The sequence below is a fragment of the Aedes aegypti genome, chromosome 2, assembly GCF_002204515.2.
Source record: "Aedes aegypti strain LVP_AGWG chromosome 2, AaegL5.0 Primary Assembly, whole genome shotgun sequence".
In the NCBI taxonomy this organism is placed as follows: domain Eukaryota; kingdom Metazoa; phylum Arthropoda; class Insecta; order Diptera; family Culicidae; genus Aedes; species Aedes aegypti.
Genome location: NC_035108.1, coordinates 458,046,043 through 458,118,131, shown reverse-complemented (window position 1 = coordinate 458,118,131; position 72,089 = coordinate 458,046,043). Strand labels below are relative to the sequence as shown.

The 72,089-nt window shown below is 36.4% G+C and overlaps 1 protein-coding gene across 1 annotated transcript; it reads left to right on the top strand.

Annotated features, from left to right (window-relative positions):
* Positions 1-20,791: 20,791 nt before the first annotated feature.
* LOC5565898 (zinc finger protein 235) lies at positions 20,792-61,091 on the top strand. Its single transcript, XM_021848121.1, has 5 exons — positions 20,792-21,547; positions 52,694-52,976; positions 53,044-53,510; positions 58,887-59,052; positions 60,239-61,091. Exons 1-5 carry the CDS (start codon positions 21,356-21,358, stop codon positions 60,505-60,507), a joined length of 1,377 nt encoding a protein of 458 aa, XP_021703813.1. The 5' UTR covers positions 20,792-21,355; the 3' UTR covers positions 60,508-61,091.
* The last annotated feature ends 10,998 nt before the right edge of the window (positions 61,092-72,089 follow it).

The window sequence follows — 72,089 nt, the reverse complement described above, 5'->3', positions numbered from 1 at the left end:
CGAGAAAACGTTGCCTGAAGACGTTTTGCTTGCTGAGGCACCACTTGAGAATTTTTCTGAAGGAGAAGAACGAGGAGCATCATAGACATCATAGAGAGATGTGAAAGCAACAGTCTGTTCCAAGATTTCATGCTGTGAATTGAACTATAAAAGTATATGCTTCCATTTTTTGACGGAGGCGAGGTGATTGAAAGGTGGAAATAGCACTACGATGAGCATTTGAATGGTGCTGAGAGCACAGTAACTGGTTTTCAAGGCAGTGGAGAAAATGAATACGTTGGAATTTTGGACGATAGCAACCAGCCAGCTCCCACTTTGAGGGAAGTTGAAGAAGCCGTTCAACAGCTAAAGAATTACTAGGCAGTGGTAAGGGTGGTAGATATATGAGTGGAACTAATCAAGATGGCCATGGAAAAGCTGGTCCCTTGGCTGCATCGGCTGATAGTCTCAGAATCTGGGAGACATAACAGCTGCCGGAGACGTGGAGCCAAGGGGTTATATGCCTTAGGACGAGTGTGTTTCTATATATCTATTCCTCTATCTGTAATGCTTGCATAAAGGATCTCAAGGGTTCTCAAGGAGATAATATAAGATAGGCACTAATTATAAAACAGTTCCCTTGGGCGCACATCAACTTACAACACGAAAATGATTGACATTTTTTTAACTTATGACCGATTGAATATTGTAGGAACAGATGCGACCCTTAACAACCACGTATGCAGTATACAGAGCGAGCGAGATTTTTTCAGCGATGTTTACACTTGAAACATGTAAACTACGTATTCAAATAACCATTCGCATTTGTACTGATGAGGTTGTTTATAGGTGTACATTCCAGGCCCAGATTTGCCCAATCTCCTTAGTATTGATCTTATTGATTTGTCATTTTGTGTGTTCCAAAAAACTCAAGAGAAATATCCCTTTGTGATGCATCCACGCATTTTTCAGGTATCGAATTATTTCCGTACTTTTCCAGTGCATTCTTCAAGAACTCTTTCACCAGTTTCTCCTGGCATTCCCTCGGAAAATATTTCCCTGGATTAATAGTTATTGTTCAACTGATTTTTCCTGCAGTGTTTTAGGCTTTCTTATCTTACCAGAAAATTTCTCGAAGAGTCTGTATCAAATCGACTTAAATTCCTCTGCGTACTTATTACTCATAAATTACAAATGTTGGTTGAAATATCATCCAGTTGTTCATTACTGATTAATAATAGTATCAATAATAACACTGCGGAATACATTTTTGTCTTAAGCAGCAAGATACAACTAAATACTTATTTATTTAATTTAGGGTAGCTGAGTCCATTGCTACTTTCAGAGATATCATAGTACGACTATTTATTGAGATACTGGTAGTTAAAAATATAGATTTCGACGATTTCAGCAAACTTGCATGCATGTTTATCAGGTTGTATGGCAATTTATTTACTTAATTTACCATAGATTTCAAGCTGCATATGTTCAAAAATTATTTCCAACAAAATTCATATAACTTATGCTGTTTAAAAATTATTTGTTCGATGATTTTCAAAAGTATTGTATTTTGCGATATAAAAGAAACGAAGAATTTTGTGTGGAGAATGCAAGTATGTTGAACAAGTCGATTTAATTTAAATTTAATCCAAATTATACCTTAAACTAAAGTTGAAGTCCTATTTTGCATGCATGGTGGATTATTATTTATTATTATTTATTTCATTTAATCAGTAACATAAGACAAACGTCTTTTTATAATTGTTACAAATGATTTTCATGTAAAATGGGCGTCACGTCAACCAATTCAATGTTAAGTAAACTAATTAAATTATTTTCAAACTAATTAAAGTATTCAATACATTTCCTCCTAAATGCTATATAAGATTTTTCTAGGGTCAAATTATTGGGTAGTAGATTCCAAGTCATCACGCCTCTAACGAAAAACGACCTTCCATATAGAGTTTTCAAATTTCCCGGGATTTGATTTCCCGGGAAACGGGAAATAAATTTGCCATTTCCCGGGAAATCCCGGGATCCCGGGAAATTTTCAAAAACGTGAAAATAAAGCAATTTTGATGATTTTTTTTATTATTCGTATTTTTGATATATTTTTTTATACCAGTAAACCATACAAACCATAGGTACCATACAAACCTACATTCTCTTTTTTGTAAGTAATTTATTTATGTTTCTCAAAAAAACCTATTGTTGTGTACGCTAGGCTTCAGAACAACACAAATTATAATATTGAGTCCATATGGAGATTATTCTTGACAAATCGTATGAAGTTCAAATAATATGTACAGGACGGACTCGATTATATGGGATTCGATTTTCCGGACTTTTAGACTCGATTATCCGGAGTTTGTTCTTTGATATTCTTGTTTTTGAGATTTTATGCATTGAAATAATTTTGTATTGCAATATACAATATGAATGGTTTTGCAACTTTGGATGTAGGTAAAAGAGGGGGTTTGAAAAAGAGGTTTTTTGTATGCCGGTCAAAATAATTTCTTCCCAAGACCCCTAATGTTCCTAAAAATAACTTCTGGCTACGCCTCTGCATTATATAAATAAAACAACAAAAAAAGATAATATTTAAATTCTTTTAATGCAGATTTTAATTTTTCTTTTAGTGATTCGATTATTAGGAAGATTCGATTATCCGGATTAAAAAAAATCGATACAACGGATAATCGAGTCCGACCTGTACCAACATTAAATCAAACCTTTCAAGCACTAGAATAAAAACCAACTAGAGTCTAACGATAGAAAATGTGACGGTTAAATCCATGAAAACTTTATGAGCGTACTCAATTCATGGAGGATCCCTCGAAAAATCCTGTATTTTGTATAGCATATAATCTATTTAGGAAAAAAACAACATATCGCCAAAGAACTATCCATTTTATCAACAACTATTTGATTACAAAAAAAAAAACAACAAATTGGTTAGATGAATATTGGATAGTTAGGTCATTGGATGTGAAAAGTAAATTATACGATAGATTTGGTTTGAAAATGAACGGTCAATCCTTTTTTTAATAGAACTACCCGGGAAATACAGAAATCCCGGGAAATAAGGGAATCCCGGGAAACAGGAAATCATTTCCCGGGAAACGGGAATCCCGGGAAATCTCATTTCCCGGGAAATGTTCACGGGATTGAAAACTCTACTTCCATATCTTGTAGTTTTATATCGTGATATTCTAAACTTTCTCGATCGATTGCTTCTGAAGGGTTCCAATTTATTGAACAAATAGCCAGGTTGCTTTGTGGTTAAAAGATTGAAGAAAAATAGGCAACTTCTCATTTCACCAAATTTCTCGAAAGGACAGCCAATCAGTCGATATTGCAGGTGCGAAACCCTAGAGAATCTGTTCAAATTGAAAACGAATCGTACACATGAATTGAGTGCAATTCGTAATCTAGAAAGAGCAAATGAAGAAACATCGAATAAAAGATAGTCGCACGCCACAAAATAAGGAAAAATTAAACTCTTAAACAATTTTAGTTTAGTTTCTACATTAAAAGAAGAGCTGGATTTATTTAATGTTCTTAAGACTGCAATAATTTTTCCACACTGATTTAAGATGAACTTGTCAAAAGAAAATTTTTCATCAATAATAACCCCCAGACTAGTAGCATGATCTATGAACTCAATGGTTTCGTTGTTCAAAACAATGGTGTGTTTTAAGCATAAATTACTTCTTGCATTGCTAATAAAAATGGCATGAGTCTTTTTGATATTCAGTGATAGCATATTCTTAGACGACCATTCTTCGACCCTAGCTAGATCAGAATTAATTTTCCTAGAGATAGATGAAGCTGAATTGTCATTGCAATCGTAATACAACTGAACATCATCGGCAAAAAGATGTATTTTGCAATGCTTAAGTACACTGGGTAGGTCATTTATGTATAAGGAGAACAAAATGGGCCCAAGAATTGATCCTTGAGGTACCCCTGATGCAATGGGTATCATGGCGGAAAACATTTCATTACTAAAAACGGTTTGTGTTCTATCTTTAAGATATGATTCAATTAAATTAGTTGCATGCATCGAAAAATTAAAATTATGACGAAGTTTTCTACACAGTATCTTATGTGATATGGTGTCAAATGCTTTAGAATAGTCAAGAAGAATCAACACGACAGGCTTGCCATTATCCAAAACAAAACCTACATCGTCAAATATTTTCAACATTGCAGTTTTCGAACTATGTTTTGGGCGATATCCTGACTGAAAACTGCTGATAAGTTTATTTTGTTCGACAAACCGGCATATTTGTGATTTCAACAATCGCTCGAAAACTTTAGATAAAGCACAGAGTATGCTTATGGGTCGCAAATTATTAAGTAAGTCACTGGATGGTTTCTTTTTTATGGGAATAATTTTCGACTGTTTCCATCCTTCGGGAAACCTACTAGAAATTATTATAGAATTAAAAATATGGGTAATTGGTTTAATAATCAATGGACAAATATTTTTTAGGAATTTTAAAGGAAGAAAATCCAAGCCGACAGCGTTTGATTTTACATAATGTAAAGCATTAATAACATCAACTTCATTGACAATATCAAAGTAAAATTCATTGTCTAAAATAGGATTACCATTATGACTATGGTTCACATTGTCGCTCGAATAGGCCGCTTGGATACGATTACTAAAATTACTTGCAAAATATGTATTGATTTCATCAGCGCTGTATCTATGACTAAGGAATGAGTTGGTTCGACCAACCCCAATCGATTTCAGTCTTCTCCATAACTCTTGTGCTGGTAAACTATGGTCAAGGTGAACTGCGTAGTAGCTTTTCTTAGCTTCGTGGATTAATTTATTTACTTTATTTCTTAGACGTTTAAAAATACTGTGATCATTATCCGATTTTGAATTCTTCCACGTTCTGTACGCCAAATCTCTATCAACTATTGCTTTACTAATAGTGTGGTTGAACCACTGATTAATTTTCTTAACAGAAGATGAAGTGCGAATAGGCACAAACTGATCGTGTAAAATGGTAATTTCAGAGTTGAAAAACTCGAGTAAATGGTCTGGATCGATTGTGCTATAAAAGCATGACCAGTTGATATTATTAAAGCTTTCAACCAATCCATTAACTTCTAGAGCGTTGTAGTCACGAAAACAATATTTATTATCATTCTGACCCATGTTGAAATCAAACGATGCAAAAATAAGATCGTGCTTAGAAAACACCGGGGCATCAATTTGATTAAATCGTAAAACTTTTGATTCATCGCTAAAAAGCATTAGATCCAACTGAGAAGAACCATAAGTATGGAAAAACGTTGGTTCATTTCCTAAACTATGCATATTGAATGAAGATAAAACTGACCATATTTTGGACGTTCTATGTGAATTGTGATCAAGCAGATTCGTATTGAAGTCTCCTAAAAATAAAGTATTTTCATACTTTGATCCGAAGTTTTGTTGAATATTGTCAACGCTATCAACACAGTCTATTTCTGGTGGATTATAGAAACAAGCAAGAAGTATTTTTTGATTATCAATGAAAACCTCAATCGCTAAGTATTCAGTGTGTGGAGTGCTTGAATGGTTGTCAGATTTAGCTACATAATCAAATTTAATACCTTTTTTAACATATATAAGGATTCCTCCTCCGATCTTACCAACTCTATCATGTCTAATTAGGTGATATCCATCAATGAGTAGAATACTGTTGTCAGTTTTTTCATTCAGCCAGGATTCTGTCACACATACAATATCGACCCTCGCTATTACAAGCATTTGACGCAGTTCATCGAGCTTAGACATCTTACGAGCACAAATGCTCTGGCTGTTGATACAACAAACTGAAAACTTTCCCTGAAGCAGAGCCGATTTCAGTACAACCCCGGGCAAACAAACATTTGTAGAGACGTGAGAACCAGAGTTACTAGCCATAAGCATAAGAGAACGCGAGAGCAATTAGGAGGAAATAATAATTGAATACTATACTAGAAGTTAAGAAAATCAAATAAACTAAAGCAACCATTTATATAAATTCACTCTAGTGACGCAAAAAACTAAATAAATTCAGCAAACTGCAGCAGCATCAGTTCCAGCCATTCATCCGGTCGTCCATTGTTCACCTCCAACAGCAACAGCAGCAACAACACAGCATTCGACTTTTAGGAGGGGAGTCATGGGATACACAGGAAAGGAAACATGGATGTAAACAATATCGTGTAGGGATAGGTTAAGCTTGCCCAATATCTTCTAGCTCGCGTTCTGACCTTACACATACAGCACGATCATTTCCAACCTTCTTCACATAGACTACACCATCTCTTGTGAACACACCGGATAGTTGTCCACTCTTCTTCATTGTCAAGGCCTTCGTACGTAGTTCCCTGGTTGCGACTCCAAGATTTTCATTGATGAAAATGCGTTGATTAACAGAGAATCCGATTTGTGAGAGCGAGAGATTGCGAGATTTCAGATAATTTGCAAAAAAAATCGTTTCTATGGATCGTGATAGCGAATTGGATCAATAGCAAACTGGTAGATCCAGCCTTAGGGGTTCCTTTTGAAAGCCTTCTGATGTCCACCAACGGCGTGTCGTTGTCTGCATATCCCAAGGATCGACACCAAATTCCAAAATATTCATAGAGATCTTCACCAGGCGTAAAAGGTACTCCACTAACAATCAGGTCATTCATACGCGTATTTCGATCCACAGCCGTCACTGCATCCGATTTGGCTTCCTCCAAGGATTTAGTCAGATTCCGAATTGTGGTACTGTTTTCCTCACGCAGCAGCTTCATATCAGCAGAAATGTCGGTTTTTAGCTTCTCCATTTGAACACAGAGAGAATTGCTCATTCTGTCCAGTTTCTCTTCTGAGCTTTTTTGATTCGAAGCAAACTGAATTAAGGAGTCACTCATTCTCTTGAGTTCATCACTTGTGGATTTCTGATACATAGCGAACTCTGACTTTAGGAGCTTTGCGAGATCGCTCACACTCATGTCGGAGTCAGATCTGGTTTTACCACTTGTTGAGTTACTGCGAGTTTGTTTGGACACTAACGAGTCTTGCGATGACATTTTGGTATTGAAGGTGGGATTTATCACCAATACAGATCACACTGCTCGAATTTCGTTCTTGCTACGAGTGTCAATCAATATGGCTTCGATGGGTTAAACTTTATGTGTTTTTTATTTTCGGAATTTTTCAGCACATCGTTAAAAATTTAAAAATCTTAGTGTAAATTTAATGTGAACATCAATATAAGCAGTGTTTAGGCAATTTTGCGAACAGCACCAGATTCAGCAAATTTTCCAAATTAACTAGAGACACATAATTTGATCCTTGAGACACGCTTAAATGTTGTTTTTGTGACGCAGTGTAAATTAACAGTAACCAAAATCTTCTTCAAGAATACCAAGTAATTTATTCCACAAATTCTTTAGAGAGAGTACCAACAGTTTTAACAATTTTGCCCTTAAGATTCTACCTAAAGTTTCTCTTCAGATTCCTTAAATAAATCTGTGCTGTTACTTCAATAGGGTTTAACTTACATGAGCGATTCCTCTTCATCGATTCTCTCTTTCGCTAATAACTTCGGTAAATAAGCTATATCTATAATATTAAGTGTAAGCGCAGCAAGATATAGTGATTCTTCATCCTACAGCATAAATATATGTTACGAACAGAGAATCAGTTTTCTGCAATAACGCAAAGAGAGCAACGATGAAGAGAAATCGATGAATATAGATAAGCCCTTATGAAAAAACAACACAGAAATTCTTCAAGGATTGCTTGAAAAAAAAATCACAGCAAAAATATCCAGGACTAATTGCAAAACAGCATCAAATGTTTTTTCCAGGTTACTCAAAGGATTCCTCCTTATATTACACAAGATTTTAATGAACAATTTAACAAGATTCAATTCGAAATTGGCGGTATTTTTTGAGAACTTCGCCAAAAATGTCTTATGGTAAAATTCGTTATATAAGATTTTGTCGAATTTAAATCTTGGAGGAAATGTCTGAATTACTATGAATATTTGTTGAGCAATTCCTGATAGATACCATACGTCTAAAAATCATGTAAATTTTCAAAACTTCTTCCTTAAGATTCCTTAAAATGTTGCTTTTTGAAGTATGGAAATGTTTTTGTACGAAGTTGCTCAAGAATGCGTCATGTGACGGAAGAAGAAACAACAAAAAATGTTGAAGCAGGAAGAAACAACAAATGAATTACGGAACATCTTAAAATAAATGATGATTTGTAATCTTTTCTCTGAAAGTGAATTACTAGAGGATAATTTGAATCTCTCTTGAGCGAATTGAAAAAACAATTTCTCAGGAAGCTCCATAACAATCTTCTTTAGAAATTATCCTTGAAATCTAGCAGAATTCCTTCTTAGATTTCTGGATTCCCCATTATACTGTCATGAAGCCTCTTGGATTTCCGTTTTGGAATTTCACAAGAACTTAATAGAGATGCAGAGGTGATCTCGGTCACTAGTAACAATTGATGTCACACTAATACTGATTCCCTTCCCCGATGACCGTGAGGACGTGGCCGGCACCGTTATTGACTTTTTAATGTTTTGAGTAATCTAAACTGTACATTGAAGATGGAAAGCTACTCCCATGCTACATCTCTTGGTTCCATGTGCAATTTGAAGCAGTGTCTGCATATTTCAATATACAGTCAACAACGCCGATCCTCAGTAGGATCCGTCATCGTTGAATTCTTCTTTGTGTGAATGTTTTTTTTTTTTTGACAATACATGAACGAATCTGGTAGAACGTGCATTTAGTTTTTCAATTACTTTTCCTTCACTGATATTCATCCACATACTAACATTCGGTGGCAGCAAATTCAATTTCGCTACTGAGAAAAATCATTTCCCTCAGAATACCCCACAAAACATCCGCAAAATGCATAAGTGGTATTTTCTATTAGAAGACAATCATGATTCATCAACTGGAGACATCATATTGTCATTTTCTTACACCACTAATATAAAATTCATTTGTAATTTTTTATATTCAATTTTCAATTTCAGTGCCTCTAGGTGAAATTGAATTTTGAAATGACACCAACAGTGAGTGAAACTAAATGTGTGCGTGTGTTGCACCCACTCTCTTTCTCGTCGCATTCGCACTCGAAGTCAGATTGGCTTCTTGCTAGCGGAGTTTGTTTTTGTTCGTTTTCGCATTGATCGGGTATCATTCGGCTGAATTTTGACGACACTGATTTGAAGCATTCTGGTCAACCAAGGAGTAGCAACTACGAATTGTACGGTCATCAATGCTTATGCTTTATGTTTTAGCGAAGATATATACAAGTTTATTTACGAATTTCCTTATGAATCCCTTCCCAATTATTTTGATAAAAATTGTTTCACAGATTCCGTTACCGTAAAAGATGCAAAAGTTTGACAGAATCAGTAAATATTTGGAGAAATTGCGAAGGAAAAGTTTAAACTTTGAAAGGTTAAAAAATTAAAGCTAAATCCGGCAATATATTCTGGAATCAACTTGTGGACAAAAAGTAGACATTAGAGGAATGGTTGTCCTGCAGGAGGAATTCACGTAATAAGTATGAATTGTAAAAAGTGTTTCAGTTTATTTTTTCGGACATTACAAGAGTTAATGTATGGATTTATTTAGAGAGCTCTTACATCATTACCGGACACCTTGAGCAGCATGCCCTAAAAACATGTAAATGCAGTAAACGTGCTGCTTTATGCTAAAACCAGGGACGAAAATACTCAATCTACCCTCGCCTACATTGATACTTGCTGGGTAGAACCTTCGTTGATTTTTATTTGTTTTTATCCTCACCTTGACAACACAACAAAGATTGGCAAAGCGCTTGCGCAAGATTGTTTTTAACCTGCTGATACTCAACCGCTTTATGATACTCGGAAACAAAAATGATTTTCATTCGAAACAGCTTGACTTTATTTACATTCCGCTTCGGGAAGTTGTAATTTTTGCACGAAGCACACTAAAAACGCGTTAATATAATCGATTCCGTGCATCGGATCGGTCATTACCCGTATAACAGCATATTAACAATTAATATGAACCTCATTGATAATCAATTTTCTAAAACTGACACTCTTCTGTTTCTGATAATCAAAAACACCAACGACATACCGGCATCGTTGTGTGTTTTGTCCATCTACTTTTGTGCCATCTTCATTGGTACAATCATATTGCTGGTGGTACGGTTACTTTGATGGTGGAATAAATGTCAGTGAATTGAGTATAGTGAGCATGATTTTTTTTTCGTCCCTGGCTAAAACATTTGAATCATACAGAAAATACGAATTTAAGGAAATTAATTTGCAGGATACTGACGCCTTTTACTTTTACTGTATACAACGTATATTCTAGCGGGAGCCAATTGACAGCCGGACAGTTAACGTTTTGGTGTCACACTATCCACCGAAGTTAGAACCGCTAAACTGATGCTGTGTACAAGCGAGGTTTTCCCACTATTGTTGTACTGAAGCTTTAAAAAAAAATGTCAAATAATTTTGAAAATTTTCGTTATTATTGAATCAACCAAATTATTATTTTTAAATTTTTATATATACTATTATCCAAAATTTCTAAGAAAGGCGTCCCCCACCCTGGCTCGCCCAGTTCCTACGCCAATGCCTGGCATGTGACCAATGCACAGTGTTGTGTCCCTTGGACAAAATTGAAAAAAATCAACTATTTGATTGCACCAAATCAAGTATGCTACTTTGTGTATGTATTCGATATGTGTTCAATGAGTAACAAAACATCGTGAACTCAAGTATTTATGAGACCAGACCAACATTGCAATTGTGGTCTTGCAATAAATAACCAGGATTTTTTAACACATGTCCAATGCTGATCTACTGAAACAAAATAATCACCTGCTTAGCTTCCTATGCAGTTTGAACAAGGATGAAGAAAGCACTTTTAATTATAGATTCAGTGAACTTCTTCTTTTTGACGTTACGTCCCAACTAGGACAGAGCCTGCTTTTCAACTTCAACTTTCAACTTCAGCATTTCCACTGTTTTTCATTGAGAGCTCTAGTACCAATTGATCATTTCTGTATTAGAAGCACTTTTTCATTACAAATACATCTGTGCTTCTTCATTCTAGCGTTACGTTCAAACTGGAACAGAGCCTAATTCTCAGCTTAGTGATTTAATAAACATTTCCACTGTTATTAATTGTGAGCTGTTTTGCCAATTGATCGTTTTTTTGCATTTGCGCTCATGCGTTTCTGGAGGAAATTTTCAACTCGGAAAGGTTCCCAACTGGTGAGATTGGAAACCATGGCCCTGAGCATGGTATTGCTAAATAGTTTCGTTAAAATATAGATTTTGTTTTTTGTTTTGCAATATCCAGAATTATTCTGCTTTGAATTTGTGCGGTAAAAATTAACTTTTTTGTCATTAGGGTTCATTCAGATATTTCATAGCGCCGGAAATGGCATTATTGATACTCACGCACTACATTGCTAGATCGACTGATTTTATTGTTTGATTAACATCGCTCACAGGTATGAAGAGTATACATTTTGTTTGATATTGACATAATTATTTGGTTTCATCAGTCACAAGCACGGAGAGAAGTCTTGAATGATTGACGAAACTTTTCCGATAGTTGTTTTAACATGCCTGGATACGATTGTTACATGCATATTATCGGTACTTCCAAACTGACAGTATGGTTTGCTTTTGTTTCTGTCTTCCATCACATGAATAATTCAATAATATTATTGTTGAATCAGCTTTCTGCACATTATAACCTTGAAACGTTATGAGCTGTACTGAAAAAAACCGCAGTTTACCAACAAGCGATGTTGGGGTAGATGTTTTTTTTTTATTTTTTATTTCCAGTGTTGGGGACATATTACCACTGCGTCCATTTATTTGATCTTTTGTGGTGTCATCCTCTTTGTTTTTGCCGCGCTGAGAGGACTCATCACTATAAGAAGTGACTATCCACCCATCAATAGGCGTGTATCCCAATCAGGTACTGCATTCCGTATGAAACTTAGTACCTGTTTGGGATGAGAGTTCCAGATTTCCCAAGGCTCTAATAAGCCTTTTTCAAGATATCTACAACGCTTACGGTAAAGTGCAACACACTCGCACATTAAATGTTCAGAGCTCTCACTCTCCAACTTGCAGAAACGACACTTATCCTCCTGCAACTTTCCAATTATTTTTAAGTGGTATTTAGGACAGTGACCTGTGATTAGTCCAGTATAAGTACTTAACTCATGATTATTCAAGTTTATTAACCTTAGTGTTCTTCTGGCGTCCGGTTCTATGAATCGTTTCGCCTGACGGGAATCGGATGTATTGCTCCAGGTAAGTTTTACCTTTGTCCTTTCTAAATTCTTTAATTCTAGTTTAAGACCACATGGAGCTATTCCAAAATAAGGCTCAGGTCCAATAAATTGAGTGGATGACCCTATTTTAGCTAGCTGATCAGCTTTCTCGTTCCCTTCTATTCCGCAATGACCAGGAACCCAATAAAGATTGACCTTATTGCGACAGGACAACTGCTGCAGTAGCATGGTGGTTGTCTCACTTCCCAGTGCTGACGAGTTATATCAGGAACACAAAAGAGATGATCGAAAAAATTTCGCTTCATCATGCAATCTTCGCTTATTGAAAATATTGGATTTATATTCAATGTTTTTACGATGCTCATATGTCCTTTGAGATTGCTATCATTAATAGTAGAGGACCTTCTGAGTCGTGAAGCATTTTTAACAGCATCCATTTGTATAAAATCTTGCAAAGGAGGTAGATTCAACATTGCGTCCAAAGCTTTAGAAGGAGTGCTACGCATCGCCCCAGTTAATGCAGCTGTAGCCAATCTTTGCAGCTTGTTCAATTGTAATAGTCGGTCTCACAATGGCTGTATAAATCCAAAGTATCATCCTTGGTTTTAGTCCCCATTTTCTACCAAAAGTTCTTTTGCAGTCCCAGAAAGCATTTCTTGCTTTTTCTATCTATTGTTCAACATGTCTGTTCAAACTGAGCTTACTATCTAAGATAACTCTAAGAAATTTTACTTCTGAAGACAGAGACAGTCTAACATCTCCTAGTTTTAGACTCGATATGGAGATTTTGCGTCTTTTAGTAAACGGTACAATTGTGGTTTTGTTAGGGTTAACGTTTAACCCTTCATTTTGGCACCACCTTAAAGTGTAGCTCAACGCAGATTGCATTCGATCAGAAACGATTGCATCATATTTTCCACGAACAATAATGATGATATCATCCGCGAATCCAATTACTTCAAACCCTTGATGCTGTAGTTTTATAAGAAGAACTAGGGACCAGATGAGGGGAGAGATAACTCCTCCTTGGGGACAGCCTTGAACAGCTCTTACCCTTACAACTGAATCACCAAGATATGCTGATATCTCTCTTTTGACAGCATCTCTTCTATCCAATCAATAATACTTTTTGAAAAACCCCGACTTCCCATGGCTCTTCTCATCGATGTGAAGCTAGCGTTGTCAAACGCACCTTCAACATCAAGGAAAGCTGCCAAAAGTAGTTCTTTGTAATCAAAAGTTTTCTCTATTTTTGTAACTAAGGAATGGAGAGCCGTTGTCGTGGATTTGCCAGTCTGATAGGCAAATTGAGCTCTATTTAACGGTTTATGCTTAATTATGTCTGATTTAATATACTCATCAATTTCTCCATTAATTTTAAAAATGTGGACGTAAGACTGATTGGCCTAAATGATTTCAGCAATGTTTTATCCTTTTTATTTACTTTGGGTATAAACACCACTCGGACTTGTCTGCATTTGGTTGGAATATACCTTAATAGAAAGCTGCACTTGAATAGGGTCAACAGGGTAGGAATAATTTTTTCCAGTGTATTGGAAAAATTCCATCTAATCCTGTGGTTTTAAATGGATCAAAAGTGTCCAATGCCCATTCTATTTTAGAATATGTAAATATATGATCCGTTAGATCTGAAGCTTCTTCATTGGACATTTCCGATCCATTTGATAAGCTAAATATACTAGTTTGATCAGATGAACATGGTAGTGACATTGGAAAATGAGTTTCCATCATTAATTCTAGAGTTTCTTGTGTGTTTTCAGTAAAAGACCCGTCGTTCTTTTTTAGTGTTCCGAGACCGTTGGTATGGTCTTTAGAAAGAACCTTTTGAAGCCTTGCAGTCTCAGGAGTACTATCTATGCTTTCACACATGTGTCTCCAATTTTTCCGCTTTGATCTTCTTATCTCTATGTTGTAATTGGTTAAGGCCTCTCTATACTGAGACCAGTTCGATGTACGTTTTGCCCGATTGAATAGTTTGAATAGTGGGGTAGATGTTAGTTGATGGGCTCTCACTCACAAGACAGTGGTTTGTATTCCTGCTCCAATATTTATATACATTTTGTCGCATTTTTGCAATTCGATAAAGAAAATTCGTATCGGTTTTGACAACACAATATAAACAATAATACCATTGTTATGATTGTATACTAATATTGGGTTGATCGTATCTACGGATAGTTCAACTATTTCGTGTAATTGAACCAATCATAACTAATAGCTAAACCAACCATAGCTATTGTTGAATTTTATTGTATGGTTGACTGAATTTCAATGTAAAACATGATTGATCTACTGGCAATCATGATTGACTGGACAATTCTTTTTTCTCCGTGGATTCTATGGCATAATCTATTATATGTTTGAAAACTTCGATTTTAAAATTGCTGAATAACAAAAAATAAACAAAATTTCATCAAATGCAATGTCAATATCCTTGCTTTGATCTATTCGCTAAAGAATACTTCTTGATAAACTTAGTATAAATGATTTTTTTACTGATTTTGTATTTTTATTTTATCTGTGATAATTTGGAAAATGAACTCTGATAGTTTGGCGTTTACGCCACTCATGGGATCAATTAATTGCGAGTATTTTTGCTAAAATTAAATGTTGCCTTCTCCAACAGTTTTTAGAAGAGATCACGTCTTAATGAAACTAAATACACAAATTAGGCGCTTATGTCACTTATGCGGTTTCGTTTATCACATAGGTCATTAATGTCAATTATAGCCCTAATGAAGCCTGACAACTTTCCTGTAAACATCATTGAGCTAAAACGCCTATAACGAAAGTTATGATTTTTGTCCCGAGGTCCCATACATTCGCAGTCAGGGGATTTTTTTTTATTTCCGTACAAAGTGGGCCGAAGGGTCTCTGATTTTCATGAAACGTTTTCCACAGGCAGGGCTCATCAATATATGAATAAAAAAAATTGAGAAAAATTCAGGGTCGCCTATTTTCCCGGAAAACTCAGTTGGAAATTTTTTGTTTTCCCCTGACACTACTTACTTTGAAAAATCATAACTCAAGAACGAAGCATCGTAGAAACAAAGTTTTTTTTATGCAAATGAGAGCAAATTTTCTCAGGAATAAAAAAAAATATTAATTGGAAACAGTTTTCCACAAAATTTTCCACCGTTGAGAAAATTCGTAAAGAAAAGCCGGGAAAACTATGTTCCAACTCGTGTAAGATTTACGAAGAAATATTTTTGAGAACAAAGTTTTATAAATTTTAATCACTGAAATTTTTAAGATGTACTTTTTTATTCCTGTGTTTGGTCATAGTTTTGTGAAAAATGCCCAGATTTCTCGTACAAGACTTTTCGTTCGAAAATCATAAAAGAAGATAAAAGCGTCACAGAAACATTTTTTTGTCAAATTGGAATCAGATAGTATTAAGATGAAAGTGTAATAAATATATAAAATTAAAAAAATAATAATAATCTTATTTGTTCCATAGAAAAGAAAGAATCCCTTTTCAGCGAAGTGAAAAATTGAGGCAGAAACAGTTTTTTTTATGTTTTTCTTAGCGGTGTAATTTTTCATGAAAAATATCATCCATTACGACTTATACTTCATTCAAAGCAATCCCATATAATTTTTTTCAGATGTTTTAGAAAATATGCAATTGCATTTAAAAAAAAAAAATTGTTTTTCCGATGCTTCGATTGAAATATAAACCTTTTCTATATGGTCATTTTCCACAAAATTGGCCATAACTCAAGAACGAAAAAAAAGTACATTTCAAAAATTTCAGCGATTAAAGCTTATGAAATTACCTTCTCAAAAATATATTTTTGAAAGTTTTCCACTATTTGGAACATAGTTTTTCCGGCTTTTCTTTACGAATTTTCTCAACGGTGGAAAATTTTGTGGAAAACATTTTCCAGTTAATATTTTTTTATTATTCCTGAGAAAATTTGCTTTCAGGGGGATTTCGGTTGGAGTAAGTGAAAAAGTGCCGCGATCGGTTAGTTCTGTTTGATCTTTCGACCTTGACGCTTGCTTTTACCGGAGCGAGCGACGAGGGCTGGATCAAACATGTCGCGCGTCGGTCTAGTAAGTGAAAAAGTGGCGTGATAGGGGAGTTCGGTTGGAGTAAGTTAAAAAGTACCGCGATCGGTTCGTTCTTTTCTATCTTTCGACGACCTTGACGCTTGCTCCTGGGCAGTGCGTCAAGAAAGCCCGAGCTGTCGTCCGTGTTTTTTTTTCGGGTCGCGCGCCTATTTTTTTTCTGAGTGCTAGCCGAGCAAACGAGTGAAGCTGAAAGTGGATTATGGCTGCTCAGTCAAGGATAACAGATCAATTGGTGAGCTCGTTTCATGCTACTATTTCTAATCTATAAAATATGTATGACTGCACATTTAATCGTTACAATGGTGGGATGTAAATATGATGTTTCAACAAACTATGGATGGTTCGTCACTGTGAGTGTCGACACAAACTCTGATTCATGATTTATTTATGTTAAACATTTTTTTTTTCAGAACACCCCTTATATACCTTTATTTTTGTAATTAAAAAAACTTTGAATGGTTCGACACTACAAGTGTAGACTTGCGAAAGGTTCACTTTATTCAACAAACTTTGGATGGTTCGCCACTGTAAGTGTCTAAAAAAATGTCGGCATAAGAATAAGAGTGTTCTATGATGTCCCAACCAATTGAGTCTTTTGTTTCTTTTCAAATGAGTAAAATATAATAACACATGCTTTCGTACTGACAGCTGTAGGAATGTTACATTTAGGTATTTGTTCAACAAACTTTGAATGGTTCGTCACCTCAAGTGTCGGCATAATTCTCCTCTACATAGAAATTATATGAACAATTATATTTACGTATAAGCATGTATATATCTCACAAATCATTGTTTATCATGGTCTAATCGCTTATCAAAGTGAATCCTTTGACCCAACGATCCTCCCCATTAACAAACATCCCTCCCAGTAACCTTTGTGGAGATTTAGAGGCAAACACGGTCTCCAAATAGCAAAGGTTACACACTAACATTCCTTCCCTCAATCCCACCTGATTGCAAGGACGTGGCCGGCGCCGTTATTGACCTTGTATAAATAGAGGCACTGAATTATGCACACTGAAGAAGATTATGGCCAATCCCAGCTGAACTTCTAATTGATTCTTTGTGCATTTTCACTGACTTCGGTCAATCACGGAATAGCAACCATTGATATGTGTAGTCAGTCTAAGCTAAGCTAAGCTATTCCTGAGAAAATTTGCTTTCATTTTCAAAAAAAAAACTTTGTTTCTACGATGCTTCGTTCTTGAGTTATGATTTTTTAAAGTAAGTAGCGTCAGAGGAAAACAAAAAAAATCCAACTGAGTTTTCCGGGAAAATAGGCGACCCTGAATTTTCCTCAATTTTTTTTATTCATTTATTGATGAGCCCTGCCTGTAGCAAAAGTTTCATGAAAATCTGAGACCCTTCGGCCCACTTTGTACGGAAATAAAAAATTATCCCCTTTTGTGAAATTATAAGCTGTTTCGGTGGTGATTTGAAGGTGGCCCAAAGACATATGTAGATTTATATGGAAATTACGTTGAAGAAATTTTGAAATTTTTCTTAACACGTTACTACAGTGGGGGACCGAAATCCGAAATATTGCTGTGTGCGTTTGAAACGCAAATATCAAATGCGGGAACACCAAATGCGGTAAGATTTTTCACAAGGAAGGCGAAGTCAAAGTTTGATTTTATTTGCTAGGTTGGCGGTAGTATGGCTCATGGTTGCTAAGTATCCTTTGATTGCTTTGTGTAACCGCATTTGAAGTCCAGTTAGCCAAGGTTTGCACGTCAAACGCAAACAAATAGTAGGCGTTTTAGAATTAGATTTAGAGACGGATTTAGATTCAGATCTTAGGTGTACGGGTTTCGATCCCGCATGGTACTGTAACGTAAGTACAAACTTACTATCCCATAGTGAAAAGTCATACCTTAATGAAGTATGTTGCCGGAGAAACAAATCCCTTCTGAGCTAATTTTGTTTGGGATTTTTGTAGATGTTTGCCGGGCTGTAATCCCATATGAAACTAAATAATAGCTAACAAACTCATAAAAATCTATTCCCTTATCCATCAGCAAATCTCTTTTTATGCGTTTTCACTATGGGGTGGTAAGTTGGCACAATATTTTTCCAAATTTCCCTATATTAACGTTCAACGCTCCGTCATCGTAATCATCGTCATCATCAAAACATCAACAGTATTTTTCTGTTCAAAACTGATTTTTTTTTGACGAAAATGTGTTCACTGTGTTTCGGTTGGAGAATAGAATACAGTGAACACATTTTCATGCGAACTTTCATGAATTTGAACGAAAAAACTGCTTTTAAAAATCCCCTAATTGATGACGGATCCTGTCGCCTTAATTTTACTATAAACCTTTAATGTCTTTGGGCCACCTTTAAATCACAATTTTGAAAGCTGGTACGGACGGTAAGGAAGACAAGGGAGATTGAAATTTTGAACCGCCATAGTTACCAAGTCATTTGAAAACGCTTGAACTATCCTTTTTGTAAACTTGGATTACAAGATAAAATTTGACTTGACGCAAGCCATGTTTGTGACTCGATAATAAAGGGGTTGCTGAATCTTTATATGTTTTGGAAGCTCTTTGTTGTCGATGAAGTATCATGGACAATTTATGAAAAGAGCCTATTTCATTGCAAATAACTCGATAATGATCACCACTAGAGAGTTAGTCATTCAAGCTATTATGGTTTAGAATTATTTCATGAGTCTTATTTTGTAATTATTGTCTTTTAAATGCCTTTTAGTGTTCAATCTTCGCATCGAATATTTAAATAAATTCTCGGTAACCGTCAGCTCGATCAATCCAATTGTAGTCAGCTCTCCTCCTCCGACAAGAACAGAATCCTCAAAACCCCACTTCCCATCAATGAAGCGGTGGGAAATTTTCGGTCACGATTCTGCGCACACATTGCTGGCCACCGATTGCATCGGATGCGACGCTGCGGCTTCCCCGCAGAACCATGAATGAACTCGGTGCGGCAAGATGCGTACGATTGGGCTTTTGCCAGATGCACCCATCTTTCTCGAACGTCCATTGATGATATGTGCTGCTCACTGCTGCGGCCGCTTCTGTAAATCTCAATCGAGGCGCGTAGTTGCGCGAAAACGATCCTGGCTGCAGGAAGAAAAAAATCAGCGTTACCAAGGATCATGAGGATGCGGGGAAGGCAGGGGAAAATCAGTCTTTTACCGAGGTCCGAAGAGGATCGCCAACCATCAAAGCGTAAGCCAAGAAGCCAGTTTCGCGTTCATCGGCTCTTGTACCATGATGGGTTCGTGGATCGCGGCGAAGAAGAAGAGGAAGAAGTGAACGAACTGCGCTTTCGTTTCGGTTCGTTATCCTCCACTCGGCGAAGGGGCGCGTGCTGGTGGAGAAGCAGCGTGTTCGCTTAATGAGATTGCTATTCTCTTTGCTGTGACGTTTGTTGAGTAGGAGAGGTGGTGGAGGAACAACAAACGAAGAGAGGGAAACGATCGTATTCAACGATCACCGATCGAAGTGTGTTCAATAAAACTGGATATGAGCTTCGGCGGGTTTCGCAGTTGAAGAGAGGGAACGACGAACGGTTTGATCCCTCCCAAAATCAGCGCGAGGGAACGCTGATTTGAACCAATCAGAGCACGGTTCGATCTGGCTGGTATGGAACGCTTGGTGGAGCGAGTGAAACGGATGGCTCCGAGGGTGTGACAGAGATGGCGAAATTACGGAGGGTTTTATGCGCTGATGACCAACGAGGCCGGCTGCGATCGGAAACAAAGAATCGAAGAATGCGTGGAAATGCGGGCAAAGAGAGAGAATTTGCGAGTGAGCTTTCGCTCTCCGAAGGTGATCGATGCTAGAAGGCTGGTGTTTTAACGGATTTGAATCGATGAAACTCTCTTGCTACAGGTGTTACAGGTGGGAGAGAGCGAGCTTACGGGAGAGAAAAGGAATCGATCAAGCGGTTATGTGTGGTATTGTGACAAAAAACCAAGGCGGAGACTGAAGCTGCAGCATAAAGAGGACTTGGTGATGGACGAATAAAAGGAAGAGCGAAAGAAGAAGGTACCTTACCGCGAAGTGGTTTCCGTGGGCTCATAGCGATCCACACACATATGTGTGGCTGAGAACGGTGTGGAATGGAGGAGATCGCATCAGCTGAAGCACCTTACGGTGAGGCGCGTGAGTACGCAACAGGTTCCAGGGGTCTGGGCGCGCGATCTCTCTCTTTTGTTTGAAGGTATGTTACAGTTCGTCGGTTTTAGCAGGACAGGTTCCTGCGCGGTGTCTCTCCGACGGACCTAGCGGTTGATCGTTCAGGTGAGCTTTATGCTCTCGCTCGCGTCTTGATCGCTGCCGCCGCGTGTGGATTGAGAGAACGATCGGAAAACAACAACAGAAACTGTATCGATCAGCTCCGGGTATACACGGGGTCTGGACCAAGAAGGTCACGGTTAGATCGCGACGATCTCCAGCGAACAGTGTTTGTACAAACGTCGAGCCAGCGGGTTGGCTTTCTAGCAGTGGGCTCTCTCTCCCGAGCTTCCTTTCCGCGGTGTGTTTTTGCTTCGGTTTTTGGGTCGTCCGGGACTTGTACTCCCGGTTTTCGGGTTTTTGTTGTGAAAAGTGGTCCGGTTGTTTGTTTTGCGTCGTATGATCGCGTTGCTTTGCAAAGGACTTTTCGCCTCGTCTTAATCACCTGTGTGCCCCGTCGGTACTCGCGGATAAACGTGTGCAATAGCAACCTTCCGGTGTACCTGAACGTTGGAGATTCGTTGTTTTGTTTGAAGAAGATAATTTATGGTTCTGATCGAAGATCATCCGCCGATGCAAACTCTGTTCTGTGTGTTGATAACGTCAGATTGAACCAAGTGTCAAGTGCGTTGTGAAGCGGTGAATGGAAAATGATGCTTGATTGAAATCAAATGCCGGAAAAACAGATAAAGTGACAGATAAATGCTAGTTTGAATCGTAGAAAGTCAGAAATCAAAGAGTTATGGAAACCTGCGTATTGATACCGCAGGAGTTTGCACTGGCCGTGACGGGCCTTGGGGCGCGCAACTCTCGGGACCAGACCGCAACCGTTTGGTCCAACACGGCGATTCCCCAGGGGACGCTCTGCTATCCCTTCCAGGGAACGGTCCGGATCGACAATCTGGACGTCTACAGCTACGTGGACGAGGACGATGTAAGTACCGACCCGTTTCATCATCTTGATGGGGGTGTTGATACACCTCCGTGGGCAGCGTGCGAACTTCGCCGAAGAAAACTCACCCAGGTGTGAAAGACAGTTTACGGGTGCCGGTCAGGGACCCCCGACGGTAATTCCCGAAGACGTTGTTGTTTTGAGTGGTTCTTGGTCTTGGGTGCGTTCTTGGGTGCGCACTCTCCCATGACCAACCGGGAAGTTGGGAGTGAGATATGTTGCACGGTTGGTGCATCGTAGGAAATGATGGGTGTCTTGGGAGAGGGTGGAAGCGTCTTGGAAGACGATTTTCGGGAACGAAAAGAAAACTCGCTGGAGCGAGAATAATGGCTTTGGATGGTGAGGGGAGAAATTTTCATGAAATGAGTGTATTTGACAACTGATGATAATGATACATTTATGGATGAAAATTGAGGCTAAGGAGTTGGTTTTCGTTATGATCGTGGGAACGTACTTTTTTGATACAAAATCCAAAAATGGTATATGAGACTTAAGTGTTTCTGAATTAAATTCCTTTGATAAAAGATTGGTTGAAATAACAGATATGAGTATTACAATCATAGCATGATTTGAATGATAAATTCTCGTAATTCTCAACTAACTTCACTTTTTCTGCTAGAATTTCTTACAGACCTTATTCTTTGCATAAATCCTATCGGCTTTATCAGCCTATAAATAGCTTAATGGACTTTTAAATCTATTTTTGGCATTTCGGCGTATATTTCGTTTCCTTTAAACCCCTTGACGAAGGTGAATTATAAGTCAAAAACTAGAGCAAATCCAACTAAGTTGCTTTAGGACTGATACAGCTGATATAATTCAAGTAAGAACTGAGATATTCAAGGATAATTTCAAAGCAAGGCATTTAAAAACTGTATTCGTTGATATTTCTCAAGGAATGTGCAGTTTGATAAGGTTCGCGGTAGGTTTTGATCGGTCTAATCTGTTAAGCCGAACTATAAAGTGTTGATAATCGAGCAATTCGTATAATCGAGCCTCTATGAAGTAATAAGTATCCCTTTAAGGTTCGCATAAGGTCTCAATTGGATTTTAGGCTTCTCGTCCAAGATTCACAGGGTATGTAATATCTTTTTTTGTTTTTCACACGATATGCACAGTTAAAAATGGTTATTTGGTAAAGAATGCTAACAGTTAACAACTCTTAACATGAATATAAACTTTAAATTGAGGAAATCTTAAAAAGGCTAAGTAATCAATTCAGTTGAGAAATAACACCAGATAGATAAATATAAAATGAAAACGTAAATCACTTGTTCATTATTTTTCTTGCGTGTTTGGTATTGTTTTTGCTTTCAATTAAAGACCTTTACATATTCCATTTTACAAAATTACCGATATGGAATATAATAATAATATATTATAAATATAATGAAATACCCAAGCAACTAATGCCCTTTTTGGGCTAATAGTTTTTATACGGCTGATATAGGGCTTGTTAGCTGTATAATAGCACTGCATTATTACGCAAGGCGAATTGAAGTGCTATTTGATTACTTGGGTATATCTGACATTTATATTTACAACGTTCTGAACACGTCAGCTGTTCTACAACGAAAATGAAAATGACATGAAAACTAGGAAAGTCTATTAATTGTCCCAAAAACCATGCTAATGTATTTGTATCAATATTATTCATGTTTGGTGCCTTTTCCCTACGGAATAATGTTTCGATAATATTCCATATAAAGTTTGGATACCTATTTTCTCGAGAGTAATGTTTTTTAAAATAATTTGTAAAGTTTTATCCACATATAAATACAAATGGAATGGTGTTTATATGCCACGAGATAGCTTGTGAACAGGCTATCAAATTTTGAGAATTCTTCCAAAGTGTTCCAATGTGTTTGTGTACATTGAAGTACAGGATATAAAACGGGGAAGTGTACTCAATGGCAACACAAAGTTTGCCGGGACAACTAGTAGTATATAAAAACATTTCTCGAAAACTTTTTCAAACAAACTCAACTCAGAAAAATGATCAAACTTGTTTTATCAATCCTACGAGTTTCTCAGACGAAGTTCTACACTTTTCGGTCTAAACCAAACTCGGTTTTTTACTTTTAGAACGTTTGATTTCAAGATTTACGGCTCAAGTGAGATTTTCAATTTTGCAACCTAACCATAACTTTCACCGCTCCGTTGTATGGGAGACAAAGTGACTTAACCACGAATCAAAACAAAACACTACTTGAGTCGATTTTACCTTGATACAAAAACGTCGTAAGTAACTGAATGAAACGACTTATCATTTTGTCGTACAATTTTTGTGGGAAACGATAGAAACTACTAACGCGAGCTGATTGAATGCAAAATTTATGCGATGTACACGACGAAAAAATGTGAAAATGGGATTCATTTTTAAAACAGTTTTAGAAAACAGGTTGTGATTCTTCTGAAAATATTTTCTCAGAACCGTGTAGAAAGTTACTTGCGTCGATTTGAAAAAGTAATCGATATGCCTTCATAATTGTTTATTTTTTTTTTTAAGAACAGTTTATTGAATTACTGGCCCATCCTTTCATGAAATAGATCAACTAATAATGATAAAGTTTTCGATAACCCACTAATACCGAACCCCTGATTTAGACTGCGAATCATTTGGTATTTTGTGTTTATTTTGGTTGCTTTAAAATCAAAATGATTTTACTTAAAAAAATATGACCTACAAATTACAGGATCTCATTAATTGTGTTATAAATAATTATGTGCATTTTCTTCCACAATCAACATAGCATAGAATGAATTTCTGGGGCTGTTAAAATATTTTTAAACCTATTTTTCCTTTAGTTACACGGAAAATAAAATATGTTCTAGAAAAACATTGATTTTTTTCCAAGTACCGTAAAAACTCAAATTTTTATTTTTGTCAAATATTTATTTCCAGAAAAAGATTCGAGAAAAAAATGTACGAAATAAAAATAAGAAAAATAAAAAACCATAATTATCAAACGCATATAAATAAATCACTTGCCAAAACATGCTTAGAACGATTTCTGATAAAGAAAAATTATATTCAGAACGAAAAAAGGGTATTGGAAGGATAAAGATCATTGCAAAATTCTAAGACATCGTCTAAGTAGATCAGGTTTTCTTTAATAATGGTATGAGAATTCACTGCGTGAAATTTTGAATTTAGATCTTCTGTAGGTGGATTCCTGCGCACATTTTCTTCGAAGAGAAGAAATTTTCTTCCATAATCCACCGACAAGAAAATTTTCTTTGCTTCGAAGAAAATACGCGCCGCAATTCGCCTTCTGGTGTGAAGCCTACACTGAATGTGTTTTTTTTCGTTACATGCACGGAAAAAAATAAAATTGAAAACCTACAAGGAGAATTTTCTTTACCTAAATTTTGAGATTACGTTTATTTTAAGTTTAATAAAACCTCTCGGTATTATCTTTCTTCCTCAATAGAGCAAGCTGCATCTACTCAATGGGGGGAGTTTGGTTCAATAAGCCAAATTTGGGTAAAACTGTGTATATTTTTCTAATGGAATTGAAGGCAAACTACCTAGTGGGGACCTTGGAAAATTAGCCAAAATTGAGTAATTGGGCTCAACTACGGAATTGCGTTGAACCAACCCAAAATTGAGTCAAAATCTGTCTCCGTGTACACTCTTTAAAGGTCTGTCAAAGTTATGTCATGATCAAAATCTGTAAAGAAGAAAAAAAAAGAAAAAGTTCATCCGTCATCTCTCTCTCTTTCTCTCTCTCTTTCTGGCGTTACGTCCCAACTGGGACAAAGCCTGTTTCTCAGCTTAGTGTTAGCACTTCCACAGTTATTAACTGAGAACTTTCTTTGCCGATTGACCATTTTTGCATGTGTATATCGTGTGGCAGGTACGAAGATACTCTATGCCCTGGGAATCGAGAAAATTTCCTTTACGAAAAGATCCTCGACCAGCGGGATTCGAACCCACGACCCTCAGCATGGTCATACTGAAAAGCTGCGCGTTTACCGCTACGGCTATCTGGGCCCCTTCATCCGTCATCAACTATCTATTATTGCAGCAAGATATTATTTTAATCATGACAAATGTTTTGAAACTGGAAACATCTATAAATTTTGATGAACAAATTTATACATATATTAATGTTCATTTTTTTTTTTTTCAAGTTTTGAGCAGGAGTGTGTTGAGCTCTCAACCATATTTCGTTCGTACTGAGTTTGATCGAGCTTGAAGTTCCGACAAAATATATTGCTGACTTTTGGTAAACCGATGCATTATTTTTTTCAATGCAGCTGATGATAAGTACTGATCGTTCAAATTGGCAGAATGTAGTTTAAAAGAAGCCAAGATTTAGCACATACTTTTTGTAGGGTTTACTATCTGAGCCGTCTGGAAAATTTTAGGTGATAATAAATTCTTAATCAAACTCTAGCATTTCCGAAAAAATGGTCGATAACCTGCATATCATATTAGGAATTATCGATATTATGTTCACAAAATGTCGATCCATACGGATCTTTTTTAATCGCAAATACTAATTTACCATGATTAACCCTCTAATACCCAAATTTTTATTTTCGATCTAAATATCATTTTTAGTTATCTAAAATCATTCTAATCACGTTTAAAGCAATAATTTATTTTTATTCGCAAACCTTTGAATTTTGGTTTCTAATTTTTATAATTATTTATAATTTATTTTTGAACATCCCTATCCTTTTTCATTTTTTGTTGAAGCCTCTTTTGGCTACTGATTTTTTGGCAATAATAAAAAATCAAGATTTTACCGTACATCTAAAAATATTCAATTTTTAAGTTTTTTCTGATTTCTTTTTATTTTCCATGTTACGAACGGAAAACAGTTCTGAAATCATGTTAATACCGCCGAACTCTTCTTATGTGATAGGTTGATCGTTGGAAAATATAAAGGAACGTATATGTAATGTTTAGTTTTTCGGTAGTTGTCAAACTTCCACTCCACTGCTTAGCCGTAAAGCACGAATCATAACTAAGAGCAAGTATAAAAGGAACGATTTTTAATATACCGCGTTATATAAGCCCCATACATTTATAGGTTTTATAAAAATATAATTTTTCAAACTATTTTCAAAAAATAAAAAAGTTTCAAAGTCATAAAGGAAATTCAAATTTAACAGATTGTTATGAGTCGATTATTAAGAAAAAAAAATATTTTTGATTTCCGAGCTACGAAAAAATACACAAAATCTCAAAGTGTGCCCCGTCTAAAGGCGGAGTTGGGTATTAGAGGGTTAATTCCATGCAGAAATGCAATAGCTCGTGATTAAATAAACTGAAAAACTTCTGCTGTTTTCAAGAAATCCAACCACATTTGTAGGTGAAAATTTCATCAAGCATTTTGCTTCAAACTTTCAATTCCGTTTCTCCTCAAATTCAGTTTTGCCACTAACGCCCTTCGCTTCTAACTTTCTCCACGAACTTATACAGCAAATCTACTCTCAAACAGTTTAACTTACATGAGTTACGTCAGAGATGTCAAAAATCTTTGTTTGCGGATGACCTCTCCGCCAAAGGATGAATCCTGCGATTGATTTATTTTTTTATATTAAACTTTTTTGCCATTGCTACAAAAAAAAATCGATTGATGAAAATGCATCACATGTAAACTGTAATTTCAAAAACCGTTACAGGGACCTTTCTCCGTAACTTGATCGCTTGTTATTTAAAATCCAGTATAATTTACAGTGGTCATACAATTATGATTGTGCTACTTTTACCCGAATGTCAATTCCCCAAACGAGCCGTTTTCCCGAAAGCTATTTCCCCGAATGAGTCGTTTCCCCGAAAAGTGATTCAGTTTAAAAAGATACAGAATAGCCTTAAGTGGCAGGGTTCTGAACCAGAAAGAACTATAAGCAATCAAAAGAAGCAGATATCTGATTATTCTTGACTAAACACGTATTGCCAAAATTGCTGAGGACGGTAAAACTCGAAAGATCTGCCTATCGAATAAAGAAGGATGCATTTCCGATGACCGGTTGGTTCGTTCACCACCTTGAAATGCAAAAATTTATGACAATTATGACTGTGAAACACTTTTAGGGGAACAGGGGTATTCGAGGAAACGGGGAATTCGGAGAACTGGCATTCGGGGAACTGACGATCGGGGAAACGACATTCGTAGAATAGTAGCACAACACACTATTATGGGTCATTTCCATTTGAATTGTATGTGGAACAAAGTGACTAATAACCATTACTAGGAGACCCATATTAGAGTGAGTAGTGTACTACAGGTTTTTTGGTACAATTGCGGTATGAACCGTTCTTTGCAAAAAGATGATGAGATTTCAAACTCTACCTGAATCAAAATCGTCCAACCATCCAACCATGCTTTTCTCGATCAGTAAACTTTTTGAAAAAATCAATTTTTGCCAACATTTCGGATTGCAATATGGACATTCAACCACTCATCAATTTTTACGCGTAACAAATTTGATTCGTTTCAAAAAATCTTAAGGCTATTCTACTGGTTTTGCTCTTCACGGCATTAGACAGTGTTTGGAATAAAGGTTTAATGGCAAAATTAAAAAAGGGAACTTTATTTGCCAATAAACATTGTTAAAATAATCCAAAGTTATCTGTCAAATCGTACACTTCAGGTTAATTATCAAAACTCCTAGTCTGAAAAACGGTTCAATTTATTTTGATACGATATTATATGAAATCTGGTTACTTAAAACCATAAGGCACATGTAACGAATCAATAATTTCTCTAAGGAAGCCAAATCTACTGATCAACAAACGTCTCAACATCAAAGATCACAGTCTCAAAGATGCAAACGCCCTTACTCACAATGCATCGCACACGAAGTAACAAAACTCCGATTCCATCCGTTCATCTCAATTCATCACAAAACGTCAAAAAGTCCGATCTGGTCCCGAACCCATCAGCACTTTACCACGACGGCACCAAATCGAGTCACCGATCTCCGAATCCCCGAGAGCTGTTAATAGATCATCCAACTTCGATTGCGGCCGTCGCTTCTCTCCAGTTTCTCCGGCAACCAGCTCGGTCAAAGTTCTTTTGTCTTGCCAGTGTCTACCTGCATCCGAAACACCCCCATCATCAGCATCATCCGAATTCACACGCCTTTGAACTTGATTTCGAACCTGACCCGACCGGCCCGACGCTGCTGGCTGAGAGATGATTTTTTAAGTGGTTTCCGAATAAAACCGAGCAAAGAAAACGACGACGACGAAGAGAGAAATGTTACATCAAATTGCTGTCCCTAGTTTCTCCGAATGCTCTTCTGGTAGGTTACCGGAAAATGGATGATCAATTAGAGGGTGTTCTACGCACCGAGAGACAATGACGACCCGAGCGAAGGGCAGGTGCTCGACCATGGGATCAAAAAGCGATCAATCATTGTGTGGGCTGCAATTATCGGCGCCAAAGCCGAGCGGAAATTTCGGGCATTCTTCGGCGGATCGACCGAGGGAATCTCTGATCCGGCCCAGTTTCAAGAGCTGCGCTGCGGAGTTGCTAATTGCTATGGTAATCAGAGCGGTTCGCACCCAAGTTGGCTCTCTCTCTCTCGCTTCAACCGGACGAAGTCGTTGTCGTCTGGTTGCAATTGGTCTTAATTGTTTTAATTATGCGACGGTGTTTTTTCAACTTCGTGGCTCGCTCGGTGATTGACAGTGAGCGAAGGGAGCTCGCCCGCTCATTCTCCATCGGTTGACATAATTAATGCACGCTACTCGCTCACGTAGCTCTCGTACTGCCGCCAGTGAAAGCTCACTCATGATCCTGCGCGTTGACATCGAGTTTGAGCGAATTTTTCAATCAAGATCGCTCCACCTCGCGCAAAAGTTCAACGATCGCCTATCAGAGAAGTGATCATCATACTAGTCGTGCGCGCTGAACTTGATCCTACCACGCTAGACATGATCCATACCACGTGCCCGGTGCGAACTTATGCTCGACTTAATTGACGTGTGGTAATTTCCATTTTTGAACCCATTTCACCTTACCACCAGACACCACCTCACCTCCCCGAACCAGAGGTATTATTCAATTGGTATCATAATTTCCACGCCACTTCCATCTGGCTTGATTTTCCCAAACTGGGAAAACTTGTAACCGCTCTCGGAGAATGCAGTTATGTTGTACTTTTTTACGATTTAATTGACGCCACCCGTCGACGACGACGACTTGGGAGGAATTGGAAATTGAAAGTGCAATAGACTCACGTTTGCACTGGAGATCATTCAGCTACTGACTGCACCACCCCGCTTTTAATTGCGAGTGTGATCTATGTGGTAGATGAGAATGGCAAGCTGTAAGAGACGAACCTGATCTGTCATTCGATCGATCTTTTCTCGCACTTGCGCGGTGTAAATGAACTGATGATCGTTACGTTGATTGATTGTGCTGAACTGGTTCCGAGGCTGTAAATGGGTAGTTGACAATTGTGCGGTAGCTGGTGGACAGTGTTGAAGACAGATAAGGTCTCTGGACTCGGAAGGTTTATGATTGATGTGGAAATTGGTGCACTGGAGAGGAAATTAGTAGATTTTTTTTTAGGAAACAGAATCACTACTAAACATTTGTTTCATTAAAAATTGTCATGTCGACGATCTTAAAAATACTTGCAGGTCTCCGCAGTTTAAACGAAGTTGATGCTATTTGTGCGTTACGTTCCAACGGGGAATAAGTCTATTTCTCAGCTTAGTGTTCGTATAAGAACTTCCACAGTAATTAGCGTTTTCTCTTTTCACGTATGAGTCTAGATTCGGAGCTCAATTTTGAATAATTTTCACCCTAAGTAGTTGCGAAATCAGTCCAAAACCTTCTCAATCTTCGATTCCGGCACTTCCCTGAGAATATTTTCCAGAAAGACTTCATTGCGTCTCTAACTAAGCGACGAACCTCCTCAGACACACATTCGCAACGCTGCCTGTATACCATCTCGTAGGGATCAATTACGCCTTCACGGATGGACCACACTTGTCGCATGATTCAACCTTCACCGACCTGTGGTCCCCGTTGGCCATTAGTCGCCAGACACCAAATCTAATCGAACGACAGTCGCCTTGACAGGCGATATGCCTACATGATCGTGTGCCGTGTACGTAAGCTCGCTTAGCCTAGAACAGATTGGGCGCACTTGTGCGATGCGTGGGTAAATCCCCCGTACAAGAACGACTTGATGGCAACGAACAAGTGTGTCGCTTTTTTGTGGGAACGATCCTATCGTCGCCCATGTTGTTCCATAGAAAACCCATCGCATTTAGTGAAGAGCCCATTTTTGGCAGCGCCTGGAGTGTGAAGTGGAATATTATTAATCAAAGTTCGCTTCGGGCTCTTGATTGATTTTTAATTACACTTTTTTCCCTCCTCGAGACGAGTGCGCGACGATTGCGCCAACAATCACCAAACGCTACCGTCGTCGTCAGCTTCACTAACTCCCAGCCCGGGGTGATTAATGATCCCGAATAATTCCCCTCTATCGATCGCAGCCGCAGCTGTACAAATTGATTTCGCTCCGAACGGAATATAAAACCGAACAAATCGGATCAGGTGGACCCTCGTCACCAACCAAACATGGCCGGAGAAAGTTCCCAGGCTGACATAAATTTCTCAATTTTATGTAACGAGATCGGGTTGATCGGTGACCTAGCTTTGAGAAAAGGAAGGGTCAGGTGCCTTACTCGATCGAATGGGTTTTTGTCGTCGGGTTGAAAGTGATACTCGTAAATTCCTGGCTTAATCCTTGACCGAAAATTCCTGCGCTGCATGAAAGCCGATATCGACGCGTTATTGATCCTGGGTGAGACGATACAGAGTGGCAGCTGTTGCGTCATACTGATCAGGGATGTGATGGAAGAAGGACACGACATTGATTCATTATTGGGGTTGTAAGCATTGGTGTAGTTAGGGGTTTCATCAGGGGAGAGCAATGAAATATTTCACTATTTTTCACAAAATAAAAATTCTTCCATTCTTATTTTGCGGTTTTTTTTTAACTTTTGCTAGAAACATAACATTCCTTATTCTATAACAGTGGACTAGCAGGATTACAAAATGCTACTAGATTTATTTCCTCGACTAGACAATGGGATCAGTTTACAGTTTTGGACGGGTTGGAAACAGTTGAAAGATTTCATCGATGGCAAAAGAGTGAATCTAAAATCAAAGGAAATTTCTAACACTACTCGATTCAGAACTTATGAAAGACTACCTTTCTGTGAATAAAACTTCAAAGATATTCCCCAGGATTTGATTTAAAGTTCTCTTTAGATGTACCATTTTGATTCATATTACGGACACTTAAGGACTCAGGGAAATATAACCCAGCATAGAGCATACAAAATAAATCATTCTGTATGATTCCTTAGCGCTATCGAGCGTCGGAAGCCCTTTACTTTTGAACAGTGGGTGAAGAATACGCTTCCGCAACTTCAATAAATTTAAATAAATGTGTAGCCTTTTCATGATTCTTATTCCGGACGCTTCCTCACTTTCGCCTCATATTCCGGACACTTTGAATCGAACTCCGGACAGCTCATGATAATCATTAATGGAACAGTCAAATCATCAATCGAAATCGTTAAACCACCAAAGAGACATCTAAGGTAGTTGGGCATTATAAATTTTCAAAGATATTTATGGAAAAAGTTTACTTAAACGAGCCTTGAAATTGAGAACTTTTGAACAGCAAAAATTGAAACATTTCGCGTGAAATATAAAACGGTACCTCCAGCAACTTGAGATTTTTCTTGGACCAAAATCTTCTAGATATTCCAATCAAGATGAGCCTCGTGTGTGACATTATAAAAAAAAAATATCACTAATCTTGATATAAAGATCAAGACTTTTATTTAGACTTCACAAATTATATTTTTTTAATGATTCTGACATGAATCACTCCATTATCTCCTGGGGAGATGTCTCTCAGAATACTTTTAAGAGCTCGTTTAGTATTTTCGTTCTTAATTCCGTCTGAACTAACTCTAGTAATCAAGATAGTTCTCCCAGAACAATGAAACCCTATCGAATAATCACTTAATTTTTTCCAAGGATATTTTTAGAAAATTATCCGTAACGATTGGAAAATTTCCTTAAAGTTTAATTTTGTGGTTTCTCAAATTGAACTTTTAAAATATCCATCAGAAGTCCATTTAGATACTTTGACAAGAATTATCAGAAAACTTGAAAATTTTCTACGACATTACTTTAAAATTCCTTACAGTAATGTATAAAGTAACATTTGATCAAATCAAAATTGAAATATCTTGAGGAATTTCCTGCAATGTATATCTAATGTATCCTTCGAAAAAATATAAGTTGAATTAAATGTGGGATCCTTTGAAAAGATATTATTTCCTATGAGCGTAATATATCTGCAAATGAATTTTTGAACAAATTATTGAATTGTCTTACGAGAGATGAATTACTGAAATCCTGTAATGATTCATTGTAGACCATTTTGAGGATTCCTCAGGACAACTAGGACAACTTCAGGAATAAATCTTCGACGAGATTCATTAAATCTCTTAAGAGGATTGGTGAAGAATTTTCTGCAGGAACCACAGTAGAAGTGATAGATGTAATACCTCATGTAATTTAGGCACGTAAATGTACAACTGGAGAATGTTTAAGAGGCTCCATTTAAAAAATATATATATGAATTTCCCGGATACAGTGACCCTACGCAGTTGAATCACCCACAATTTATGAATCAGCTGATTTCAAAAGACAAAATTATTATCAAACTTGTCACAAAACATCACAGAATTATTTTTACACATAGTTTCTTATCAGTAAAAATACTTCTGTGATGTTTTATGATAAGTTTGATAATAGTTTTGTCTTTTGAAGTCAGCTGATTCATAAATTGTAGGTGATTCAACTGCGTGGGGTGACTGTATATTATAAAAAAAAATAAAGCAAAATCAACAGCAAATCTCGAAGGAATTCAAAAAGTAAAAAACTCTTGGGTTAAATATAAATGAAAACTGAATTTAGTTCTATGTATATCATTTAATTCCACTAGAGTTTGAATCCTTTGGAAGATACGCGTACTATAAGGCAGTCTTCATATTCATGTACTAGACTCGACTTGTATAGGTGCTAAATTCGATTTTAATTTATTTATAAGTATTTCACTAAACAGCTTGAAGATTTATTATTATCTTGGAGTTTCTTGGAAAATGTATATTCTAAAATACGTGTAGGTGCCCTTAGTTAAATTCGTGGTAGATTCCTGTAGAAAATATCTTTGAAAGAATTTATGGTAGATTAGGCTAACATATTTTTGGAATTCCTATATCTCTTTTCTTTTTTTTCTCGTAGTTACTCTAGAGTGATTCCAAGCAACCGCACCAAAATTTGGTAAATATTTTAATTCATTTTTTTCTATTGAGCTAAAACTTTGCACAGTTTTCCAGTTCCATCTAAATCGTCATTTTCCGATATCAAATCTTCAAGTTGAGTCACGACTAACTTTTCAAAAGGGTGTATGTAAAAATGGTTCAAAAATATTCAAAAAGCTGCACAGCAAAAACGGTTCGTTCGATTGTTAGACAACTAAAGAAACAAAGTTAGACAACTAAATAAAGATTCCAAAAAAAAAAAAACACACAGTAAAAAACATTTTTTTTTGCTTAAAAAACATAATTTTTGACACAAAAACTCAAATATCTCAAAACCCTATCGGAATACCAACGTAATTTTTTGAAGGAAAACGGTCCATTATATTAGCTATCTACCATAAAAATTTGGTGATGGTAAACCAATAAACAAAAAAGTTATGAAATTTCAAACATGTCACAATTTTCACATTTAGTAGAAAAAAAAAAATTTTTTTTTCGGTGTAAATTATTACGGGAACCGCAGTTTGTTGCTGATTTTATTGTTAAGGGCCTTGCGTGAATTAAACAAGTCGTTTTCATGTATTCATTAGTATTATGTATATTATATGTATAAATATTATGTATATGTATAAATATTATATGTATATGTATATATGTATAAATTAAAGTGAATTAACAGATTACACGAAAATAATTTTTTTTTACCAGGATATTTTTTTTTTTAGAGTATGATCGATGAGTTTCTAAATGTTATATATAAACTTTAAAAGTTTTGGATTTGGGTATGCGTTATGAGATCATGAAAACATTTTATTAATACTTATTTATTTATTTATTGTTATTCAATTTTTTTACAATATCGAACACTTTTGCATCATTATCAGTACAGTTCGAGTATAGTTTTGCTTTAATTTTATTTTCTGACAATGGAATGAAACAGTGAAATTTTTGGGTTCCTTGGATCGTTTTCGCGTTATTATATTGCTCGCTGAGCTCTGATGCCGTTAATTCGTACTCTTCAGTAGTAGTAAAACAAAATGATAATTTTGTTAAATCTTCTTGTTTTCTGCGATTCGCCCAATCAAATAGTTCTTTTGCAGTTTTAATTGGATGCTCACGTTCTTTGGCTAAACTTGCTCTTGTGGCCATGCGCTTAATGGTTCCTCCAATAGCATCACAAGGACCTTTGCCATGTGACGTAGCGAAGAAATGCCATTCTGCATCAATTCCGTACTTTGATTTAAATTGACATAGGCTCGAAAAATTCTTACGGTTTTTGTCAGCAGTATGCGGCGCCGCCATCTTTTCGAATCCAACATATTCTAAGCAACCGTTGGATACTCAAATGCATTTCAATGCGGATACTCAAATGATCTTGACTGCTGTCAAACCCATTAGGTGGGATTGGGGTTGCCATATACGTGGTTTTTGTACTGCGATGCTGCTCCATCAGACATGAAATATATCTTTCTGATTTCTTTATCCTTATCAACGCGAAAAAAGTTAATCATTTTGGCAATGAACAAATTTACAGATACTGAGTCGTGTCTTAAATCTTCGGAAATTACAATAAAACTAAAATGTTCAATTTGCGTACTTCCATTGAAATAAATAACGAATGGATGAATTGTAGCTTGTTGTACGTTCCAGTGATGGGACTGCACTTCATCTTGCAATACAAAGCTATAGTTTTCAGAAAAATCACAAATGGCTAAAAATTCACCATCTTGTAATGTATTTTTCGTATTTTTTAAAAAGCGGGATTGCTCTGTTTTAATAAAGTCGTGAGGAATTAAACTTTCTAATTTCAAGCAAAAAAATGACACAAACTCATCTACAGGTTTTACAATAGTTTCTAGGTCACACCTATCCGTGGTCACCCATTGCTCAAATGATAACTGATCAATATAATTTTCTTCAAACTCAGCGAATAAAGTATTTTCCAATGATGAAGAATCTGGACAATCCGAACAAGATCGTAGATAGCAATTTGATGTTGTATTTTCACACAAAAGACTATCAGGTAACATTTTAATATCCTTTGATAAATTGATTCTTTTCAAACTATGTAAGATTAGGTTAATATTTTCGTGTGTTGTGCACACACAAACATTATGTGTTCCTGAATTGGATAGAAGCTTGCATTGCCTTGGACGAAGGCTTGCAAATGAGGAAAACCCTACCTTAATATTTTCGTTAATTTCCTTGAAGCGTGTATACGCTTCTTTCAAAGTAGTCATCATTAATCGTTTTTGGATTGCTTGACGCTTTCCATCTTTTTTTACAGATACATAATCTTTTTGGCCAGGCATAGCTCTACTTACTTCATCGTCTTCAAAATATTGAATTTTTTTTTCTTTTGTCTCATCTGTTAATGAAGTATTCGACCTAGCATTTTTGGTTGCAAGACAGTTATTTTTGAATTGTTTTGCCTCTTTTGCTGTATTTCTATTGGTTTTGAACTCATCAATGGCGTCTTGAATAGACCACGAGCTTGGTAGCATCGACAAAATCAATAATTTTTCTTTCCTTGTCGTGGCTAGATTCGAGAACCTTTCCTTCATATTCATAATTACCTCATCGTAGTCTGTATTTTCCACATCCTCAGGTCCTAATTTGAAGAGGTTTCTTCGTACAGCTCCGTTGATTTCACGGTATTTTTTCTCGGGATAATTGACGTAACCCATCTTCGTCCATTTAATCGGAGTCACTTTTATTCCAGCTATCCCTTCGTTGAAGCGTTCGATGTTGACCTTCTGGATGCACTCATCTTCTGATTGATTTGTTGAAACAGATGTCGCTGATGGTACCGTGGCAAGACTGTCTGTACTTGGTACTTCTGGTAACTCCTCAGTTGTTGTCGGTGCATCTAGTAATTCCTCAGTTGTTGTTGTTTTCGAACTTCCTACAACCTGATCCACTGATGATGTACAGATTGCCCGTTTGTCAACGTTTAAACGGCAGGACGTACAAATGCGTAAATTTGTATTCAATGTAGACATTGGAGCATAACCAGCCGCTTTCAGTTTATCTATGGTGCTTTCGGTGAGATTTCGTAGCTCTTTCGAACACTTTTTTTCTGCAAACGGCCTGCAACAGTTGAGAAAGCGACTACTCATGTTGCTCGTTAGATTTTAATAAACAAAATCACTTTTAAGTTTTTGGTGTCGTTTGCTTGACTGAAGAAAAATTTTACAGTTAAATCTTTTATAACCATAGTGGTAGTATATTTTTAGCTTTTTCGTGAGTATGTTCATGGTATGTACCTATCATGTTTTTGATGTTGTTGAAGTTACTCGCTTTCTCCCAAATATGATTAACAAAGTCTATTCTCTACCAAGGCGGGTCTATCCCAGGTGTAATCAGATTTTAACTTTGTGGAGAAAACCAGCGCCGAGAAAACCGACCTGCTTTACGTATACTAGATCACCTGGGTATAGACTCGCCTTGTTCTCTACGGGGTAAACTTTTTGCAGGTAAACTAGTCGTATACCTGTATAGAAAACTTTTTTTGTAGCTTTTGTCTTCAATATTAGATTTCTTATAGGTTTCTTTTATCAAAAGATTTCAACACTATTGAGAGAATTTTTCTTCAGTTACGTACAATAAAAAATATGACACTATCAAGACTTTAGATCACAACACTGGATCGCGTCTAACTTTCTAAAAGATGCTATAATAGTTATGAATAATTAAATAAAATATCATGAAAACAACTTGTTAACCTCATGTGGTACCCTTAACAAAAAATTCAGCAACAAACTGCGGTCCTAAAAAAAATTAACAATGAAAAAAAATTTTTTTTTCACTAAGTGTCAAATTTGTGAAATATTTGAAATGTCATAACTTTTTTGTTTATTGGCTTACCATCACCAAATTTTTATGGTAGATAGCTAATATAATGGACCGTTTTCCCTCAAAAAATAACGTTGGTATTCCGATAGGGTTTTGAGATATTTGAGTTTTTGTGACAAAAATGATGTTTTTTAATGCAACAAAAAATTTTTATTTACTGTGTGTATTTTTTTTGGAATCTTTATTTAGTTGTCTAACTTTGTTTCTTTAGTTGTCTAACAATCGAACGAACCGTTTTTGCTGTGCAGCTTTTTGAATATTTTTGAACCATTTTCACATACACCCTTTTGAAAAGTTAGTCGTGACTCAACTTGAAGATTTGATATCGGAAAATGACGATTTAGATGGAACTGAAAAACTGTGCAAAGTTTCAGATATTTTTGAAATGGTCGATCAGAATCGACTTGCATGCCTCCGTGGAATCCCTCTTAAGTCTTTCTTGAGGCAATTTAATCCTTTTCGACCAAATGTCCATTCGACGAAATGTTCATTCGACTAAATGTACTTTCGAATTAACGTCATTCGAATAAATGGTCGGGGTTCTGCTAAACCGCACCATGTGCCAAAATCTTTATTCCGAGATATTTTACTTTAAAGTCTTTTCCTGTACTAGTTTATCGCGGACGATAATTTTAATTTTTTTTATCGCTCACATGCGATTAACATTAATTATATGGAAAGGATTCGTATGTATTGAATCAAAGTTCTCACGTGTTCATACATAAATCCTAATGATCGAAGATAACCATGAATTCGCTCTGCCAAAGCGCACCAAGTTGCTCCCATTTTGTGTACCTTTGCTGATCAAGTTCACAGTTCAATGCGTGAAGTGTTCACCAGGAATGACCATCATTTCAGATGCACGTTGACCTGCTGATGTTTTACTGCAACATAAAAATAACCACATAATCTAAAAGTTGTTCACTTCCATTGCCATCGGATAGAACAACAGAAAAAAAAAGTTTCATCGGGAGTCGAACTCGTGCCTTCTGAGTGGTAATATAGTATGCTACCACTAGGTCATTTTCACTTTTTGAATGAATGGTGATAAACTTGAATCAAGTAATGTGCACTTTGTCTGACCGGGTTTTATGGCGAGAATGCCATTTTCTGAACAACTAAAGCGCATCAAGAGTTGTTCACACAGTAACAGATTAAATTGATTCGTTTTTTCATTACGGCTTCTGTGTGCATTGATAAATATGTTATGTAACAAGCAAATGCAAGTATTTATGGTATGTAAATGCCTTTACTTCATGCCTAAATGTGATTTTCAGATAAACAGTACTTAGTGCGGTGTGGCTGGATAAAATTTCAAAGAAAATAGATCAACGCCATCGAAACAATATTTTATTTTAAATAATTATTTGCTGTCCAATTCCACTGGCCTCTGTTTGTATGAGTTGCTTGGAATGGATAAATTGTAAAAATATAAAAGAAAATTGGAAAAATATAGCTTTACATCTGAAAAATGAATTCCCTCTGATGACGTGCGTTGGTTTATGGTTCACTCTGGCTAAACAAAATTACAGTTTTACGTATCACAAACAAAATTTGTGATCTAACAAGGGAAGGTCACGATGGTGTTACACGGGGTTTCCAACCAGACTATTTTTGTTAGATTCTACATGTCAAAATATGAAAAACCCCAAAGCCTTTCGGGTGATGGACCATTGGTGTAGCCAGGAGAGGCGCTAAAAGGGGCAATTTTGTGCATATATAATATTATTGAGTTGATTGAAAATTTGACAAAAAGATTTTTCTCAGTATTTATTATGATAGTACTGAACAGAATTAACATTAATCTATGTTTAGAATGTATTTGTATGTCATAGGCGTAGCTAGTATGGGTTCTTCTTGTCATACTTTTCAAATAAAACCAAGTTGATTTTTGTGTCAATATTCCGTTCACTTTATATTTTATCTGTCATAGAACTCGAGATAAACTTAATGTTTTTCCAGTAGTGTAGTAAAAAGAGCTTGGAAAGGGCCAGTTGAATAATGAAGAAGATATGGAGATACACATTGTGCTGACAAGATATGCTGCTAAAAAAAAAACCCCCGAGGTCAGAAATGGGGCTGTTTTTTAGATTTTTTTTCCATAATTCCACGGATTGCTTTTGTTTTCTTCCCTTGTCTACCTTTCCTCAAATTGCCTATAATATATTCTTTCTCTTGATGCATTTTTTTCTGAATAGAGAAGGTCAGGATGGTGTTACATATTGACTGTTTTTCAGAATCGTATGATCAGAAAGGGTTTGTTTTCAGTCACTAGTCAGAATAAAAACATGATCAGAATATATTGAAGGAGCGTAATTAATAATGTAAACAGGGGGGAAAATAAGGGTAAACTCCGAGGTTTTGACGAGCCTAGTTTATCCAATAATACTTGGGAAAATGCAAAGTATTCTGGAGCGAGATATTTACTAGTGTTAAGGTACAATCTGTTATACTCTACATAAACATTGTTGCGAAAGAGTAAAAATTTATAATATTTTGTTCGTTTAAGTGTTTTGTAACAACATTATATATTTTTACCGACCCTAATACCCGAATATATTACCAGTTTCTTCCAAAAGCGTTACGTAATTTAAAGATAGAGTAAAATTATTTTACGTTTGTTTGGCACTGTGAGTGACGTTTTCTGGCAATACAACTGTCTCTTATTTTGTTTAACTTTTTTTTCTATTTTGTTATAACTAAAATTAAAAATTACCAAGTATACAAACAGTATACATGTTCCATAACAAATAAAAAAAAAACAAAAACAAAAAATAATTGGAAAATGATAGTGTGGCAAAATGTTTCCACATTTGACCCTTACTGGATACACTACTGCTTCATTTTTGACAATCCCAGTCTAATTATATTATTGGAGAAAAGCATGTCTTCTATGGAAGAAATAAAAATACATAGAATGCATGGAACATAAACACCGAAATAAATTTGGTTTTATTTGAATAATATGTTAAGAAAAATCCATCCTAGCTACGCCTATGGCATACAAATACATTCTCAACATACATTAATGTTAATTCTGTTCACTACTATCATAATAAATACTGAGAAAAATCTTTTTGTCAAATTTTCAATTAACTCAATAATATTATATACGCACAAAATTGCCCCTTCCAGAGCCCCTCCTGGCTACACCACTGGTCCATCACCCGAAAGGCTTTGGGGTTTTTCATATTTTGACATGTAGAATCTAACAAAAATAGTCTGGTTGAAAACCCCGTGTAACACCATCGTGACCTTCCCTTGTAAGATTACAAGGGATTGTTCAAATCACTCGATATTTTTATGGTAGAGAGGTTATGATTATTTAAGTCCTTTGGTGTAAAAACTCAATTTCTAAAAAAATGGCACTTGGTGCGGTTTAGCAGAACCCCGACCAAATGTCATTCGAACAAATGTTAAAGATTCAAATAAACCTTTCGACCAAATGTACCTTCAACCAAATGTACTTTCGATCAAATGTCATTCGACATAATGTTCTAAAGCCAATAAAAGCAGCTCTTTTGACGAAAATTGAAAGAAATAAAGAAAATCGTACTGTTTTCTAGTGACGCGGTCATGGTTAGATGCATTCAATTGACATTTTTTTCGTACATACGTTTGATATCTCGTAACGTGAATGCTGAAGGTGCTGTCAAATGTCAACGAAAACGTGTCGACTACCTTGCCAACAACAGCCCAAGCAACACATAGGTTACAATTGTGCAACATATGAGATGAACCAGCCCAGGGCTGAAAATCTCAATAATAAAGAAAAATAAATAAATTGTGCAACATCAACTTATATATGACTGTATCTGGTCATATATAAGTTGATAATGCTCAATTATAATATGTGCGTTGCTCGGGACTGCACTAATAGCAAAGTTTTGAAGAAATTACCCTTATGCAGTCTTCTAAGATCATCCTTCTGCTCCAAGATTTAAACATGCATGCTTTGAATTCATCTTAATGAGCGGGATCGTTTGGAATCCTGCTTTTTACAATCTCAGCGTGCGGGATTTGTGCCAGGATTCAATCACTGTCATGAGATCACAGGAGATCAATTGAATGCAGAATACAACAAACTCCCCGAATTAAATAGTACAAAATGCTTCACGTGTCCAACATGAATATTATACGTTTCAATGAGGATTGGGATGAACCAAACCTATAAAATGAGAGGCGCAGTAGTAAGGAAAATTATATCGGTCGTCAGAAACGTTCAAGAGTTGTATCAAACCACCCTAGTGGTTCGCCCTACTGGTGGTCATTACTAGCCTTGGTGTAGTGTATTAAGTCAAATATTTGGGCGTCACAGCACTATGTTTGGTATTCAGACATACTCTTGCGGAAGTCAATTCTAAAATTCTGATAGAATCTTATTCATATTCTCTTATTAAAAGCAAGGAATCCCGTCTAAACGGGAAGTCATTATACATTACAGTACATTCGTGTAGGTCAGCGTCAGAAGGCTGTAAAAATTGACGATAGACTCATCACAAACGTCCTGTCAGAAAGGAGTTTTCAGTTAACATTGCTTGAAATATCAATGCTGACTCGATTTATTGTACCATCAAACAATTGATCTGGGATTGAATCCTGGGAATCAATCCTCCCATACACGTGGCATGATTCATTGCATGCCTGGATTTGAACCAAGAATGCGCGCGAAACAAATCATGCTCTGGTGATTTTGAATCTCAGCAGCTCTTGGAAAGGGATTTTTTGAAGACTGCCCTTATGTTGATTTTTTCTGGAACGAAATCTTTGAAATGGTTTTACGAGAATATTGTAGTATTTAAGGCAAAGTCCCAGAAGTCTTGAAAGAAGCAATTAAAAAAGGAATTAACCAGGATACAATTAAAGAGTGTGTTTTTTAAATATTCAGGGATGATGATATAATATATTTTTAAGTTTAAAGAATTCTTTGGCAGAAAATTTATTCAGAAATTCCTATATGAGGTGTATAGGAGTCATTTACATGTCAAGATTCTGGGGTGAATTCCATAAAATCCTCAGCGGATTCGTGACGTTATCTTTGGAAAACTTTTGGTAGTACCCTTATTTCTAGTGGGACTCTGATAAATTGATTATGACGCATTTTTGTGAATATTAACCCTGGAAAAATTGCATGCACTGTACATGAGCAATTCTCGCTGAACTGCTCAAGTGGTGTACCGAGTGCACCGACATTACCCTTGGCCTCAAACCCTCCCCGAAACCACCTTACGATATTTTTTTGGGGGAGGGCCAGTGTATATAGCACAACACATGTAGCAGAAGTAGCCTAGGCAAACTGCTTCTCCTAGCCGACTTAAACAATGCCCCCTCCGAATACGTCCATGGATGATAATTTGTAGCCGACGGACGCGTTGTATCGATTAAAAGAAGCCCTTCGGACTGATCGGGTTTTTGGAGATCTTTATGATAATTGGAAAACGTTTTCCGTCTTCGTAAGGCGGCGATCATAAGCCGTAATGTAAATCGTGGCTTCATTTGCAGTAAATCAAGGCTGACGACGAAGGGAGAGTGCATCATTGTCGCGGGTTAATTAAGCACGAGGACTGAAGGTGGGCACGTTTCGATCGAATATCACCGATTTAATTATTTAAGCCAATTCCGTAAATTGACTTCTAAAAGCCATAATTAAACAATTACTTAATTATGCAACGGTTCTGAAAACGGAGGGGCTCGAGAAAGAGTCGAAAACGAATCGTGAAGTTCCCATTCTCGCTTGGCTGAGTACAACTTAATTCAGCGCAGAGAAGAAGGTACCATTCGTGTGCCCATTTGCATAAATCAGGATCGCAATCCGGGCTTCCGATCACGACCTTCTGCTTCTGACTCGAACTTCCATTTGCACAATGTTGTTCTCGCTCTCGTTACCCGAATCGATCCGTTGTTTGCCATTCGATCCGACGACTCCGAATCGAACTAATCGATTCCCACAAAATTTGAAAGTCAAATTAGCCCTGGGATTGATCCAGAATCCCAAAACTTCTTCCCGGGTGCCCAAAACTGGGCATGTGATTTACGACCGCGTTTTTTGATTGACACATCCATTCAAATCTTTACCGGAGCCAGATTGGGGCGGAGGAAAAAAAACCTGACCCAGAAAGACCAGTTTTTTTTCCTCCGCCATCACTTCGGCCACGCCGTCCGGTCCAATGGATAGATCTTTAAAACTAATCTTCGCGCGCAGCACAATGAAGCTGGACGCTCAAGAAGCCAACCACCAATATTGTTCGTTACCGAATATGAGTCAGCGTAAAGCTCTCCGTACCCGTTTGGACCGAAGGGGGCTTAATTCCACACGGTTCCGAAAAAAGAACCTCCAGCTCCAAACTCATTAGCGGGCTTAATACGACGTTTTTTGGTGCGTTGACCCGGCTTGATGGTTGAGGGTTCTAGGAACTGTAGAATCTATGAACCATACCGTACTTGGTGCGTGGCGATGGAGCGATGGACGATTCTTTCGATCAGTCACCGATCAGCGCGATTCGGAAATAACGAAGCAATTATAGGGTTTTATTGATTTATCTCTTTACTGATGCTGCAGCTAGCTGCTGGTTTGCCGGATTCCAAGGTGCTGATTAGTTGGAATTTGACGGTCCAATCTACGAGTGTGTGGATGACCTCGCCGATAAAATCCGAATACAAAGGAGCTGGACACGATGGTTGATTTATTACCTCTCCGGACCAGAATAAGAAAGCGAAACAATTCGGCGGGGGAATTCAGAACTCGGGGTTCCTTATGCGCTTTTGAATTCATCCGTCGGTCAGTCGGTGGAGAAATGCGGAGTTGCCGGCCACAAACCACTACGGTAATGATGATCAATTTGAAACGATGACCTGCCGCAGACGGGAGTACCATCAATCTTCGATGGTTTCGACTTGTTTTTTTTTTGGGTTGGATGGAGTTCAAATTGAGATCTGGTGAAGTTTTTGGGTTCATGTGAGGTGTGGTCATAATTTATGGTTTTGGTTGAGGGTGCTTTTCATTGATGGATTCGATTTGAGAATCCCGAGCTTCTTTTTCCACTTTTGCGTCAATCGGATATCTTAGCGCAGGAACTGTTTCGACTTCTGTCGAGTCTGATGTTCGATACTCAAGACGGCTGTAATGGATGAATTATGTAAGATATGGTTAGGAATTGAAGAATCTCAATATTTGCTTTCGTGCAAGAAACTTTCCAAGTTAACAGCTCTGTTGAAAGCTTATTTCGATTAGTTCTTTATGAAAAACATAATCGGAGTCCTAAACGCATTAGGGTACTCTAGCTAATCATAACCACTGATTAATTATCCCATTAAACACAATTTAACACAACAACCATCTCCCCTCGGATTCACCGAACCATTTCCAAACTTTCACACCCACTTATCGCTCGCAACAATATTGTTCACCGCAAAGCGCCACTTCACTTGTTAGTTGTTACCGCCCTCCCCGTCCATCAAACCAGTAAAGTTCCCCTACCTCAATTGAGCAGACGTGCTTTACACTGTTTCCTAACAAATTACTACACCATGTTGCGGCGCAGAGCCGGTGGTGATGGTTTCACGCTTCGGCGAACGACGGTCGTTTTCATAAGTCACGCTTCCGGAGAGGATAGGTATGCTCAACCTCACTCACACCCCCCACACGGTGAAGTATGTCTTTGCGCACCGCGTTATAATCAACTGAAGGGTGGGAAGACGGGGTAGTATGCGTTTCCTAAGGATAAACGTAATTCTAACTGTGAATTGTGTAGAAAACGTTATTCTGATTGGGTTTACAGGGCAGTCGCATAAATAAGCTCGAAATTACTCACAACAGCTATTGGGTTGAGGCAATATTATCTAAGGCAAAGATATCTAAGAAATTTATCTGAATTCGAGTCCAGATAGCCGTAGCGGTGAACGCGCAGCCATTTAGAAAGATCAAGTTGAGGATCGTGGGTTCCCGCCGACTGAGGACCTTCTCGTAAAAGAACTTATTCCGTCTTCCCAGGGCATAGAGTATCTTCGGACCTGTCACACGAAATCCACATGCAAAAATGATTATTTCGCCAGAAAGCTCTCAGTTTACAACTGTGTAATTGCTCATAAGAACACTAAGTTGAGCTCAGTCCGTGAGAGGCGTCTAAACATGAAATTATCAAATTTGTCTAAAATTCCAATCATCTTGGAGGTATTTCGAAGGCGCATTTTACCCCGACGACGCATTCTACACCCAGTTCCCCTAAACATAGTCGAACAAGTGCCATTCAACGGAGCGTAAAAACTGTCTCTTACAGAGGGGAGAGACCGTCGCAAACCGTCCAACGGAGACAGACAGTGATTCATCGAGCACTTGTTCCGCTGGATTGACATGAACGTTGTCAACACTTCGACAGAGTTGACGACGATGATGATGATGATCTTACTATGTGACTATGTGGTCGTCAATTGGGATTCTCTGGCTCTGGTGCTGGCAGTCATTAACATACCTCTTTGTGTCCTTTTGCGTGTGTTCTTTTTTATTTGCATGTTACAATTGTGAATACTAGTGCTCGCGGAGATCAGCCGGAGAAATTTGAATTCAATGTGGCTATTTATCCGTGTCGCGTGTTTTGCCGATCGACGCGCTTTCTCTCTCTTCGATACATTGAGTACTCTTTACTGTTTCGTGCGGAAAAGGTATTACTCTAGGCACTTTACCATTTGAAATAAATCAAATAGATTTTAGCTCTGATTTCAAATCTTTTCTAAGTATTTTTGTAAACCGTACAGTTTTTGAGACTGGAGTGTGTCAATTGCGGAGGCATTCGGCGTACAAAGCACTGTCGCACGCCCTGTTTAACAGACTGAGAACGCTCGAGGACTTTTTCTTCGGCAAAAACCAAGTTGGTTTTCGTGAGAGCCGCACGACAATGAACCATATGTTTACCTTGCAATTGATCTTAGACAAATTCCGGGAGTAAAATTTGTAGACTTAATACTGTTTATTGATTTCAATGCGGCGTACGATTCAGTGAAAAGAAATGATCTGTACCAGATGATGTCTAAACATGGTTTTCCGGTGAAACTAATAAGGCTTATACGTGCTACGCTGGATGGTTCAAAATCAAGTATTCGGATTGCAGATGAGGTTTCAACCTCATTTGTGACGTAAGACGAAGTGAAGCACTTTCAAATTATCAAGTTCGAGGATGCCATTAGAAGATCTAGCGTGTAGAGAAACGGCACTATCATAAGACGGTTGCACATGCTCATTGGCTTTGCGAGCAATATCGGACAGTGGAGTAGGCCTTCGTGCTCCTGAGGAGAGTGAGATAGCGAAGATAGACCATTAATTCTACCAAAATAAACTACATGGTTGCAGGTAGGCTGGTGGTGGTGTTGATGCAGAGGTAGTGTTTGAAGTTGTTGAAGAATTGGTTTACCTTCGGAACACTTGTGACGTGTGGGAACGACCAGGCTAGTAGAGTAATGTAAGTTCAAACTTATAATCTCGTAGTACAAACTTAGCATTACACCGTAACAAAGGAAATTTCTGAAAAATAAACTTTTTGGTCTACTTTTTAGATTTTTGCAGATGCTTTCGGTGCTATAAATCTACATGGAGCTTAATAACTCAAGCTTAGCTAATAAATTAATGAATATCTCTTATAGCAACCATCGGTCGGATTGATTTACTCTCATCATCAATGAAGAATAAAGTTGAAAGAATGAGTTTTTACTATAAAATGAAAAGATTGTTCTAGCATTGCAGTACTAACGTGTTTGTAACATACTTTAATATTTCTTCATAGTAATTTCCATGCAAAACTATATCGTCTTTGGGTCAGTTTGAGTCCAGCCCACTTGCTGCTATTACAGCTATTATACAACTAACTTGCCATGTATTAGCCTCATAAGTCCAAAACGCCGAATAAGTGGGCTAGTGGTTACTTGGTAAACGTTTTTTTTTACACAAAAAATCGTTCACATCTACCTTCCGATATCCATGCTTAGAGTGGATTTCGACGATTAGTTCATTTGAAACCTCGACATTATTATGTAACCTAATATTCTAGAAAAAATTTGATTTCAACACAAAGTCACATATTTTATAAGAATTTCAATTGTGTTGTAAGATGACAATTCCCCCAAGAGGGTAAATCCATTCCCCCGAGAGGGTAAATCAATTATCTCGAGAGGGTATATCAATTGCCCTGAGAGGTTAAAGTAATTCTCCCAGGAGGGGAAAACAATTCCCACGAGAGGGTAAATAAATTCCCCCGAAAGGGTAAACAATTACCCCGAGAGGGTAAAGCAATTCCTCTGAGAGGGTAAATCAATTCTCCAGAGAGGGCCAATAAATTCCCTCAAGAAGGTAAATCAATTCCCCTGAAAGGGTAAATCAATTTCCACGAAAGGGTAATTCAGTTCCCCTTAGGGGTCATGCACAAATGATGTCACGCTCCAAGGGGGGGAGGGGGTCGAGCCAAGTGTGACAAGCCTTACAGAATTTTTGGAGGACTCATACAAAAAGTGTGACAAAGGGGGGGGGAGGAGGGGGTCGAAAAAGTTGAAATTTAGCGTGACATAATTTGTGTACCATCCCTTAGAGGGTGAAGTAATTCCCCCGAGCGGGTAAATCAATTCCCCTCGAAAGAATTAATCAATTCTCCTGAGAGGGTAAATCAATTCTCCCGAAAGGGTAAAACAATTACCCCGAGAGGGTAAAGCAATTACCCCGAGAAGGTAAATCAATACTTATGAAAGGATAAATCTATTGCCTCGAGAGGGTTAATCGATTCTCCGAGCGGGTAAAGTAAAGAGGAATGAGGTATGAGATGTAAAGAATGAGTAAGTGAGGAGTACGGAATGAGGAATCAGTAAATAGGCATGAGGAGTGAGGAATGTCGAGTCAGGACTGAAAAATGAAGGATTGAAAAATAATGAGTGATGAATGAGGCGAAAACAATTAGGAATGAGGAGTCAGGAGCATGTGCGTAGCCAGGATTTCCATCAGGGAGGGGCAAGTTACCTTGAAAGTTAATTTACAAATTTTACGCGAAAAATACAAACTCTGAACTCTTTTCGCATGAAAAGTTAAACTATTAAAATAATCCCTTTGTTTATTCACAGTTAGAAAAGTTTAGTCAAAAACACGTACTGCCCATATACGCATAATTGTCCCATGTGAATAGGAAATTCAGCAAACATGGGACTGATATGCATTTATGGGCAGCGAATGAGTCTAATTTGCTTTCCAAGTAACATGTTTATAATAGCTAAAAAAATTCCGAAGATGGATTCCAGGAACATTTAATCCAAAACTAACTTCTGGATTAATGCAGACACCCGCAAGTTAGTTTTTCGAAGCAATACGTCAGAAATTTGCCAAAAAAAATTTGATTCCTGTAGAGATGTGTTAGAGATTTGATTTTAATTTTTCCTCTGGTAATGTTGTCAATCGAATAAAAAGAAAATACAAGTTTATGATATTTATGCAAACATTTATTGCAAAAATTCATTTGTAAACTACTCCAAACATTTCTCAAGTATATTTTTTGGGTTCCTCCGATTTTTTTTCTACAACTTAAACAAATAGTACATTCAATTTCTCAACAGATTTCTTCGAATTTCCTCTTGAATTTCTTCAGGAATAAAACTCATAATTCGTCTGGGAATTCTTTCAAGGATACTGTCAATGTTAATTTCAAAAATGAATTCAAAATTATTTCAGTTATATACATCTTTTTCTATTGGGATGTCGTTAGAATGTTTCTTTCGACATTCTCCAAGTATTTTTAGGAAGGACTCTGTCATACATGTTTTTCAATTGTATCAAGAATTCTGCTATCGATTTATGTGGAAGAGTTTCTTAATTGATTTTTGGTGAAAAACATCATAGGATTTCTTCAAAATTTGTATCAGGAGTTTCATTTTAAAAACTGTAAAATTCTTTTGATAAATTTTCAGACTTTTTTTTCTAGATTTCTTCCAGAAATAGCACAAGCAACTATATTGAAGAATAACCAAAATTTCTTCAAAAAATGATATAAGAGCTACTCTGCGGATTCCTTTATACTCCTAAAAGTTGCTTTCTCATAAGCTCTTTTTAATATTTCATTGTGCATAATTTATATATATATATATTTTCTTCAGAATTTTATCTATAGATTCTTACATGATTTTGCACAAAAAATCCTGAATAATCCAAAATTTTTATTAGGAATTCATTCTTCAAATTCTTCCGAAGTTTAGTCAGGTTTTATCCTCAGCATATATTTTAAAGATATTTATGAAATCCAGGAAGTAATATCTTGAAAAATTTCCTTAAGATTCTATAGATTAATTTTTGGTACTGATCTGGAAGACATTTATAGATATATTAAATTTTTTTCTCAGCTATGCTTTCCTCAGGCATAGGCATTCGTCTCTAAAAAATTGAAACTATGAAAATAAAACCCCAAAAATGCATTATATGAAAACTTGAAAAATCTATTTTCCCAGATTCCTCAGAAAATCCAACCAAAAAGGACTAAAAAAGGATTTATCCCAGATTTTTTCTAAGAATATCACAATCTGAATTTCATGGAATCCAGAAAGTAATTTCTCGAGAAATATTCTTTGGATTTTGCAGTTTAATTTTTGGTAGGGATCTTGGAGATATTTATGGATAAATTATAATTACATAATTCGAAGCAAGTCTTAAATTTGGTTTCTGTCATCTATTATATAAATATTTTAAGGAATTCTTAGAACAAATATTGTAGGGATTCCACAGAATTAATTGCTAGAAAACCAGTGTGACATATTCTAAATGATCTTTGTTTTATTACTTAGAGGCAATGAAAAAACAAATAATGCGAGTTATCTATTATCGGATACCGTGGCAAGTTCTTCGAAGAATTCCTGGATTTCATTACTAACTGGCAAAATACATTGCGGACTGTCGATAAAACGTTCGAATGATGTTTGGTAAAATCTTCAGCAAAAGTCTGATATCAATTGAGTTCCAGCAGTAATTAAAAAAAAATGTATCATGACGCAATTTTACGTAAACATGAATTCTGAAGATCATCTCTTAAAAATTTAAAAATGTATGCACCTATGTAGCAAGTCAGTCAATTTTCTTTATCAGGCAGAGGGGGGAGGACAACGGACCTCCTCTGCCTCTGGCTGCGCCCATGGTCAGGAGTGAGGAATGAGGAATGGAGAACGAGTAATGAGGAGAAAGGAATTAGGAGTGAAGAATGCAGAATGAGGAATGGGGAAATAGGAGTGAGGTATGAAGAGTGAAGAATGAGTTGTGAGGAATAAGGAGTCAGGAATGAGGAATGTAAAGTGACAAGTGAGGAATGAGGAGTGAGGAATGAGGAATGTGAGCAACGATTTTGAAAGGCAGAATTAAGATTTGTAGTTGACTTTGAATGAAATAACATATAAATGGGGTAATTGAAGTGAATTGAATACATTAAAAATGGATTTTGATGAGCAGAAGTAATACATTGTTGTACAGTTGTCGGCAAAAAAATAGATCCTTCCGTGATAAATTTTAAAATGTTTAAAAAAAAAAGTCATGACTTATCATGGTTACCCCCTTGCGCCTTGATGATTGTCTGCAGTCGTTTTAGTATGCTTACTATCAGGTTTTCCAGGTATCGGGGATCCAGTTAGTTCTAGGTCTTCATTTTCTGTCAAATAATACGTTTTTTGTTGTTAGTTACGTCAATTTTTCCCCTATGTTATCGAGATCCTCGATAGGGTTCAAGTCAGGGCTCTGGGGTGGCCATTCCAAGAGTTTTATGTGACAGGATCGGAAGAAAGCGAACATTTTCTTAGCCGAGAGCTTTGATATATTGTCTCTCAGAAAGGAGTAGTTGTCCTCGAAACCCATTTTCAGTAATTAAACTCCAACATCTACACTGATTAGAAATAAAGTCATCTGCTGTCATGATTATATTAATTTAGGCCAGTTTACTCACTCCAAATCACGAGACACAGCCCCAGACCATGATTTTACCTACACCATGTGTCATTATCCACACGGTTCCTTTATTGCTAGTTGCAGTATATTTTTAATTTGTGTTCCTATAGTTGCGGTATCCGTTGTTTTCTTATGGGATCCTCCACTATAGGATCACTTTACCGCAACTATTGGTACAAGCAAGAACAGTTTTAGAAATTTCAGTGATATTTCCTCAGTTTTGAAGTTATTTGAACGCTCTTTTCAACTGTTCCGTGCATCAACAAGCAAATACGTCGATTGGCAGTGTCGGTTCTGGGGCTAATGCAATAAAATCAGTGAAAACGGCTCTACCACAACTATAGGAAAACCCACAACTAAGGGAACGCTTACCCTAGAATTTTTTTTTTTTTGTTATACCTCAAATCGAAGATATATTATTATTCCGTCAGTGGGGAATTGAAAGTAACGATATATTGGAATAGATGTGCGAAATTGTCCAGAAAGATCCAGAAGCTGAGCATGTGTATATAAAATGGTTCTGATATGTACAAGACTCATGAATAGGGATTTTCTTACATACGGCTCTATTAATCTCATTTTTCGCCGGTCACTGTTGATTAAAAAACTCAAATTTCCTGAAAATCTGTGAACAAATACACATTGTTGTTTGAAAAAAAAATATCGTTATCGCAGCATAGATCGATAGTTGGACAAAGGCATTGAAAATCTCAAAGCAAGAACCGCCCTCTCCATACATGAATCGATCCAAGCTTTTTCCTCGTTCCAGCATGCCTACTCTCGGTCTATAAATTTCGCATCCGACGTCTGTTTCCTTAGCGTGGTGTCCAAGCGGATGACATGCTCGGATAGCAAAAAAAAAGTACATTTCAATTTATGAGCTCCCATTAGGTTGCATGTTTTCCACTCGGGCTGCACCTCGAACCAAACCGAGAAAAAAAACCGCTCGTTCCTAATCAGATTTGTCTCCTTTTGTCTCTCTTTCCCGTCCCGTTTTCAGATTCGCCACCGCTTCGGACTGTACGACGAGATCACCACCGCCAACGGGAGACGCGTTCGCCACTGCAACTGGATTCGGTTCCTGCGGGTGTCGGAAACCTACGGGCCCCAGGTGAACGTCGTCTGCGCCAAGGTGAAAGGTGAACCGATCTACGAGATCGTCAAACCGATCCCCTCCCACCAGGAACTGGTGGTGTACTACCTGCCCGAAGGCCCGGAAGAGCTGTTCTTCATCCGGATGCGGAGTCAGCTGTACCGGCAGACCATGGATTCGATACTAGAAGGTGGGTCTCCGTGGTCGATCCAGAACGTAATAACTGAACTAATCTCTTCTCTCTTCTATTCTTACAGACTCCCCCCTTGACCTGTCCACGTCCCTGCTGTCCCGGGTAATGCTTCCGATCTCACCCCCGTCCGGCACCGAAGACGAACGAAAGTCCGTTTCGGGCGACAGTTCGATTTCCATCTCGTCCGGAGCGAGCACCAGCGGCGGTGACCTGGACACCTGCTCCGCTATCCCGTCCGTGCCACGAAGTTCCCCGAAAGCGCGTCCCTCCCGAGGGGAACGGGCCATGCTGCCGTGCGAAGTGTGCGGCAAGGCCTTCGACCGTCCTAGTCTGCTCAAGAGGCACATGCGAACGCACACCGGCGAGAAGCCACACGTGTGTGGTGTCTGCGGGAAGGGATTCAGCACGTCCAGCTCGCTGAACACGCACGTGAGGATCCACAGCGGCGAGAAGCCGCACCAGTGCCAGGTGTGCGGCAAGCGATTCACCGCCAGCTCCAATCTGTACTACCATCGGATGACGCACATTAAGGTGGGTGTCATTAATCAATGTCGCGATTTTTCGGGGATGTGTGTGTGAATGAAATTTTTGTATTGCAACCACGGTAGAGTCACTACATTTAAATCAGTGATTTGAAAACCAGTCAAGATTTGTGACAATCAGGTGGGTATTTATTGACTAAAGGGCTTATGTAACAATGAAAGATTCTCTCCTCTCTCGCTCTCTTATGATTATAACAGTTTCACTATGAACCAATGCACGAGTTCACTTGACGTTTGAGCGGTGCCGAATTCACTAGTTGCCAAGGTTACGTAAATAAGACGGCACCGCTCAAACGTCAAATAATGAACTCATGCATTGGTCCATAGATCGAAACACAATGCCATTGGCTAGCATTTCATGCAAAAAATGCATCAGAAGAGATTAATTTGACTCAGTAATTGATTAAAGTAAACAAGGAGAGATAGGCAATTTTGGAAAGTTATGCGAGGTTATGGCATTGCTTAGGCTTCAAATTCAATCATTGCGTTTTCTCAACGATTATGGTAGAAATAATCAATCTCAATCCATACAAAACCCACAAACAACATCGCAAAATCTTATCCACTTATTACATCCACGAATTCTATTGTTGAAGCAAATCAATTATTCTATTTGATAAATTCAATCCACGAAAAGAAATCATATCAAAAAACTAAATTTCTCAATGTAAAACTTCAAATCAAATTCACTGACAAACTCCACAATCCAACTTCACAAATTAAGCCTACAAAAATATCGGCAAAAAATCTACAATTGAAATTTATGCTAATGGACCTTTTTAAGATTAGCAAGTGATGGAATTCTCCTTGGAAACATTTCTACAATGCTGCGGAACGTTTTCTACGGGAGGGGCATATTGCCCGGTTTGTTTTGAAACGGCTAGATTTGGACCGTTTACAGAAAACGTCTTGTACTCTTTTTAGAAGCTACCTGGCAAGAGAAAGTTGAGTGCAAAGCATGATCAATCAAGTAAATAACACTTTGACACCAAAAACTATGGAAGTAATGCATTTGCCACTGCGATAGAGCAGATTTTCCTTAGGGGGGGGGGGGGACGTATTATACTTGTTTACCATAATCCAAAACTGCAATCAACATTTGCAATCCACATCTGCAATCGAAAACTACAATCATAATCCATAATCCATATCTACAATCCAAATCAGCAATTTAAATCCACTATATTAGTATTCATTCCCTATCCGCAATCCAATTCTGCAATCAAAATCTACAATATCAATCCACAATCAAAATCTGCAATAATAAAATCTACAATGAAAATCAGTATTCCTAATCTTTAATCCAAATTTGCAATCCAATTCTACAATCATGATCCACAATCTAAATCTGCAATAAAAAATCTGTAATTGAAATCTACAATCCAAATCTGTAATCCATATTTGCAATCCGAATCTGCAATCTAAATCTGCAATTTCGATATGTAAATTTTGATTGCAGATGTGGATTATAACTGTGGATAGCAGATTTGGATTGTAAATTTTTTTTATTGAAGATTAAATAAAAAATCTTCAATCCAAATATGCAATCCACATTTGCAACCCACATCTGCAATCGAAATGTACAATCATAATCCATAATCCAAATCTTCAATTCCAATCAGCAATCCAATCCACAATCCTAATTTTCAATCCTAATCCACAATCCAAATCTACAATTTTAATCCATAATCAAAATCTGCAATAAAAAACCCTACAATGTAAATAAGCATTCCTTATCATTAATCCAAATTTGCAAACGAGATACACAATCCAAATGTGCAATGCAAATCCACAATCGTAATCTGCAATCAAAAAATCTACAATCCACATCTACAATCCAAATCTGAAATCCTAATCCACAATCCAAATCTGCAATCTAAATCTACAATTGAAATCCACAATTAAAATCTAAATCTGCAATCTACATTTGCAAACCTTATCTGCAATCAAAATCTACAATCTTAATCCACAATCCAAATCTGCAATCCACATTTGCAACCCAAATCTGCAATTATAATCAACAATCCAAATCCACAATCCAGATCTGTTATTCAAATTTCAAAATCCGACTCTGCAATCCAAATGCACAATCCAAATCTGCTATTGAAATCTATAATCCAAATCAGCAATCCAATTTTGCAATCCACATCTGCAGTCCTAATCCATAATTCAAATCTGCAATAACAAATCTATAATTCAAATCTGCAATCCAAATCTCAATGCAATGTCGCGATTTTCGGGGGTTTGTGTTTGAGTTGTTCGGTTAGAAATTTTGTTGAAATCAAAGTCTGAATTGAAAGTCTGATTTAAAAGTCTGAATTAAAATAAAGAGTTAAAAGTCTGAACTCAAAGTTCGAACTCAAAGTCTAAACTCAAAGTCTAAACTCAATGTCTGAATTAAAAGTGTGAATTTAAAGTCTGGATTCAAAGTCTGAATTCAAAGACAAAACTCAAAGTCTGAATTCAAAGTGTGAATTTAAAGTCTGCATTCGAGGTCTGGATTAAAAGTCTAAATTCAAAGTCTGAATTCAAAGACAGAATTCAAAGTCAGGATTCAAAGTCTAAGTTCAAAGTCTGAATTCAAAATCAGAATTCAGAATTTGAACTTAAACTTCGATTTCAGACTTTGAATTCAGACTTTGAATTCAGACTTTGAATTCAGACTTTGAGTTCAAACTTTGAGTTCTGACTTTGAGTTCAGACTTTGAGTTCAGACTTTGAATTGAGACATTGAATTCAGACTTTGAATTTAGACTTTGAATTCAGATTTTGAATTCAGATCTTGAATTTAGACTTTGAATTCAGACTTTGAATTCAGACTTTGAATTCAGACTTTGAATTCAGACTTTGAATTCAGACTTTGAATTCAGACTTTGAATTCAGACTTTGTATTCAGACTTTGAATTGAGACTTTGAATTGAGACTTTGAATTCAGACATTGAATTCAGACTTTGAGTTCATACTTCAAGTTCAGACTTTGAATTCAGACTTTGAATTCAAACATTGAATTCATACTTCAAGTTCAGACTTTGAATTCAGAATTTGAACTTAGACTTTGATTTCAAGTGAAATTCAATTGAAATTAAATTGATATTGTAATTCGAATGGAATTCAAATGAAATAAAATGAAATTAAATGAAATTTCAATTGAAATTCAGTTAAAATTGAAACTGAAATTTAATTGAAATTCTTCAATTCAATTTAATTGACATTCAATTTATATTCCATTGAAATTTAATTGAAATTCCATTGAAATTCAATTTAAATGCAATTGAAATTCAATTTAAATGCAATTGAAATTCAATTGAAATTGCATAGATATTCAGTTGAAATTCTAATGAAAATCTATTGAAATCCAATTGAAATTTAATTGAAATTCTATCAAAAATAAATTTAACTTTAATTGAAATGTAACGGAAATTCAAATAAAATTCAATTGAAATTCTATTGAAAATCTTTTGAAATTTAAGTGAAATTCAATTGAAGTTCAATTGAAATTCAGTTGAATTTAAATTGAAATTCGATTGAAATGAATTCAATTGAAATTCGATTAAAATTCAATCTAATTTTTTCTGAAATTACAGTCGGTTCTCCATAACTCGATGTTCAAGGGACCATTGACTTATAGAATTATCACGTTATAGAATATATCAAAACAAAAAACGTCACAAAATCGAAGAAACAAATTTCTGTTCTTCCAATACATGTATTATCACTTCTGCAAAAATCAATATTATTTTGTTGATTGTATATTAAAAACTTTTGATTGAAAACTTTTTTTTGAAGTGCTCGAAAAATCACGTTATTTTTACTGACAATATTTTTTTTTATTTTCGTGTTATTCAACTTTTATTACATCTTGCAAGTATTTATACACCTCAAAACAAGAATTAGACCACGTTTTCCCAAATAAGATAGATTTAAAAATAGATTTCTCGATAACTTTTTCAAATCGGCGGAAGTAACTTTCATACGGTTTAGAGAAAATTAATTAAGAAGAATCATAACCTGTCTTCTAAAAGTGTTTTGAAATGAATCCTCTTTTTAGCATTTTTTCGCCGTGTACATCGCTGAAATTTTGCATGCAATCAGCTCGCGTTCAAAAAACTAGGTAGTTTCTATTATTTCCCACAAAACTAAATAACAAAATTATAAGCCGTTTCATCTAGTTACTTTCGACGTTTTTGTACCAGTGTAAAATCGGCTCAAGTAGTGTTTTGTTTTGATTCGTGCTTAAGTCACTTTGTCTCTCCATACAGCGGAGCGGCGAAAGTAGTGGTTAGGTTGCGAAAGTTGAAAATCTTACTTTCGTCGTTTTGTAAATTTTGAAATTGAACGTTTTAAAAGTGAAAAATCGAGTTGATTTAGAGCGGAACGCGTAGAAGTTCGTCTGCCAAACGCGTAGGATCGATAAAGTAAGTTGGTTCACTTTTATGACTTGAGTCTGTTTGAATAAGTTTTCGAGATTTCGAGTTATGGAGGGAAATTTACCTCCCATGAGGCATCGACTAGTGGAGATATCGAGTTATAGAAATATCGACTTATGTATGGAAATTTGAAGGGATCAAAAAATTCATCAAGTTATAGAGCATATCGAGTTAATTGAAATGTATCGGAAATTCAAATGAAATTATATTGAAAATCTATTGAAATTCAATTGAAATTGAATTGACAATTCGGTTGAAATTAATTCAATTTAAATTCAATTTAAGTTCAATTGAAAATCAATTTAAATTCAATTTAAAATCAATTTAAATTAAATTGAATTTCAATTGAATAACATTTAACCGAATTTAATTTTTTTTTAATTGAATACCGACTAAATGAATTATTAAATGAATTTATATTCAATTGAAATTCAATGAAGATTCAGTTGAAATTCAAATGAAATTCAATTTAAATTCTCTTGAAATTCAATTGAAGTTTGATTGAACTTCAAATTAAATTAATTCAATTGGAATTAAAATTCAATTTAAATTAAAATCAAATTAAATGCAAATTCAATTGATATTCAATTGGAATTCAATCAAAAATCATTTTAAATTAATTTGGATTTCAATTGTAATCGAACTGAAATTCAATTGAAATGCAATTAAAATTCAATTGAAATTCAAATAATATTCAATTGAAATTCAATTAAAATTCAATCAATATTCAAATGATATACAATCAAAATTCACATGAAATTCAATTGAAATACAATTAAATTTCAATTGAAATTCAACTGAAATTAATTTAAAACTCTTTTTTGTGTGCAAATATTTACGCGTGAATGTGTTTCTGCTTTTTTGTGATAGTTTCCTCTCATAGAAACTACAATTTCTAATCAATTCCCATTTTCTCTGCTTTACTTCCAAAAATCCAGGACAAACCGCACAAGTGCAGCCTCTGCTCCAAGTCCTTCCCGACGCCCGGTGATCTCAAGTCGCACATGTACGTCCACAACGGTTCCTGGCCGTTCAAGTGTCACATCTGCTCGCGAGGCTTCTCCAAACAGACGAACCTGAAAAATCACCTCTTCCTGCATACCGGTAAGTAGTGGAAGCCAACGGAATTTCGCGCGCTTTTTTTTTGGTTCTCTGTTCGATATTCAGGAAGGATCATCTCCCCTCGATTGCGATAGTTATTTTTTCAAGGGGTTCGGAAGGAATCACCTGTTGCTAGCTTGGAAAAGGTATCCTTCCAATTATATTTTTACTAGGGTGGAAGCACCGGTTTTGGTCCTATCACCAATTGTATCCAAGGGGGATTATACATAGTTTCGTATGGAAAAAATGGTGCTTCTACCCTACTATGAGGAAGACCAGATCAAGAAGATTTCGTGTTTGGTCGCGTCAGGAGGTCCCTTTGTTCCAACGATCGATGACGAGGACGAGCTTGCACATGTTGCAACGGTCGTCGGCATTGAAAGCCTTGCCCTGCCTGCAGGGAAGCATTCGGTTGCGTGCGAAGGAACATTTGGCTTTCGATACGTAATAATTTATAGGTGTAGGAAGAGGATCGAGCAGAGTAGCTCGATGGGAAATACAAAACCAATAAACCAATTTTTATCGGGAAGGGAGAAAAGGCATATGCAACGTCCGAACAATGCGAAGGATGAAGGGAGGGAAAGAGAAGGGTCTCGTTGAAGGAGAGAAAGAAAGAGACAGAGAAAGTGAGTCCTCGTCAAAGTCAAGTGGTTTGGAGTTGTTATCGTATCCTTTTGATCGGCCTTTCTGGAACTTACCAGTTGCCGTTTGAAGTTGGAAGTGAAAGACGACACGGCACAGAGAGAGGGAGATCCATCGGGTCCGATAGTGAACGAAAATATTTTTACAGACCCATAAGAATATGACAAGTGTTTTCAATATTTTATGCCTTCGTTAATTGAGGAAGTCGGAATAAATCCGGCTGTGGGATGAGCAGAGTCTGAAATGGATTCTGACGATCGTGACATGGGAAAACTGTTTCGGGGCTTTCGGCTGTGATTGATCATCGGCGATCGAGTTCGTCGCTTGCGTGAGAACAAGTCTCTGATGTGTCAATTTGGTGTTATTTTACCAGTTTTTATCAAATTTTGGGCTGTGTGTGCTTATTACTTATTAATTTTCCATCACTATCTATGAATCCGGAGAGATGCTTCTCACTAATGAATATCATCATCGAACAAGAATCCCACCTTAATTACATATATCACCACTACAACCCATGATTTCTTCTCTCCATCCCCCTAAACAGGTGACAAACCGCACGTCTGCGAAGTGTGCAACAAATCGTTCGCCCTCGCCTGCAACCTGAAAGCGCACATGAAAACACACGAAGAAGGCGCCCAAGACGGTCAACCGTCGTCGAGAGCCACGAGCAGCGCCGGTCAGCACAGTCACAGCGAAGGCGAAGAGTCCAGTCCACCGCTGACCTTTGACAAAGCCACCGAGGAGCGACTGAACTTCTCCAAACATCTGCTGTTCTCCAACTACACCAAGCAGATGCTGTCCGGAGTGGGCTGAGATTTCGCCTTCGAGCCCTTCATCAATGGTCGTTCCGTCCAGCTGCCGGTTCCCCACGGGAAATCCAACGCTTCCGGATCGGGTTTCCGGTCACTTTAGCACCACGAGGAAGCGCGGGGAACTTGGGCAGCTCCTTGCGCCAACTAATAGCAAACCGTCTACTAAGTAAGAGCAAATCTAAAGAACCGCACTGAGTGTTTAAAAGTTTTTTTTCTCACGTCCCTATGTGTTTATTTAACTACATTGTACATTAATTTTCTAATGTGTGACAGCCAGGAGCTAGATGTATTTAATGTTCGTTTATTCGGAACTGTTTTTTCGTTTCGTTAGATGCTAGGGGAAAAGGCGATCGTTTCGTCGATTCGATTTTTCCAGTTTAGGCTATCAAGAAGAGTCAAGGTCGAAAGGATGATCCGCTGTATTGTAAATAAGTCGATTCTATGATGTCATAAATTAATACCCTAAGAATGTGTGATTTATCCCCCACTCCCCCCATTTCCCGACTACTTGTATCAGTATCTGAGAAGAGATTTTATTGAAAATATACAAATAAAAGTGTACAGTAACTGTCGAAATAATTGAAACTATTGCTCGAGTACTATCTATTTTGAGAAATTTCCATTAGCACAGAGATTGCGACAATGAGACTGAGAAACTGATGAGAAATGGTAAGTTTACTAGTGCAAAGATGTTCGTCGTCGGAAAATTTGCTATTGTTCTTATATAAGGTAAGTAGACTGAACCAAAACTTCTTAGGTTTTTATAATGTATGACTTATAAACCAGTCAAATTGCACTTCCTTGACCTGATAAAAATATTCATTCCGGTTATCGTGATTAATTATTACAATAACAATTACAACAATAACTTTTTCAACAAATTTTCATCATGTTCTCATTCTAGTTTGAAGTAATTGAAAAACAGTACAAGAGCGTTAACAAGTTCAATTCGTAATTATTCGATGCATCTGAATCAAATGATTTAAAAATTTGACATCACCGAAGCAAAGTTTTTTTTTCGATTGTGCAACTTAAAAGTGGATATGTCTGATTTCCTCAAATGCCAGATTTCATAGTTGAATTCATCAGAATATTGCATTGCAGTTCGGAATTTTAGATTAAATGGTAATAGACATAATATAAAGACTGCATCAGATAAGAATGATGACAGTGATAATGAAAGTGACTGGTCCGATCTGTTTGAAACGCAACCGTTTTTGTAAGAAGAAAATATAACTGTGTTTCCCGCAAATGTAACAATTTTGGATGAAATATATTCATTTCAGGAATTCTTCGAAGCATTCGTCAAGAAATGCAATAGGGGTAACACAAATTTACAAGCCATACCTTCTGAGATACCTGTTTATTTTCTACTATATATTTTTCTTTAGATTTTTCAAGAAACTTCGTAGATAATCATTCGAATGTTTGTTTCTAGAAATCTTTCCTGGGAGTAGCTCGAATTTCACTAAAGATTACTTTCGATGATTGAACCCCGTATGGCATAAAGTCTTTTGGCATAAAGCCGTTTGGCATAAAGTCATTTTGCATAATAGTTGTTTGGCATAATGTCCGTTTGGCATAATGGTCATTTGGCATAACGGCCGTTTATCATCATGATTGACTTAAATAAATATCGGCATTTTTCTAGCTTTCACCGAGAACTTACACAACCGAGCCCATAGCATAAAATGTTGGTAGGTTCTAAACAAGCGTTGTGTTCGTTTAGAGATTTTCCACAGTAAGAATTTAAAATATTGTTGTGACATTAGAGAGCATTACTAAATAAAACTCGTGACGGGTCTCTTCATCTCAGAACATTGAGTATTTTTGTGCTTGTTGCGATATACATATTTGAGAACAGTAAATTGGCAAAGAAAGTTCGCAGTTATTGATCAAGGGAACGCTCATAGAATATTTCGCTGCAGATCAAGCTCTGTCCCAGTTTGGACGTAACACTCCATTAAAATTACTCGATAAAAGAATGGATTTTTTTTTTTTGCAAAATATCAAAAGCTCTAAACCAAAGATCTATCAATACGACTTAATGCAAAAATAGCCTTCAGCATAGTTCAAATGAACAACACATCTTTGAAAGAAAATATTTGTGGCAAAACTTTTCAACGGTTCAATATGAATTCTAATTTTGTAAGTGTATATCAAAAACATCTATTATCGAGAGAAGGGAACATTTGTGATTGAAATAATATTTTTTCCAGCATATCTCGAAAGGAAATCACGCGTTTGCCCCTAAAAAGTATATGTTGAATATTGGCAGCTTCTAAAGTAATTATCATTCTAACAACACATCTGACAAGAATTGATAAAACAGCAAAATATAAAAATGGTTAACATTCAGATTTACTAAATAATATAATTTAAACCAGTATAAATAAAAAGAACAGCTTATTTTCAAAAGAAGGCAAAATTTATAATTAAACCAATAGAAGAATGGACGCAAATAATTACTGCGGCATAATAAAACGAAAAGACATAAAAAGTGCGTTCAAAATCATCGAAGTGATTGTGCTACTTTTCCCCGAATGACCTGTTTCCCCGAAAAGTGGTGACGAGAAATAACGATAAACAGTCAAAACAATACTTCCTTATTTTGACTGTTTATCGTTATTCTGTCATTCTCGGCTAAACACATGTTGACAAAAATGCTGAGGACGGTAAAACTCGAAAGAATCGCCAATTAAATAAAGAAAGGAGCATATTAGACGGTCAGTTCGTTCATCACCCTGAAATGTATGAAGTTACAACAATTATGAGCGCTAAAAACTTTTCGGGGAAGTGGGCTAGTCGGGGAAACATGATGTTCGTGGAACTGGCGTTCGGGGAAACGACATTCGGGGGAAAGTAGCACAATCCACCGAAGTAACTGCAGTAATCGATTTATCTTTGCACTGATAATTTGAGCAGATCAATCTTAACGATTGCCGCCCTTTTGTTAGTTGGAAACAAAAAAATACTTTAAAATTAAAGCTTCAAAGAACAGCCTATGTATAGAAGAAGGAGACATTTATTGAAATTTTAAATCAACAGTTTTCATACCTATAATTATGGTTACATAATATTGAGAAAAAAAATCTTTACATCCTGTAAATAAAAATTAAAATAATATGTTAATCTGTCCACAGTTCGGGAAGTCTCTCCTCTCATCTTATGACGTCCAGTATTTATAACACAGAAATCTCGTAGGTACGAACCAGTAAAAGATGCCAGAGCTATAAGGTATAATAATGAATAAAGTTTAAGATAGGTAGACATAACAAAAAGAAAAATTAAGAGAAGGGTAAATTTGTGCTAAATATATAAAAATCTTCAGTGCGAAAAAATGTTCCATTGGTGAAACAAAAAAAGAAGAAATAATATTTGAAAGAAGGGTTATTTCTGGATAAGTAATAAAATACTATTGGCAATAACTTTCATAATATGCTTAAATTTATTAAAGAGCTGAATGATTGTTGAAAATGGTGTCATTTTGTATCAATTGACTTCAAAACAAGCCTGATGTCACCAGAAAGATTCAATAGAAACGTAAAAACGAAGAATTGAAAAATTCTTGGTTTCAGACTCATTATGCCAAACGACTATTATGCCAAACGACCATTATGCCAAGCGACTTTATGCCAAATGACCATTATGCCAAACGACTTTATTCCAAACGACTTTATGCCAAATGACATACCACCACTTTCAATATTTCAGCTATGGAATATTAACAAAACTTTTGGAAATGCATTATGAATTGTTATAAGATGTACAAGATATACTAATCATTTCAAGATAGTTATAGGGTAATGGTCGTATTTTGGACCTCCTAAGGAAGTGATTTTAGTTTTTTTTGTCCCAATTAATTAGTTTCACAGCGTAACCAAGTCAAGGGTAAAGAAAAATTCCTCTTCGAGATAAAAATGCTCAAACAATCATGTAGAATCCAAAAAACGTCGAAAATAATGTAATTGTGAATTTCTCATTATTTTGGACATCGATTGGCAACAAAATCCATGCCACTGGTTGTATATTATGCTTGCCCATAGTCTTATCAATTGATTGACAATGAAAAATCGAAGACATTCTATGCTTTCAGTCCAGAAATTTGAAAAAAAGTTTTTGTTTACATTTGAAAATTTTGGTTCTGATTTAAACTGGGAAATTTGTAGGAAAATGGACCAGGGGGTCCAAAATACATTGGTTATCCTACAGCTCAAGAAATTATTCCTGATAACTCGCATGAGATTTTACATTCAATGACTCCATAAAGTCCTTTAAAAAATCATTTTTCCATTTTTCTCCAGAAAATCTATTATTAAAATTTATCGAATACAACGAGCAAATGCGATTAATCACAAAGCTTGTTTTAGATTTTAACACAAAGCAGGGATTTCATAAGAAATTTACCATTAAATTTTTCAAGCAATTTCTACAGATATGCTGATTTGGCTTCTTCAAAGAAGTTTACAGCAGTTTTCAGGTATCTGAAATCAGTTTAACTCTCTAATACCCAACTCCGCCTTTAGACGGGGTGCGCTTTGCAATTTTGTGTATTTTTTCGTAGCTCGGAAATCAAAATGATTTTGATTTTGGCTTGAACCTTGACTCATAACACGCATATGATAAAAGTTTTTAATGACTTTTGAAACTTTTTTGTATAAATGAAAATTGTTTTAAAAATTGTATTTTTATATAACTTACAAATGCCTGGGGTTTACTTAAGTGAACTGTTCGAAGATATATCTAAAATTCTTAAAGAATCTTCAGCAATTCTGTGAATAGCTTCAGCAAGTTACTTAAAGCCCTTGTGATTTTTCAGATGTTTTGAAAAATAGGCAATTGAAGATATATTGAAGAGCTTAAATCGAGAACTTTTGCCTAAAATCACATGGAATAGTTATATTTAGACCAAAAGAAAATAATGTTGCATATATATTTTGGTTTACTCATAGACCCTGATTTTCCAACTCTTGAGAAATATCTGTCAGTGCTTCCTCTTCAGTGCTGAAAAAAAAAACGACCGACGGAATGGAATGCAGTGGTCCTCTGATGTCGTCCTAGTTTCACGCCGAACAATCACGACATAATAATAAACGGGTCGTAATAATAAAGCATCATTTGTAATGCACATCTCCCTTGGCCCGCCCCCTTCTGGACTGCCGGAACGGTATGTTTGAATGGAAGAAAGGAAGTTATTGATACGGAGAACCTTCCCGTGACGATGGAGGAGTTGGACAGCGCGTTTACAAGTGCTAGAACATGATCCACAATGATAAGTGCAATTCATCATCGGAGCCGCCTCTGCCTTGGCCTGCGCCTGGACGGATTGTGACAGGCAGCGGTCAGTTTCTTAGACCATTGTGTCACCGCGAACGGGATCCCGTGTCGAAAGAAAGGGTGATCGCAATTCTTCTGATACAAGACTGGGGCTGCAATGGTAGCGGCTGAGGATGGCAGATCAATGGATGATGGAATTTATGAGCATTTTATGATAGGAGCAAAATGATGGTGATTTATAAGTGTTTTATTATTTCCGTTGCTTTCTTTTGTGAAAAGGTTCTTCTTCTTATTCTTAATGGTATCAGGTCCCCACTGGGATAGGGCCTGCTTTTCAGTTTGGTGTTCTAAGTGCACTTGTATAGTTTTAACTGAGAGTTTTTTTGTTGCCAACATTGGCGTTTTGATATTCGTATGTACATAGTGTTTTTTTTTGTACAAGAAACAAATCTGCAACTTTTCACTTATAGATATTTCTCTAAAGCTGAAAGTTATTTTTATCAATAATCGATCCCTTAAAAATTATATTGCTTTGTATTTGGAATTGTTACCATGAAACAAAGAATGACCGCAATTGGCTGTAAGTTTTAATATTCTTCTGAATAGTACTTCTACCAACAGCAATCTCAACAGAGTAGGGTGGATCAAAAGTTCAACCATAGTGGTATAGTAAATCTTTCCTGAAAAACTTTAATAGTTAAAAAGATATCAATAAATAAATAAAGTGATTGCCAATATATAAATTCCATGAGACGAAAGTTCGACCGAAAACTATAATTTTCACGTCTTAAAACAACAAATAGTTATCAATTTCACAAGTTTCAAACGATGTGTATGATACTTGGACTGAAAATAGCATACTAGAATAGAAATTATTAATATAAACTTTTGCCCTTAATTCCTTGAAGTAAAAATGGAGGAATTTCCACTATTGAATGGTTACGTGACGGTGCAACACTGGCTTCGATGAGGAATAGGCCACGGGAACGTCATCTCGTGCACAGCGTGAACTAAATTGCTACCGATTTGGATTCACCCCCACGACGACAAACGAAAAGTGCGTTGTCATAATCCATCAAACGACCGAGGTCACGGCCGACTTCTTCAACTGCAGAGATCATCCTGGAATCTCACTTGGCCTTTGGGAAGCGATCTCGTCAAACCACTTCGCTGGCAATGGATCATGATGAATCATATCGATATCAAACAAGATCAGTACATACCTACGGAGGAGTCGAACGCGCGTCGTGATTGGAAAATTAAGCGTGAAATTCATCGCACCTTTCTTCGGGAGATGACTTTCCCGTTCGGAACGAAACCGATTCACACCGATTTTCATTAATAACGAAATTGTGAGGGCTCTAATAGCTGAATGGCACGCAGCAAGCAGAACTGAGGGATCAACGATTCATTCTTCCATCTTTTGGCTATTGAGTTCCTAACGCAGTGCTTCCCAGCCCGTTATTATTAGAAACAAAATGTCTTCATGTTATGGGTTCTCCCAGTCGATTTCTACGACAAACTACATTGGGATTTTTTTTAAAAAACATCTGTGCCCGTTTTCAAGTTATGCCCCATTGATGATGTGAGTCCTTAGACTAAAAGACATTTAAGCGTTGTTTCGTTTACTTAAGGTGAAACAGTTTTGAATCAAACTTCCATGATTGCACTAAAACTTCAAAGGCACTAATCTCACGAAGGAAGCATCTAACAATAGTACACATTTTATTTTAGATTTGTATACTAGCAGAAAGCTTAAATTAAGAAGATCAGGAACGTTTGTCTGCTATTTTTCCAGTTTAGTGCCTTTAAAAACGTGAGCAGGGGCACAAGACGGTTATTGTTACGGCTATCTTTAGGTTCTGAGTTTTTTTTTATTATCATTCTAAACATTACATTCATTTCTTATATCTAGGTGTTCTGTGTTATTGGACAACACTATCATCCTTATTTGGTAAAACAAATTTAAGATTTCATTAACATTTTGTTAACAATATATTACATTTCATTTGCCGTAGCAGTTCAGATTTTTTACAGGTGAGTTGATTTCACCTGCTTATAAGAAAAAAAAAACTTTATAGTTAACCTATTAGGTTCTGAAATGTTTCACCTTAAATCAAAGGTATTGCATATTTCGAACGATTCCATCAAACACCATTAAAAACAAGTACCGCAGAATTCCACGGGGTCCAACCAGGTAAAATTATAATTGTAGGATATTGTTTCGTTCAATGGGAAAAAGATGCTTAAATTTTTTGGTAAAAACAAAATAAAATGGAATTTAGCGAAACATACTGTATGTAACAATCATTAACGCATCAAAATAAAAGATACTTCTTATTTCAAGGCTACCTTCGAGATGTTGTTCTTTCCCTTAAATATTTTAGGGGGCCTTCCTTAGCCGAGGGGTAAGAGTCCGCGGCTACAAAGCAAAGCCATGCTGGAGGTGTCTGGGTTCGATTCCCGGTCGGTGCAAGATCTTTTCGTAATGGGAATTTCCTTGACTTCCCTGGGCAAATAGTATAATCGTACCTGCCACACGATATACGAATGCGAAAATGGCAACTTTAGCAAAGAAAGCTCTCAGTTAATAACTGAGAACACTATAAGCTGAGAAGCAGGCTCTGTCCCAGTGAGGATGTAAAGCCAAGAAGAAGAAGAAGAAGAAGAAGAAGTGTTTGTTTGCGAATCAATCCATGCAATATTGAAATGCCGCTTCGTAGGTTAGCTTTCATTTCAACATTTCCATAAGTTATGAACTGAGCTCTTCTAGTTTTTCTATCAGTTTAAGACATGCAAACTTAAATTCGAAAATCGATAATGGTAAACGGATTGCCGAGAATCCAACAGCGGAGATCTCGGTAACGTCCATCGAGATCACAGTTGGTTTGCCGATAACTTGGTAAAATAAGTAATGGAGGTTCCGTATTTAAAATTACCAAATTTTCAGCTCTTGAGTTCTCGGCGAAACGTTTTGCAGTGACTGGTAAAATAATTTAAGTACGTACCAAGTGTTTGGATTTAACGGCTACGCAGTCTTTACATGAATAAAACGAGGTTTATTACTTTCCCACCGTTTCGAAACGGGGTTGGTGTATTTTTCAGGGGGAACTGGAAGTGTATCAATATGCTACTAATGACGGATTTCACGCCAACTCGACACGCGATTGGCAGCACCCCTTCAAAATTCAATGAAACTTTCTGGATGTCAAAAGTATGTGAAACTAAGATACTTTGCATATTTTGTTTTTTTTTTTTCAAAATCGATCTAGACTAACATTTTAAAAGGGTCAAAGTTTTTTTTTTACTTTTTTTTATAAACCCGTATAACTCAAAAACGGTAAGACCTACAAAAAAGTGTTGTATGGGGGACTGTCGTGAAATTTCCTGACGTTTTATTGAAAAAATAAAAAACATTTACTGCACTGAAAAAAAAAAAATGATTCAATACTTTAAAGTCGATTTTAAACAAACGGCCACTTCAGATTTTAACCATCCTTAAGCAAAAAGTTTCGTTATTAAATTTACTAAAAGTCGCAAATTGGGCATATTTTAGAGAAAAAAAAGTTTTTCTAACATCGTTTTTTTTAAGTCCAAAATTAATTTTTTATTTTATTTTTATTTCGCTTTAAATAGTCTAGTATGATCATATTTTTAAGTGATATATGAGTTTAAATCACAAAATAGATCATATTTGTTTTATTGGGAGAAGTTAAAAGAAATAAAACGGAATTTAATTAAGTTCAATTGATCTCGCACCAAACCGTTTATGAGAAAATCAACTCCGTCTAACAATCCGATGGGTTTTTTATGGTTGGAAAGATATCACAATAATATTTAATTTCTTATTTGGTCAAAGCCAATCTTAGCAGGTGTCTGGAAAGGGTCAATATTATGCTTATGAAAAAAATCGTGGTTTGTTTTTATTTTTATTATTGCTATATATCATAAAACGTAGTATCTGCTCATGAATATTTACATTATTTTTGGGCTTTACTGAATAAATTGAATATTTTTGATTCATCCTCTGAATTGGTATACCGTTTGGCTGCAATTTGTGTATCACTAATAGGCATAAAACAATGATATTTTTGAATACCAAGGACAGTTTAAACCTTATCAAAAAATTCCACCAATTCCTCTGACATTTTACCATATTGTTCATTAGATATATAACAGAAATTTAATTTAGTGATACATGTATCAGTTTGTTTCACTGCCCAGTCAAATAGTTCTCGCGGAGTTTCGATTGTGTTTCCATAGTATTTTGTAAGACTTGCTCTTTTTGCCATTTGCTTGAGAGTGCCACCAATAGCGTCACAGGGGCCTTTGCCGTGGGATGTGGCAAAAAAGTGCCACTCTGCTTCCAATCCATGTATTTTCTTGAAGTTACATAAGCTGACAATTTTTTTTCAATTTTTATAATGAGCTGCAGCTCCATCTGACTTAAAAATAACTTTTGATTTGTTTAACAATTTATCAGTTTTGAAATAAATAGCTGAACTGCTACTGTGTCATGGGTCTGATATTATAATAAAACTAACATTTTCCAATTTATTATCTTTTTTATGGTAAATCCAGAATTGGTGTATCGTTGCTTGGGAATTATTCCAGTGATATCCTTGAGCAGCGTTATAATTTTCAAAAAAGTCGCTAATTACCAGTATTTAATCTTGTTTCAAGGAGTCTTTTTTGTTTCGTAGAAAAGCAGACTGTTATTTGCAAATAAAATCATGAGTTATGAGCTTATCAAGTTTTTCTAGGTAGATAACAATACAATACATTTATTTACAATTCATTATTTCTTATTCATCTGGCGTTTAACGCAGTTACACGTTAAGTAAGTTTTTTTTTTCACAAAACTTTTTCTAGAAGAGAATTTAATGGGATATGGATAAGGTTGTTACTTTTCAATGTTTGCAAAACTGTTGTGATACCTTTCGAACCATCAAAATCCGTCGGATTGTTAGACGGAGTTGTTTTCTCATAGGCAGAGGCGAAGTCCATTGATTGCCTGCATTGAAAAAACATAATCACTGTATAATTCCGTTTTTTAACTATTCTCAATAAAAAAAAAATACAATCTATTTGCTGATTCAAACTCATTTATCACTTGAAAACACAATCATATATGACGGTTTAAAACAAAATCTTTGAAAAAATATATTTCAGTTTGGGACTTAAAAAATTGAAGTTAGAAAAACTTTTTTCCCTAAAATATGCCCAATTTTCCATGTATAAACGATTTATTTTTAGTAAATTTAATTACGAAACTTTTTGCTTAAGGATGATCAAAATTTGAAATGGCCGTTTTTTTTTAAATCGACTTTAAAGTTTTGAATATTTTTTTTTTCAGTGTAGATAATGTGTTTTTATTTTTTCAATATTTTTTTCTAAAACTTCAGGAAATTTTACGGCAGTCCCCCATACAACACTTTTTTGTAGGTCTTACCGTTTTCGAGTTATACGGGTATATAAAAAAAAGTAAAAACAAACTTTGACCCTTTTCAAATGTTAGTCTAGATCGATTTTGAAAAAAAACAAAGTATGCAAAGTATCTAAGTTTCACATAGTCTTCACACCCAGAAAGTTTCATTTGTGTTTGGTCAAGGTTGAATTTGTGAAAATGTTGATAATGGTAAAAGCACTGGTTTTGGCCTGCCTAAGAGAAAATGTATTTGAAATTTTATGGGAAGCTCAATTTATACTGCAAATATGTCAAATAAAAGTATTCAATCCATATTATGTGAGAAAAACATCAGAACTCAGCTGAACCCAATTTTCGCTTTGAAACTCTCGTTGGTAAATATAGGCTACCAGAAGCAGTTTCGGCCAGAGATTTATCTTCGGTTCTTAAATTGGCCTATCACATTGATTTCTTATGATATGGACTAAATTTCCCTGGTCAAATTGGGTGTATGACAGTCAAAATTATTAGTAAAATGATTTTTTTCAATTTTTCGTAACAATTCTGACGAGTAAATTAATAAAGCCTTAAAATGTACTCTACCCTTTTACCCCGAATCTCATTTGCCACCAACCATAATGCCGTCACACTCAATTCCTAATCCCCGAACGACCCAGAACCCCAAATGGCATTACTCTGAATTTATTTACTGCGAATGACCAAAAACCTCCCTTTTTTGGTTGCCTATCGTTCTTCATTGTCACCACTCAGTCACTGAAGACTATTCTTGTACACTTTTGAACTGCATCACTTTCCGGGTCATTCAGAGAAATTGCATTCAAATGGCATGGGAAAATGAGTCATTCAGGGAACTGGCGTTCGGGGAAAAGTAGCACAAT

Bases quoted from the DNA above. Each gene is read 5' to 3' on its own strand.
- LOC5565898 (XM_021848121.1), top strand. From the start codon at position 21,356: ATGGAAACCTGCGTATTGATACCGCAGGAGTTTGCACTGGCCGTGACG. The intron at 21,548-52,693 runs GTAAGTACCGAC...TCCCGTTTTCAG, and splicing joins GCTACGTGGACGAGGACGAT to ATTCGCCACCGCTTCGGACT. The intron at 52,977-53,043 runs GTGGGTCTCCGT...CTATTCTTACAG, and splicing joins CATGGATTCGATACTAGAAG to ACTCCCCCCTTGACCTGTCC.